General features: G+C 34.9%; 1 non-coding gene across 1 annotated transcript; it reads right to left on the minus strand.

Moving 5' to 3' along the window:
* Positions 1 to 24,192: 24,192 nt before the first annotated feature.
* Positions 24,193 to 24,296, minus strand: LOC112866280 (U6 spliceosomal RNA). The gene has a single exon (XR_003224114.1). It is a non-coding gene; the product is annotated as a U6 spliceosomal RNA (small nuclear RNA).
* Positions 24,297 to 72,089: the final 47,793 nt, after the last annotated feature.

Consider the following 72,089-nt stretch of genomic DNA (forward strand, 5'->3'; position numbering starts at 1 on the left):
CCATCTTTCCCATATAATCATAGTTTGGGTGCTATATCTTCCTGGAAGCATCATTTTTTCTCCTCTCTTTCTGGAATTAACATGACACATAAATTTGTGGCTATATCCGTTTCAATTTTGTACTCTTTCTATATTTTCTGATCTTGTATTACTCTGAAACTTATTCTAGATAGTTTTTCAATTGTATATATTTGTTTCCTAATGTTTTCTACAGTTCTGCTTAACTTTCTGTTAAACCTATGATTGAATCTTAAATTCAGTTATTTTGCATGGTATATTTTAACTCTAGAATTTCTATTATTTTTCTTACAGTTTTCATTTTTCTCTAATAGTTATGAGGATATTACAATTTTCTATTTATGTTATGAAAAAGTTATTCTAAAATTAATATCTGGTAATAGGTCATTCCTGGTTTTTGTTTGTTTGTTTGTTTGTTTGTTTACTAATTTTTGGTTTTATATTGTCTTCTTAGCTGACTTGGTATTTCTAGTGAGTTTTAGACAGTACATATAAAATGTAGATATATTTTATGCTTTTTTTTTTTTTTTTTTTTTTTTTTTTTTTTTTTTTTTTTTTGGATGAAATGACCTTTTGTGTGGTTTATTTTTTTTTTTTTTTTTACCATGTTTTGGATTTATCAAGTGGTTTATTTGTTTTTTATTTCACTAAGCCCTACCCTTGTTTCCATCTTTCAGTTTCTTGGAGTTTACTTTTTTATTTTTTTTATTTTTTATTTTTTATTTTTTTTTTTTTTTTTTTTTTTTTTTAATATATGAAATTTATTGTCAAATTGGTTTCCATACAACACCCAGTGCTCATCCCAAAAGGTGCCCTCCTCAGTACCCATCACCCACCCTCTCCTCCCTCCCACCCCCCATCAACCCTTAGTTTGTTCTCAGTTCTCAACAGTCTCTTATGCTTTGGCTCTCTCCCACTCTAACCTCTTTTTTTTTTTTTTTTTTTTGTTCCCCTCCCCCATGGGTTTCTCTTAAGTTTCTCAGGATCCACATAAGAGTGAAACCATATGGTATCTGTCTTTCTCTGTATGGCTTATTTCACTTAGCATCACACTCTCCAGTTCCATCCACGTTGCTACAAAAGGCCATATTTCATTTTTTCTCATTGCCACGTAGTACTCCATTGTGTATATAAACCACAATTTCTTTATCCATTCATCAGTTGATGGACATTTAGGCTCTTTCCATAATTTGGCTATTGTTGAGAGTGCTGCTATGAACATTGGGGTACAAGTGCCCCTATGCATCAGTACTCCTGTGTCCCTTGGATAAATTCCTAGCAGTGCTATTGCTGGGTCATAGGGTAGGTCTATTTTTAATTTTCTGAGGAACCTCCACACTGCTTTCCAGAGCGGCTGCACCAATTTGCATTCCCACCAACAGTGCAAGAGGGTTCCCGTTTCTCCACATCCTCTCCAGCATCTATAGTCTCCTGATTTGTTCATTTTGGCCACTCTGACTGGCGTGAGGTGATATCTGAGTGTGGTTTTGATTTGTATTTCCCTGATAAGGAGCGACGCTGAACATCTTTTCATGTGCCTGTTGGCCATCCGGATGTCTTCTTTAGAGAAGTGTCTATTCATGTTTTCTGCCCATTTCTTCACTGGGTTATTTGCTTTTCGGGTGTGGAGTTTGGTGAGCTCTTTATAGATTTTGGATACTAGCCCTTTGTCCGATATGTCATTTGCAAATATCTTTTCCCATTCCGTTGGTTGCCTTTTAGTTTTGTTGGTTGTTTCCTTTGCTGTGCAGAAGCTTTTTATCTTCATAAGGTCCCAGGAATTCACTTTTGCTTTTAATTCCCTTGCCTTTGGGGATGTGTCGAGTAAGAGATTGCTACGGCTGAGGTCAGAGAGGTCTTTTCCTGCTTTCTCCTCTAAGGTTTTGATGGTTTCCTGTCTCACATTCAGGTCCTTTATCCATTTTGAGTTTATTTTTGTGAATGGTGTGAGAAAGTGGTCTAGTTTCAACCTTCTGCATGTTGCTGTCCAGTTCTGCCAGCACCATTTGTTAAAGAGACTGTCTTTTTTCCATTGGATGTTCTTTCCTGCTTTGTCAAAGATGAGTTGGCCGTACGTTTGTGGGTCTAGTTCCGGGGTTTCTATTCTATTCCATTGGTCTATGTGTCTGTTTTGGTGCCAATACCATGCTGTCTTGATGATGACAGCTTTGTAGTAGAGGCTAAAGTCTGGGATTGTGATGCCTCCTGCTTTGGTCTTCTTCTTCAAAATTACTTTGGCTATTCGGGGCCTTTTGTGGTTCCATATGAATTTTAGGATTGCTTGTTCTAGTTTCGAGAAGAATGCTGGTGCAATTTTGATTGGGATTGCATTGAATGTGTAGATAGCTTTGGGTAGTATTGACATTTTGATAATATTTATTCTTCCAATCCATGAGCAGGGAATGTCTTTCCATTTCTTTAAATCTTCTTCAATGACCTTCATAAGCTTTCTATAGTTTTCAGCATACAGATCCTTTACATCTTTGGTTAGATTTATTCCTAGGTATTTTATGCTTCTTGGTGCAATTGTGAATGGGATCAGTTTCTTTATTTGTCTTTCTGTTGCTTCATTGTTAGTGTATAAGAATGCAACTGATTTCTGTACATTGATTTTGTATCCTGCAACTTTGCTGAATTCATGGATCAGTTCTAGCAGACTTTTGGTGGAGTCTATCGGATTTTCCATGTATAATATCATGTCATCTGCAAAGAGCGAAAGCTTGACTTCATCTTTGCCAATTTTGACGCCTTTTATTTCCTTTTGTTGTCTGATTGCTGATGCTAGAACTTCCAGCACTATGTTAAACAACAGCGGTGAGAGTGGGCATCCCTGTCGTGTTCCTGATCTCAGGGAAAAAGCTCTCAGTTTTTCCCCGTTGAGGATGATGTTAGCTGTGGGCTTTTCATAAATGGCTTTTATGATCTTTAAGTATGTTCCTTCTATCCCGACTTTCTCAAGAGTTTTTATTAAGAAAGGGTGCTGGATTTTGTCAAAGGCCTTTTCTGCATCGATTGACAGGATCATATGGTTTTTCTCTTTTTTTTTGTTAATGTGATGTATCACGTTGATTGATTTGCGAATGTTGAACCAGCCCTGCATCCCAGGAATGAATCCCACTTGATCATGGTGAATAATTCTTTTTATATGCCGTTGAATTCGATTTGCTAGTATCTTATTGAGAATTTTGGCATCCATATTCATCAGGGATATTGGCCTGTAGTTCTCTTTTTTTACTGGGTCTCTGTCTGGTTTAGGAATCAAAGTAATACTGGCTTCATAGAATGAGTCTGGAAGTTTTCCTTCCCTTTCTATTTCTTGGAATAGCTTGAGAAGGATAGGTATTATCTCTGCTTTAAACGTCTGGTAGAACTCCCCTGGAAAGCCATCTGGTCCTGGACTCTTATTTGTTGGGAGATTTTTGATAACCGATTCAATTTCTTCGCTGGTGATGGGTCTAATTAAAGTCAAAGTATCCAATCACCCTACATACACTTAGGAAAGAAAATTATTTGAATATATGTGTCAATCCCAGGCAGACTCAGTTCATTTGGATTTTATTCTTAATCCTAGATTATACTCCTCTAGGCTTTTGCAAGAAAACCTGTGATTTTAACAGAATCACTCAACTTTGGTGGGCCCTGAACTCTATTTAGTGTCTGTCTCATGAATCTGTAAAGCATTTTTTTTTCTTCTCATCTTCTGTGTTACTGTTTTAGGAATTACAAAACTTCTTAAAGATTAAAGCAGCCCCAGATCTGGTTATTGCTCTAAATGTATTTCCTTGTTTTTCATGAATCAATTTTTCACTCATTTGACAAATGTCTGATGCCAAAACATATATATTTAGTTTTGCTTTTGCCCATTTTCTTATTGTTCACAACAGAAGAGTTATTGCAAAAGTCATCCACTCTGCTGTTTTCACAAGTAGAATTTTTTTTGGGCTCACTTTACATATATATATACTTTTTTTTAAACTGAGCAGATATTTTTTAAAACTACTTGAATAGGTTCAAAAGTTTACAAGTTGAAAGTTTCTATCCAGATGAAATAGTGATGCCCACCATACAATAATAAAGGAAAAATGGCTTCTATAATTCCAATACAAAAGACGAGCAATGATTAAATAGTAATACAACTGAAATATAGGTAAATAACATTGTAATTAACTCAAGAAAAACAATGAACCAGTTGGCAAAATAACACCAAAACCTACCATATGCTAAGATGATTTCTATTTTTTTTAAAGATGTGAACTATACATTCATGAAATTAGTTTTAATTATAGGGGCACCTAGCTGGCTCAGTCACCTGAGCTCAGACTCCTGATTTCTGTGGGATTGGGCTTCACATTGAACCCTGTTTTGAGCCTCTGTGTCCACACTCAGTGTGGAGCCTGCTTAAGATTCTCTCTCTCCCCTGCTTGCACTTTATGTATCTCTAAATATACAACAAAAACAAAAACAAAATTTAATTATATTTTAATAAAAATATGGAATACATCATATATGTGCAGTAGATTTTTGCTCCATTTCAAATGTTTCCAAATTACTGGCTTTAATCTTTATAGTTCAAAGGGAGAAATAATGTATATATTAATGACATTAATTTAATATCAAATGAATATTATTATGAAATTAATATTATGTGTTATGAGCTATATGTTCACACTCTCATCTTGGCATCTGAACTTCACTTATTGAAAAAAGATTTTTTCTCTTTTTCTTTAATAGGAAATCCTTATACTTCAAAAATTCTGAAGTACTAAGTCATTTATATTGCATGATTTTATTCTTGTCTTATTTTATAATGGACAGAGGTTAATGTCACACAAGAAAAATTCTCTTGACTGGGAAGGAGACAATAGAGACACCCAGAGAGAAAAAACATGAATAGGGGAAGGGAAGAGAGAGAGGGAGAGAAAATCCCAAGCAGGCTCTGCACCATCAGCAAATAAGACCAAGTCCAATATAAAATCTTTGTAAATAAAAATATTATTTTGCAAACATTATTACCAACATGTTTATCAATATATATTTTGATTTTTATAAATCAGTTTACCTTAACATTAAACTAAACTCATATATATATGATATATATATACTTCTTAGGGCAGGTAAAACACACATAAGACTATTCTTTAACACACAGGAGAAAAGTACTTGTATCTACTTCTTTACAATTTTAAAATGTTCAAAAATACTTGCTCTATGTTAGTACCTATAATCCATTCATTCATCAGAGTGTGCCTTGAGGCAAGACCTTAGGGAAAAACAATCTCATTGAATGCATTAGATAAAGAACCAAAGTGCAATTAATATTCAAAACTATGTATTTCTACAGAATATACTTAAAGTTGCTCAATGATTAAATCTGAAATATCATGGTATATGCTTTAAATAATCAGCAAGAGAATGACTATATTTATATTTCTACATATGCACATTATTGACATATATGTATGTGTAAATTCATGGAGATTACTTTGAATATATCAAATTTTAAATTGACAATGCATAAATTTGAATGTATTAAAGTAGAATCACAAATATTTACTCAATGCATTTGAAATAATTATGGATCTTAAAATTTCGGTTATCATATTAGTTATGTTTTCTTAATGTACACAGCAGATATTGGATACTATGTCAAAATTAAAAAAGTAAATAATGAAAAGAAAATAAGTGGTAAGTATGAGTTCAGAAGGGGTCTCTATTTATAAATATGTATGTTGGAGATCACTTATCAGTAAAAACCTGTTATTTTTTAAAATGCTAAATATTATAGATGAACCATATTTTACTCATTTATTTCTCCCTGTTGACCCAAAGGTAGGAAAAAAAAATAATTACAAAAAATGATGATGTGAAAACGCAGGTACTTATTTATTTGTGTGATTTAGCACAATGGATTCATAAAAGTTGATTTACTTTTCCTTAGTAAAAATTATGTCCATTTTAATTTCTGAAAAAAAATACCACCACATTTCCCTTCCAAAGTCATTTATGCATGTCTTCCCTGGAATAGTGTTTACAAAAGTACTCATTTCATGGCATGTTTTATAACAAGAAGTACTATGCCCACTTTATTTTTTGCCAGACTGATAAGAATGGAATAGAATTGTGCTCTTAATTTAATTACACATCACCATGTTGCAAGAAAAAAAATAGGACCTTTTCCTACGTAAATATTTGGTTTTGGTTTATGGTCTTATAAGACTTGCTTGTTCATATTGTCTATTTTTTTTCCTTAGAACAACTCAGCTTAATTCTTTACATAAAACTGGATATGGCCAATACCTTCTTTCTTTCTTTTTTTAACGTTTATTCATTTTTGAGAGACAGACAGAGACAGAGCGTGAGCGGGGAGGGGCAGAGAGAGGGAGACACAGAATCTGAAGCAGGCTCCAGACTCCAAGCTGTCAGCACAGAGCCCGGTGCGGGCTTGAACTCACAAACTGAGATCATGACCTGAGCCGAAGTCGCTCGCTCAACCGACTGAGCCACCCAGGCACCCCAATACCTTCTTAATTTAATGTTACCATTTATTACACCTAAGTATTGTGCTAAATGCTTTATTTCATTTTTACCCTTGCATTTATGAAGTGGAAGTCTTTTTTCACATTTTAGAAGTGAAAAACATTCTTTAAAATTTTTTTAATGTTTATTTTCTTTTTGAGAGAGAGACAGAGTGTGATTGGGGGAGGGGCAGAAAGAGAGGGAGACACAGAATCTGAAGCAGGCTCCAGGCTCTGAGCTGTCAGCACAGAGCCCAATGCGGGGCTCGAACTCACAAACCGTGAGATCATGACCTGCGCCAAAGTCTGACACCCAACCGACTGAACCAGCCCCGAAGTGAAAAATATTCTTTATGCAAATTATCTAGCATGATATATAATGTATATTTCTATGTTTTTCAGCTAATTCAAAATAAAAACTATATAAAAAGTATATTTTATTGATAAAATCGAAACAACTCAGTCTCAAAAAAATATTTAACGAATTAAGTAATAAAGAAAAGTTTATTCCTACTAAGTCAAACCCAAATATAAAAGTAATTCTTCCATTATAACACACATTAAATCCTGAAATTCACTGATGTTGATGTAAGCTGGCTAATGAGGATCAATGTTAAATGTATAGAGTAGGAAAATCTCATGAAGGAAATGAAACTCTACATTTCTGGGAAGGATAATAGAGATATTACTTGACAGAAAGGCACACAGGCACTAAAAAACACTCTGGGAAAAGCGTAGGGCTAGAAATAGCTAAATTAGATGCTATTTTCACAGCCTAGCTTAAAGTTTACATAACCACACTGAACTTGATCTTATCTTCATTTGAACTTGTGAACTATATCACACACACAAACACACACACACACACACGCAAATATTTTTGTATATAGAATTTTATATGTATATATAATTTCTTTAGCACAAGTCATTTCGTTCTGTATTTTTTATTTATTTATTTTATTTTTAATTTTTTTTTCAACGTTTTTATTTATTTTTGGGACAGAGAGAGACAGAGCATGAACGGGGGAGGGGCAGAGAGAGAGGGAGACACAGAATCGGAAACAGGCTCCAGGCTCCGAGCCATCAGCCCAGAGCCTGACGCGGGGCTCGAACTCACGGACCGCGAGATCGTGACCTGGCTGAAGTCGGACGCTTAACCGACTGTGCCACCCAGGCGCCCCTCGTTCTGTATTTTTTAGTATATAAAGTATCTTTCCCTAATCATATATTGGGTTAGTTAAAAACAATATTCCAAAATAAGCTCATAGCCAAAATTGTTGATTTAATTTACTTAATGACTGGAAAATAAATATGCAGAGAACAAAGTTGAGAAATAATTCTGGTAGATGAAGAAGTCTGAAGCACTAAGGTTTTTCTCTCCAATTATTTCTTTTCTATCTGGTATTTTTCTAATGTCTCTAAATTGATAAAGTTCAAGATTAATTTGAAACAGTTAATTTTAATCTCTGTTGTTGGGTTCTTCAAGTCAGTTGGGAAAAATAAGGTTTTATGAGTGAGCTTTAATAAGATACATAAATATGTCATTTCAACAATATTATTTGCAAAAAATGTACAATTATAGAGACAATGGTCTTTATGGCTGCATTTGTTTAATGCATATTTATTAATATGCTATTAATGCTATTTATCTGTGATTAATAAAGAACCTTGAGTCACAGAACTTATGTCTTCTTTTTTTTAATATTTGGCTCAAATGTAAAGATCATAATTTCTATATACACATTAATGATATTAAATGGCATCATAAAAAGTAAATCTTTGGCAGTCAATCTCCCAATGAATTTACTTTTTTAAGTAAAATTATATATGTGATTAATAATACCAAGACTGTCACAATTTAGTCTCATTTTTGTAGCTTTTTCTTCTCATGAAAACTTCCAGATAAATCAACCCATCAAAATTACAGTGTATTGATATGTTGTAATGGCAAAATTACACTATAACTTAAATTGCATGTGATTAGACCATGGATCTTGATATATAACTACTAAAAATCAAAACCACTTATGGAATATCAAGATGTTATTAAAAGCTACAATGTACATGGCCAGAAATTATAGAGCTCTGTGACTCCAAGAAAATGATATTAAAAGATCAGCTTTGGTAATATTTGTATAATTTTATACAGTTCAGAGTTGAAAAGTAGCTGCAATGATACCATTCCAAAAACACTTTAGGGAAAGTTTAGTAAGCACTATACCAATTACTTTTACATTCCGCCATGGTCAAAATCTTGGCAACTCTTATAGGGAAATATTTGGAAAAATATCCCTTGATGTAAGTTTGTGTATACTGTCTCAAATAACAGAAGGATAGACCTTATTAATGTATTTGAAATCTTTAGAGCTTCTATTGCCTCTGAATCTCCAAAAAATATTTGTCTTTTTTCTTTTAATTCCAGTATAGTAAATATACAGTGTTATATTAGTTTCAAGCATACAATATAGTGATTCAGCAATTGCATATTTTATTCTGTGCTCATCATGATGAGTATTCTTAAGCCCTTTACCTACTTCACCCATCCCATTGCACACCTCTCCTCTGGTAACCATCAATCTGTTCTAATATTCAGTATGTTCTTTAAAAATTTTTTTTTCAACGTTTATTTATTTTTGGGACAGAGAGAGATAGAGCATGAACGGGGGAGGAGCAGAGAGAGAGGGAGAGACAGAATCGGAAACAGGCTTCAGGCTCTGAGCCATCAGCCCAGAGCCCGACGCGGGGCTCGAACTCCCGGACCGTGAGATAGTGACCTGGCTGAAGTCGGACGCTTAACCGACTGCGCCACCCAGGCGCCCCAGTATGTTCTTTATAGTTAAAAGACAGGGTTTTGGTTTCTCTCATTTTTTTTTTCTTTGCTTGTTTTTTAAGTTCCACATGAGTGAAATCAAAGTATTTGTCTTTTTCTGACTAACTTACTTCACTTAGCATTATATTTGTTAGTTCTATCCATGTTGTTGCAAATGGATAATGTCTTTATCCATTCATCTATAATGGGCATTGTGCTGCTTCCATAATTTGGCCGTGGTAAATAATGCTGCAATAAACATATTTTCAATTTAATGTTTTCAAGATATTTGTGTAAATACCCAGTAGCGGAATTACTAGATCATATGGTAGTTCTATTTGCTTTCCCCCTTCCTCTCTTCCTTTCTCCCTCCCTCTCTCTCTCTCTCTCTTTCTCTCTCTCTCTCTCTTTCTTTCTTTTTACTTAACAGTGAAGCATTGGTTTCAGGATTAGAATTCAGTGATTCATCACTTACATATAGCATCCAGTGATCATCACAAGTGCCCTCCTTAATACCCATCACTAATTTAGCCCATCTCCCACCAACCTTCCCTCCCTCAACCCTCAGTTTGTTCTCTATCATTAAGAGTCTCTTTTGGTTTTTTTCCATCTCTTCTCTTTTTCTTCTCCTTCCCATATGTTTATCTGTTTTATTTCTTAAATTACACAATTACACATATGAGTGAAATATTATGGTATTATATATATAGTTCTACTATATATATATATATATATATATATATATATATATATAGTTCTACTATATATATATATATATATATATAGTTCTACTATATATATATATATATATATATATAGTTCTACTATATATATATATATATATATATATATAGTTCTACTATATATATATATATATATATAGTTCTACTATATATATATATATATATATATATAGCTCTACTATATATATATATATATATATAGTTCTATTTTAGTTTTTAAAAAAATATTTTTATCTTTTATTTATTTTTGAGAGAGAGAAAGACAGAGTACGATCAGCAGAGGGGCAAAGAGAGAGGGAGACACAGAATCCAAAGCATGCTCCAGGCTCCAAACTGTTAGCTCAGAGCCTGATGCAGGTCTCAAACTCATGAACCATGAGATCATAACCTCACCTGAAGTCAGACACTCAACTGACTGAGACACCCAGGCACCCCGCTATTTTTAGTTTTTTTGTGGAACCTCCATACTGTTCTCCAGAGTGGGTAATGACCATCTGTGTATCTTCTTTGGAGAAATGTGTGCTCATGTCTTCTGCCCACCCCCCACCTTTTTTTTTTAATTGAAACACCCTTACATCCCAGGAATAAATGCCACATGATAATGGTGAATGATTCTTTAAATGTTTTTTTTTTTTATTCAGTTTGCTAATATTTATTGAGGATTTTTGCACCTGTGTTCATCAGAGTTATTGGCCTGGAATTCTCTTTTCCTGGAGTGTCTTTATTTGGTTTTAGCATCAAGGTCATGCTGGTCTCATAGAATGCATTTCAAAGTATTCCTTCTTGTTTGATTAATTAATTAATTAATTTATTTATTTATTTATTTTAAATAGTTTGAGAATAATAGGTATCACCTCTTCTTTAAATGATTGGTAGAATTTACCTGTGAAGCTGTCTGATCCTGTTTTGTTTGTTGAGATTTTTTGATTACTGATTCAATTTCATTACTGTTAATTTGTCTGTTCAATTTTTTTTTATTTCTTCTTGCTCAGCATTAGAAGGTTATATATTTCTAGGAATTTATTCATTTCTTCTAGGTTCTCCAAATTGTTGGCGTATAATTTTTCAGGACATTATTTTACAGTCTTTGTATTCTTGTGGTGGCTGTTATTTCTCCTACTTCATTCCTGATTTTGTTTGAGTCCTCTGTTGAATCTCTCTAAAAGTTTGCCAATTTTGTCAATTTTTTCAAAGAATCAACTCCTTGTTTTCCTGATCTGTTTACTAAGGTTTTTTTTTTTTTTCGTGCTGTTTGTTTTGTAGTTTCTGTATTCTTTACTTCTGCTCTAATCTTTATTCTTCCCTTTTTTTCCTGCTAGTTTTAGGTTCTGTTTGTTCTTTTTTAGCTCCTCTAGTTGTAAAACTTGGTTGTTTATTTGAGATTTTTCTTGCTTCTTAAAATAGGTCTGTATTGCTAGAAACATCCCTCATAGAACAGCTTTTGCTACATACCAAAGAATTTGGACAATTGTGTTGTCATTTTCGTTTGTCCTCATGCATTTTTAAAGTTTCCTCTTTGATGTCATGGTTGAGTAGCATGTTTAGTAGCATGTTATTTAACCTCCATGTTTTGGAGTCTTTCCAGATTTTTTTTCTTGTGATTGATCTCTTGTTTCCTAGTATTGTGGTCAGAAAAGATGCCTGGTATAACTTGAATTTGTTGAGAATTCTTTTGTGGCTTAATATGTGATCTATTCTGGAGAATGTTCCATGTACACTTGAGAAAAACATGTATTCTGCTGTTTTAGGATACAGTGTTCTGAATATATCTGTTAGACTCATCTGGTCCCATGTGTCATTCAAGGTCTCTGTGTCCTTGTTGATTTTCTGTTTGGATGATCTACACATTGATATAAGTAGGGCTATAAAGACCCTTACTATTATTGAATTCTTATTGATTGCTTTTTTAATGTTTGTTATTAGCTGCTTTATGTATTTGGGTGCTTTCATGTTGGGTGCATAAACATTTATAAATGTTATATTTTCTTGTTGAACTGTTCCCTTTATGATTATATATTGCCCTTTTTTGTCTTGTGTTGCTATCTTTCTTTTAAAGTCTATTCATCCATTATTAGTATTGCTACTATGATCTTTTCACTTACATTTACATGCAAATGCTTTTCTGTCCCTTCACTTTCAATCTGCATGTGTCTTTAGGTCTGAAATGAGTCACCTGTAGACAGGATAAAGATGGGTCATGTTTTTTTATTTGTTTTGTTTTCAGTCTGTCACCCCATATCTTTTTTTCACATTTATTTATTTTGAGAGTGAGAGAGAGAGAGCAGGAAAGAGACAGAGAGAGAGGGAGAGAGAAGGAATCCCAGCAGTCTCCACACTGTCAACATGAAGCCAGATATGGGGCTTAAACTCATGAACCATGAAATCGTGACCTGAGCTAAAATCAAGAGTCAGATACTTAACCCACTGAGCCAACCAGATACCCCTGTCACTCCATTTCTTTTTTTTTAAGTTTTATTTTCTCTTCTTTTTTTATTTTCTTTTTCTTTTCTTTTTTAAATTTACATCCAAATTAGTTAGCATATAGTGCAACAATGATTTCAGGAGTACATTCCTTAGTGCCCCCTACCCATTTAGCCCCCCCCCCAAAACCCCTCCCGTAACCCTCAGTTTGTTCTCCATATTTATGAGTCGTTTCTGTTTTGTCCCCCTCCTGTTTTTATATTATTTTTATTTCCCTTCCCTTATGTTCATCTGTTTTGTCTCTTAAAGTCCTCATAGGAGTGAAGGCATATGATTTTTGTCTTTCTCTGACTGACTAATTTCACTTAGCTTAATACCCTCCAGTTTCATCCATGTAGTTGAAAATGGCAAGATTCCATTCTTTTTTTTTTTTTTTTTTTACAATTTTTAATGTTTATTTTTGACAGAGAGAGAGAGACGGAATGTGAGCCGGGGAGGGGCAGAGAGAGAGGGAGACACAGAATCCAAAGCAGGCTCCAGGCTCTGAGCTGTCAGCACAGAGCCCGATGCGGGGCTCGAACTCACGGACCGTGAGATCATGACCTGAGCCGAAGTCGGACACCCAACCGACCAAGCCACCCAGGCACCCCGATTCCATTCTTTTTGATTGCCCAGTAATACTCCATTGTGTGTGTGTGTGTGTGTGTGTGTGTGTGTGTGTGTGTGTATGTATGTATATATACCACATCTTCTTTATCTATTCATCCATCGATGGACATTTGGGCTCTTTCCGTACTTTGGCTATTGTTGATAGTGCTGCTATGAACATGGGGGTGCATGTATCCCTTTGAAACAGCACACCTGTATTCCGTGGATAAATGCCTAGAAGTGCAATTGCTGGGTCGTAGGTAGTTCTATTTTTAGTTTTTTGAGGAATCTCCACACTGTTTTCCAGAGTGGCTGCACCAGTTTGCATTCCCACCAACAATGCAAAAGAGATCTCTTTCTCCGCATCCTCATCAACATTGGTTGTTGCCTGAGTTGTTAGTGTTAGCCATTTGACTGGTGTAAGGTGGTATCTCACTGTGGTTTTGATTTGTATTTCACCGATGATGAGTGATGTTGAGTATTTTTCATGTGTTGGTTGGCCACCTGGATGTCTTCTTTAGAGAAGTGTCTATTCATGTCTTTTGCCAATTTCTTCACTGGATTATTTGTTATTTGGGTATTGAGTTTGATAAGTTCTTTATAGATTTTGGATACTAACCCTATATCTCATATGTCATTTGCAAATATCTTCTGCCATTCTGTTGGTTGCCTTTTAGTTTTGCTGATTGTCTCCTTCGCCGTGCAGAAGCTTTTTATTTTGATAAGGTCCCAGTAGTTCATTTTTGCTTTTGTTTCCCTTGCTTCTGGAGACATGTTGAGTAAGAAGTTGCTGCAGCCAAGATCAAAGAGGTTTTGCCTGCTTTCTCCGCGAGGATTTTGATGGATTCATGTCTTACATTGAAGTCTTTCATCCATTTTGAATTTATTTTTGTGTATGGTGTAAAAAAGTGGTCCAGGTTCATTCTTCTGCATGTCGCTGTCCAGTTTTCCCAGCACCACTTGCTGAAAAGACTGTCTTTATTCCATTGGATATTCTTCCCTGCTTTGTCAAAGATTAGCTGGCCATACATTTGTGGGTCCATTTGTGGGTTCTCTCTTCTGTTCCATTGATCTCAGTATCTGTTCTTATGCCAATATCATACTGTCTTGATGATTACTGCTTTGTGGTATAGCTTGAAGTCTGGGATTGTGATGCCTCTTGCTTTGGTTTTCTTTTTCAAGATCGTTTTGGCTATTCGGGGTCTTTTCTTGTTCCATACAAATTTTAGGATTATTTGTTCTAGCTCTGTGAAGAATGCTGGTAGGGATTATTTTGATAGGGATTGCATTGAATATGTAGATTGCTTTGGGTAGCATTGACCTTTTAACAATATTTGTTCTTCCTATCCAGGAGCATGGAATCTTTTCCATTTTTCTGTGTCTTCTTCAATTTCTTTCATAAGATTTCTATAGTTTTCAGTGTATAAATTGTTCACCTCTTTAGTTAGATTTATTCCTAGGTATTTTACAGTTTTTTGTGCAACTGTAAATTGGATCAATTCCTTGATTTCTCTTTCTATTGCTTCATTCTTGGTGTATAGGAATGCAACCGATTTCTGTGTGTTGATTTTATATCTTGCAACTTTCTTGATTTCATGAATCAATTCTAGCAGTTTTTTGGTGGACTCTTTTGGGTTTTCCATATAGGCTATCATGTCATTTGTGAAGGGTGAAAGATTGACCTCCTCTTGGCCTATTTGGATGCCTTTTATTTCTTTGTGTTGTCTGATTGCAGAGGCTAAGACTTCCAAAACCATGTTGAATAACAGTGGTGAGAGTGGACATCCCTGTCTTGTTCCTGACCTTAGGGGGAAAGCTCTCCATTTTTCCCCATTGAGGATGATATTAGCATTGGGTCGTTCATATATGGCTTTTATGATCTCAAGGTATGCTCCTTCTATCCCTACTTTCTTGAGAGTTATTATCAATAAAGGATGCTGTATTTTGTCAAATGCTTTCTCTGCATCTATTGAGAGAAACATATTGTTCTAGGAGCCAGAAAAATAACAGCAAATAAAACCCAAGACCAGCAGAAGATAGGAAATAATAAAGATTAGAGCAGAAATTAATGCTATTGAAAACCAAAAAACCCACAAAAAAACCAGTAGAACAGATCAATGAATCCAGAAGCTGGTCCTTTGAAAGAATTAACAAAATTGATAAACCACTAGCCAGTTTGATCAAAAAGAAAAAGGAAAGGACCCAAATAAACTCAAGAATGAAAGAGGAGAGATCACAACCAACACAACATAAATAAAAACAATAAGAGAATATTATGGGCAATTATATGCCAATAAAATGGGTAATCTTGACGAAATGGACAAACTCCTAGAAACATGTACACTACCAAAACTGAAAAAGGAAGAAACATAAATTTTAAACAGACCCATAACCAGTAAGGAAATCGAATTAGTAATCAAAAATCTGCCAAACACAAGAGTCCAGGCCCGATAGCTTTCCAGGGGAATTCTACGAAACATTTTTTTTAAATATGAAATTTATTGTCAAATTGGTTTCCATACAACACCCAGTGCTCATCCAAACACGTGCCCTCCTCAATACCCATCACCCATCCTCCCCTCCCTCCCACCCCCCATCAGCCCTCAGTTTGTTCTCAGTTTTTAAGAGTTTCTTATGTTTTGGCTCCCTCCCACTCTTTTTTTTTTTCCTTCCTCTCCCCTATGGTCTTCTGTTAAGTTTCTCAGGATCCACATAAGAGTGAAAACATATGGTATCTGTCTTTCTATGTATGGCTTATTTCACTTAGCTAACACTCTCCAGTTCCATCCACATTGCTACAAAAAGCCATATTTCATTCTTTCTCGTTGCCACGTAGTATTCCATTGTGTATATAAACGACAATTTCTTTATCCATTCATCAGTTGATGGGACATTTAGGATCTTTCCATAACTTGGCTATTGTTGAAAATGCTGCTATAAACATTGGGGTACAAGTGCCCCTATGAGTCAACACTCCTGTATCCCTTGGGTAAATTCCTAACAGTGCAATTGCTGGGTCATAGGGTAGGTCTACTTGTAATTTTTTGAGGAAACTCCATACTGTTTTCCAGAGTGGCTGCACCAGTTTGCATTCCCACCAACAGTGCAAGAGGGTTCCCGTTTCTCCACATCCTCTTCAGCATCTATAGTCTCCTGATTTGTTCATTTTGGCCACTCTGACTGGCATTGGGTAATATCCGAGTGTGGTTTTGATTTGTATTTCCCTGATGAGGAGAGACGTTGAGCATCTTTTCATGTGCCTGTTGGCCATCTGGATGTCTTCTTTAGAGAAGTGTCTATTCATGTTTTCTGCCCATTTCTTCACTGGATAATTTGTTTTTCGGGTGTGGAGTTTGGTGAGCTCTTTATAGATTTTGTATTCTAGCCCTTTGTCTGATATGTCATTTGCAATTATCTTTTCCCATTCCATTGGTTGCCTTTTAGTTTTGTTGATTATTTCCTTTGCAGTGCAGAAGCTTCTTATCTTCATAAGGTGCCAATATTTCATTTTTGTTTTTAATTTCCTTGCCTTTGGAGATTTGTCAAATAGGAAATTGCTGCAGCTAAGGTCAGAGAGTTGTTTTTTTTTTTTTTTTTTTTCTTTTTTTTTTTTCAGAGAGGTTTATTCCTGCTCTCTCCTCTAGGGTTTTGATTGTTTCCTGTCTCACATTCAGGTCCTTCTCCATTTTGAGTTTATTTTTGTGAATGGTGTGAGAAAGTGGTCTAGTTTCAATCTTCTTCATGTTGCTGTCCAGTTCTCCCAGCACCATTTGCTAAAGAGACTGTTTTTTTTTTCCATTGGATATTCTTTCCCACTTTGTCAAAGATGAGTTGGCCATACTTTTGTGGGTCTAGTTCTGGGGTTTTTATTCTATTCCATTGGTCTATGTGTCTGTTTTTGTGACAATACCATGCTGTCTTGATGATTACAGCTTTGTAATAGAGGCTGAAGTCTGGGATTGTGATGCCTCCCACTTTGGTCTTCTTCAAAATTCCTTTGGGTATTCGGGGCCTTTTGTGTTTACATACAAATTTTAGGATTGCTTCTTCTAGCTTTGAGAAGAATGCTGGTGCAATTTTGATTGGGATTGCATTGAATGTGTAGATAGCTTTGGGTAGTATTGACATTTTGACAATATTTATTTTTCCAATCCATGAGCACAGAATGTTTTCCCATTTCTTTATATCTTCTTCAATTACCTTCATAAGCTTTCTATAGTTTTCAGCATACAGATCTTTTACATCTTTGGTTAAGTTTATTCCTGGGTATTTTATGCCTCTTGCTGCAATTGTGAATGGGATCAGTTTCTTTGTCTTTCTGTTGCTTCATTATTAGTGTATAAGAATGCAACTGATTTCTGTACATTGATTTTGTATCCTACGCCTTTGCTGAATTCATGTATCAGTTTTAGCAGACTTTTGGTGGAGTCTATCGGATTTTCCATGTATCATATCATGTCATCTGCAAAAAGTGAAAGCTTAACTTCATCTTTGCCAATTTTGATGCCTTTGATTTCCTTTTGTTGTCTGATTGTTGATGCTAGCACTTCCAACACTATGTTAAACAACACTGGTGTGAGTGGACATCCCTGTCGTGTTCCTGATCTCAGGGAGAAAGCTCTCAGTTTTTCCCCATTGAGGATGATATTAGCTGTGGGCTTTTCATAAATGGCTTTGATGATGTTTAAGTATGTTCCTTCTATCCCGACTTTCTCGAGGGTTTTTACTAAGAAAGGTTGTTGAATTTTGTCAAATGCTTTTTCTGCATCGATTGACAGGATCATATGGTTCTTATCTTTTCTTTTATTAATGTGATGTATCACATTGATTGATTTGCGAATGTTGAACCAGCCCTGCATCCCAGGAATGAATCCCACTTGATCATAGTGAAAAAATTCTTTTTATATGCTGTTGAATTTGATTTGCTAGTATCTTCTTGAGAATTTTTGCATCTATATTCATCAGGGATATTGGCCTGTAGTTCTCTTTTTTTTTTTTGCTGGGTCTCTGTCTGGTTTGGGAATCAAAGTAATGCTGGTTTCATAGAATGAGTCTGGAAGTTTTCCTTCCCTTTCTATTTTTTGGAACAGCTTGAGAAGGATAAGTATTACCTCTGCTTTAAATGTCTGGTAGAATTCCCCTGGGAAGCCATCTTGTCCTGGACTCTTATTTGTTGGGAGATTTTTGATAACTGATTAAATTCCTTTGCTGATTATGGGCCTGTTCTAGTTTTCTATTTCTTCCTGTTTGAGTTTTGGAAGTGTTTGGGTGCTTAGGAATCTGTCCATTTCTTCCAGGTTGTCCAGTTTGGCATATAATTTTTCATAGTAGTCCCTGATAATTGCTTGTATTTCTGAGGGATTGGTTGTAATAATTCCATTTTCATTCATGATTTTTTCTATTTGGGTCATCTCTCTCTTCTTTGTGAGAAGCCTGGCTAGAGGTTTATCAATTTTGTTTATTTTTTCAAAAAACCAACTCTTGGTTTCATTGACCTGCTCTACAGTTTTTTTTAGATTCTATATTGTTTATTTCTGCTCTAATCTTTATTATTTCTCTTCTTCTGCTGGGTTTAGGGTGTCTTTGCTGTTCTGCTTTTATTTCCTTTAGGTGTGCTGTTAGATTTTGTATTTGGGACTTTTCTTGTTCCTTGAGAGAGGCCTGGATTGCAATGTATTTTCCTCTCAGGACTGCTTTCGCTGCGTCCCAAATGTTTGGTTGTTGTATTTTCATTTTCATTTGTTTCCATATATATTTTTAAATTTCTTCTCTAATTGCCTGGTTGACTCATTCATTCTTTAGTAGGGTGTTCTTTAACCTCCATGCTTTTGGAGGTTTTTTCAGACTTTTTCCTGTGTCTACCAAACATTTTAAGGAAACGTGAACTCCTATTCTCTTGAAACTGATCCAGAAAAAAACCTCCATATCTTTTTATTAGAGATATTATTCCATTTACATTCAACATAATTATTGATAGGTATGTATTGATTATCATATCGTTACTTGTTTTATGGTTGTTCCTTTATTCTCTTGCTGTCTTTTCTCATGGTTTGCTTGCCTTCTTTAGTGCTGTATGTGAATTCATTTTTCTTTTTCTTTTTCTTTTTTTGCATATATACTACTGGTATATTATTTGAGGTTACCATTAAGTTATTACACAACACCTTATGCATATAGCAGTCTATATTAAGTTGACAGTTTCTTAAGTGTGAACCCATTTTTGCTTCTATTCCCAGCACGTATTATATATATGATGTCATGCCTAGTATACTTTTATGTTGTGAATCCATTAACCCATGAACTTATTTTTTATAGATATACTTATTTTTACTGTCACTATTTTTACTGCTTTAATTTTTCCTACTTTTCTTTCTCCTACTTATGGTCTTTCCTGTTCACTCCAAAGGTTTCTTTAACATTTCTTATGGGGCTGGTTTAGATAGCCCTTTAACTTCTAGTTGTCTCGGAAATTCTTTATGTCCTCCTATTCTGAATGATAGCCTTCCTGGATACAGTATTTTTGGCTGTGAGTTTTTTGTTTGTTTGTTTTGTTTCTGTTTTAGCACTTTGAACATATCATGACACTCCCTTCTGGACTAGGAAGTTCCTTCTGAAAAATAAGCTGATAGCTTGATGGGGTTTCCTTTGTATGTCACTGTTTTCTCTTTCTTGTTCCTTTTCTAATTATCTCTTTATCACTATTTTTTTGCCAGTTTTATTATTATGTGTCTTGGTGTGGGCTTCTTTGTGTTGATTCTGTTGGGGATCTCTGTGTCTCCTGGATCTGGATGTCTTTTTCATCCCCAGATTTGTGAAAGTTTTCTTCTATTATTTCCTCAAATATATTTTCTGCCCCCTTTTCTTTGTCTTCTCTTGGGATGACTATACTGTGAATGTTACTATGCTTGATTGTGTAGCTGAGTTCCATAAATCTATTTTTATTTTTTATTACTTTAACTCTCTCCTGTTTAGCTTGATTGCTCTCCATTACTGTCTTCCAGGTCACTATCTGTTCTATTCTTTTTAGTCTAATATTCATTTTATCTAATATTTTAAATTTTATTTATTGAATTCTTCATTTTTAATTTGTTCCTTACTGGCTTTTTATCTCTTTGTTGAGGGTCTCACTGAGGTCTTTGACTCTTTTCTCTATTGCAGTGAGTATCTTTATAACCATTAACTTAAATTTTCTATCAGGCCTATTACAAATGTCTGTTTAGTTTACCTCATTTGTTGTGACTTTTTCCTGTTCTTTCATTTGGGACATAGTCTTTTGTGTCCTAATTTTGTGTAAATTTCTGTGTCTGTTTCTATGTGTTAGGAAAGTCAGCTTAATCATCCACTTGTGAAAGCAGTGCTCTTATGAAGAAGACATCTGCAATGCCTTGCAGTGTCATGTCCCCTGTTAACCATAACCTGGTGCTTCAGGGGTGTTTACTGTATGTGTTGTGTACACACCGTTGTGGCCAACCAACTTTTGCCTTCAGTCTAGTAATTGGCAATGTCTCTCTTTGCTTGTTGTGGGCTTGTTTGTGTCTCTTTGCTTGTTGTTTGGTCCCTATGTTGTTAGGTGGCCAATCTGGGGCTGCCTTGGACTTTGGTTGAGTCAGAACAGGCATTTTCCAGAGATACAGAAATACAGACTTGCAGGAAAATGCATGGGTGGGTTGCCAATGGCAAGAGTCCTTGCCAATGGGAAGGGACCTGCAGCTGCTGGGGACCTAAGGAGGCAATGTTAAAGGTGGCAGATCCAGAGAAGTACGTAGTGGTGAGATGTGTGGTGTTAGCAAGGTTTGCACTGATGTAATGAGAGAGGGGTCCTGCAGTCACAAGGAGTTTGAGTTTGATGCGATGGATCTGCAGTATGTGCAGGAGTAGGATCCCCAATGTTTGTAAGGGTCTGCTGTGGGAGGGGACCTGGACCCAAGGCGTGGCTATAGAGGCCATGTCCATAGGAGAATGTGTGAGCAGAATGTGCTGTTAGAAAGTCAGGTAGCCAGTGCTGGCCCTGGGCTGGCTCCCACAGCTATCCCATGGCTATTCATGCTGGGGAACAGGGGGAAATTGTACCTACCAATGCCTTTGTTCCTGGGGAAGTCTCCCAAGGATCCCTGCCCCTCCAGCACATGCTGTGAGATTAGTAAATACATATCTTCCACATGTACCTCAGACAATTTTCAAATTGGTGCTTCTATGCAGTATCTCTGGGATGTTGTGTTGTCCCTTTGATGGTGGGGACTCAGTTTCCTCTGACCCTCCTGGCTCTCACAGAGCCAAGTCTGCTGATTTTTAAAGTTACAGGTTTTAAGTGTTGCTGACTCTCAGAACTAATAAAATTCAGCCCCTCTGGTTCTCAAAGCAAAATGTCATGGAGATTCATTTTCCCTAAGTGGGCTTCCTAGTGTTAGAGTCTTTTTCTTTCTGCTCTTCACAGTTGCAGTGTTCCTATCTCCAACAGACAGTCCAGTGGACCCTTTAGCTCTGGAAGCTGTCTTTGCCCTTCCTACCCTGTTTGATGTGGCCTCTTTTCTATATTTAGCTATGGAGAGTTTATTTTGCCAGTCTTTGGATCATTTTCTGGGTTATCTACAGTCATGTGGGTGTTATCAAATTGTATCCATGGGATAAGGTGAGCTTAGGATCTTCTGACTTTGCCGTCTTCCTTTAAAGTCAAAATATCTTTCTTGACAATGAGAAAAATTAGAGTTTAAAAGCGAATTCCTAATGGCGTTGAGGTGGCTCAGTCGGTTGAACATCCAACTCTTGATTTCAGTTCAGGTCATGATTTCAGGGTCCTGGGATCGAGCCCTGTATCAGATTCTACACTGGGTGTGGAGTCTCCTTGAGATTCACTTTATTACTCTCTCTCTGCCTCTCCCCAGGTCTCTCTCTCCCTCTGTCTTCTGCACAAACATTTTAAAAAGCTTAAAACTAAAAATAAAAGTGAATTTCTGGAAGATTATATGAAGGCAATGGACAATTAATATTTAGTGTTGCATTATTTTCAGCATTTTTCTTCCATTCAAATATATTTTATATGTTAAGACACATTATTAAAATGCTTTTTTTTTATTTTGCAGAATCTAAAAGATATATTAAGCAAATCTCAAGTGGCAAACAATAAAGCAGATTCCTTTTATTTTTTAAGGAATATTGAACGCAACATATACTCCTACTTAGCAGTTAAGAATAAATATTCCTTTAGACTTCAGCCAATATTGAAGAAACTAAGTGTGACTGATTATTCATACTCTTTCAGAGAGGGTTATGTAATTGATTAGTGTGGAATAATTTTTCCAATATCTGACATTTTCAGCAATGCTCCTTCTTCAGTGACTGCTTTTCTCTATTCTATAAGGATAAATCATTGAATTATATTGGTATCAAACTTGTAGTGTAGATATTATTACAAGTTACTGTCTCATTACCTATAGTTATTTGCAAATGATAAAGTTGTGAGCTTATACCTGTGAAAAGAAAGGTGAAAAATAATGAAGTGATTTAGTAAGTTTGGAGTTAACTAGAATTAGAATAGGAAAAAGGCTTTCTTCCTAGAATATTTGTTGTTAAATCAATTATATGGAAAAATGGTAATATTTGCATACTAATGTTAACACTTGAGATGTAGTATTTCTTAAAAATGTACCCGTCTTCTATTTACTTGCTTATTAAACATTCTTCAGCATTAAAGTACATTAAATTAAATGAATGTTCTAGAGCTGAAGATAAACTTATCTGTTTGTTTACTTCTTTATGTGCCTCACCTTCTATTACTTCAAAATTTCCTCTGTTTGTCTGTCTCTCATTCTCTCTTGCTCTCTCTCTCTCTCTTTCTCTCTCTTTAAACATTTCTTCTCCCTTATTTCTATTTTGTTTATGTAACCAACATTATTCTGGAATTTGCCAAAAATAATTTACCAATTTTCACTCTTCTATACACTTTTCATGGTAGAAAACTAGATCACTGTTCTGTGCATAGTTACTAAATTCTCTTGATGCATTTAGAGAAAGACATTCAGATTTGGATCTAAAAATATATTACCAAGGTTCCTGCATGTAGATGGATGAAAGCAGGAGACAGGCTGTCAGTTTTCTATTACACATTGGTAAAGATACCATAGACAGGTCAACACATCATGCTTTATATCTAGTACCACAAGTCCAATATTTCAGCAGCAAAAGGCATGATTTGATTAACATCTTCAGTTCACATTACATCCACTTAAAAGTAAAAAAAAACAAATGCTCTTGTAAGCTAAAGTTTTCAAAAGAAGTATCAAATCAGTCAACAATATTTCCCTCTCAGTGAATTTTTCTTTGTAATAGACTTTGTTATAAAACAAACAATTTAATTGAATTTTTATTAACCAGTAGTTTTCCAGTATGTATCTGGCATTGTTAGGTGTTCTGCATACATTATTACTTTAACTATTACACACATGAAAGTTATTATAGTCTCCTTTATACAGATAAGGAAACAGCACCTAAATTAAATCTATATAATTAGTATGTCAGGGTTTGAAAATAATTACATCTCTTTTCCAAAGGAGAGCTCCTTTATATTAATTAGAAAAAGAAGAAGCATACAGCCTACCTGCTGCCAGGATAAACAATAAAAATTTAAAAATCATGGCCTCTCATTTTACTGATTATAATTTTCCAGGTTTCCCTCTACCAGAAGTTAGCAGATATTTTTTCAGCTCTTTAAGAATTGTAAGTACTTAATTGGACAGTGTTTTATATCTCCACCTCCCGAGTGATTTATCCAATTTACCATTTTCTGTTATCTCTATTTTTTTTAATATGAAATTTATTGTCAAATTGGTTTCCATACAACACCCAGTGCTCATCCTAACAGGTACCCTCCTCAATGCCCATCATCCACTTTCCCCTCCCTCCCACCCCCCATCAACCCTCAGTTTATTCTCAGTATTTAAAAAGAGTCTCTTATCGTTTGCTTCTTTCACTCTCTGTAACTTTTTCCCCCCTTCTCCTCCCCCCACCCCCAGTCTTCTGTTGAGTTTCTCAGGATCCACAGAAAAATATGGAATGCTTCATGAATTTGCGTGTCATCCTTGCACAGGAGCCATGCTAATCTCTGCATCATTCCAATTTTAGTATATGTGCTTCCGAAGCAAGCACTGTTCTCTCTAAATGCTATGAATCCTAACTTAAAATAGAGTCATGTTTTATATGCTACAGATAAAAATGCTGTGACTACTGTGGATGATATGATTTTATATGTGGTGCTATCATAATTCAGCTAAATAATCAAAATAAATATGTGTCTACTCATACCCTTTTAGTGTATAAATTAAAGCTTAGAATTGCTTGGTTTGGTGTTCAGAATATATTATGGAATGCATAGTCCTCTAAGATATTTGTTCATTGACTTCATCAAGGAGTTTAAAAATGGGTTATTTCAGGGACTTAGATGTTGTCTCTGTGGGTGGATTAAGAAGAGTTTCATGTATACTGGTAAAGCAAAAATGGTAAGTAGTTGCTTTTATATAGATAAATATATATTTCTCTGATTTCCAGAGAGAAAAATAAATATAGTTAAGAGAAAAAAGGAATTTGGGAACTGAGTAATTTGAATACTTTTCTTCATTGATTATATTCTGTACTTAATTACTGATCTCTGTCACTTTTCTTTTTAGAATTAATCAAGGAGAGTATGTAATCCCTACCTTTGGATGAAGTGGCTTAGTCATCATTGAGGTTTCTGTTAAAATGTTTTGTTCATATTCAACAAGACATGGAATATTCTATGCATTTTACTTTGGCAGTCTGTAGATCCATAAACATCAGCATAGATCTCTAAATATCAACAGGACTTGTCCAAGGTAAAATTTTAAAGTCTTAATACATTTATTACATTTTCTATTCATTTTCAATTAAGTTAGTCATTTTCCCTCATAGTTTTATGCATTCTTTTATTTTTAACATTATTTGAAGTAAAAAAGTAAGCATCTGAGATCTTAGAGATCTTTGATACATTTAGAAGAAAACATTTGAGTTTTAAGCTTTCAAAAATAGAAGCTTTTAAGGCTGTGTGCCTATAATTGAAATTTTAAGAATAGGAGAATATTCAAGAGTCCCGGAGGCATTTCTGTTGTCCAAAATCCTTATTACACCTGACACAGGCATTGCAGTAACCTGTTACTGCTTTATAGGAGGGAAAAGGAATTGGATGGAAGCAGGGACTCACCTATCTCTTATGATTTTATCCCTTCTCTTTTGACTCAAGTGATAACTTGAGTAATGAAGGTTTGTTTTCTAAGGACTACTGGGCAAAGAAAAAGAGATCATAGAATTGTTGACATTCTACATTAAAGATTTCAAATTTGGATCCTTCCCGTGTTCTCATTCCATTTCCCGACTGTTAACTTTTCTCTCCCCATCGCCTTTCATCCAAAGTTAAGTTTAGTGATCTAGCATCTGTTTTTATTCTGATGTCAACCTTATCATGCCAGGCTGTACAAGAGAGAATTTTGTTCAATAGCTCTTTGTTAAAATACAGGTAGTCTAAAGAGTAAACTAGTACAAGAAATAAGGCAGTCAAGATTTAGGAAGGAGAATGGATATTGTATGGAAGATTTTCTGTGTGTGTGTGTGTGTGTGTGTGTGTGTGCATGTGTGTGTAAGAATAGCAAAGAGAGAAAGAAGGGAAGGATAAAGAGAGAGAGATAATGTTAAAAATTGTATAATGATTAATAGTAGGACATAAATAAGGTTTATTAAGCACTGGCTATGCGCTCAAGGCCATTGAAAGTGGTCATTTATTTATTTATCTATGGTATCAACTATGTTACCTAATCATTATAACTATTTCCATTTTACACAAAAATCAAGACATATTCAGTAGGTAAATTTATCTGAATGTATATAATTACTAAAACAAAATATATTGAAATTCAGGTCTGACTCTTGAGAGGTTACCAAATTCACCAGGATGGGTTGTAAGCACTTTTTGAGTTATCCAAAATGACTCTTGGTTACCTTTTTTAAATTTTATTTTAGAAAAAAAGAGAGAAAACACCAGCGGTGGCAAGGGGCAGAGAGAGATAAGGAATATTTGGTTTAATGTTTATTTATTTATTTTGAAAGAGAGACAGCTCAATCAGGAGATGGGCAGAGACAGAGGGAGAGAGAATCCAATCAGGCTCCACATGGTCAGTGCAGAGACAAAAGCGGGGCTCAAACTCTCGAACCATAAGATCATGGCTTGAGCTGACACCAAGAGTTGAACACTTAACCAACTGAGCCACCCAGGTTACCCAGGAGATAGAAAGAGAATCTTAGGCTCCACACTCAGTGTGGAGTCCAATATGGCAATCAATCCCATGATCTTGAGATCATAACCTGATACAATATCAAGAGTCAGACGTTCAACTGACTGAGCCACACAGGTGTCCCATTGGTTTCCCTTTTGAGAGAACTACATAGTAATTGTCTTTTAATTTTTCTCTCTCACTTCATGGAATTGGACATGATTAGTAAAGAAATCTTATATCTGCATCTTAAAACATAAGAATGCTTGTTAGTAATAAACACTAAATACTTTTATTTGCAATCACTGAATGGATAAAAAGACACTCTCCAGAGGTGAATACTCTTGATTTAAGATAACGTGTCCATATTCTGATATTTAAGCATAAATAATTTTATTTTTAGAAATGCATCTTACCAACCAGAACAACATGAAACTAAAAATCAGTAATAAGGGGCGCCTGGGTAGCTCAGTCAGTTAAGCATCTGACTTCAGCTGAACTCATAATTTCATAGTTTGTGAGTTCAGGCCCTGCATATGGCTCTGTGCTGACAACTCAGAGCCTGGATCCTGCTTCAGATTTGTGTCTCCCTCTCTCTCTGCCCCTCCCCTGGCCCAACATTAAAAAAAAAAATTAAAAACAATAATAAGAAAAAAAACTCAAACCCAAAACCAGAAGAAAACAGGAAATAATAAAGATCAGAGCAGAAATCAATGCTATCAAAACAAACAAACAAACAAACAAACAAAAAAAAAAAACGACAACAACAACAAACAGTAGAACAGATCAATGAAACCAGAAGCTGGTTCCTTGAAAGAATTAACAAAACTGAAAAGCCAATAGCCAGTTTAATCACAAGGAAAAAGAAAAAAACCCAAACAAATAAAATCAAGAATGAAATCACAAACAACAAAGCATAAATAAAAATAATAATAAGAGAATATTATGAGCAATAATATGCCAATAAAATGGGCAATATGGAAGAAATGGACAATTTCCTAGAAACATATAAACTACCACAACTGAAACAGGAAGAAATAGAAAATTTGAACAGACCCATCGCAAGTAAAGAAATTGAATTAGTAATCAAAAATCTCCTAAAAAACAAGAGTCTAGGGCCAGATGGCTTTCCAGGGGAATTCTACTAAACACTTAAGGAAGAGTTAACACCTATTCTCTTGAAGCTGTTCCAAAAAATAGAAATGGAAGGAAAACTTCCAAACTCTTTCTATGAAGCCAGCATTACCTTGATTCCAAAACAAGACAAAATCCCCACTAAAAAAGAGAACTATAGACCAATTTCCCTGATGAACATGGATGCAAAAATCCTCCACAAGGTAATAGTCAACTGGATCTAATAATATATTTAAAAAATTATTCACCACGACCAAGTGGGATTTAGACCTGGGATGCATGGCTAGTTCAATATTGACAAAACAATTGATGTTATACATCACATCAATAAAAGAAAGGACAACAACCACAATATCCTCTCAATAGATGCAGAGAAACCATGTGACAAAATACAGCATCCTTTTTTGATAAAAAAAAAACTCTCAAGAAAGTAGGGATAGAAGGGCCATACCTCAAGATCATAAAAGCCATATATGAAAGGCCCAATGTTAATATCATCCTCAATGAGGAAAACTAAGAGCTTCCCCCCTAAGGTCAGGAACAAAACAAGGATGACCACTTTCACCACTGTTATTCAACATAGTATTGGAAGTCTTAGCCTCAGCAATCAGACAACACAAAGAAATAAAAGGCATCCAAATCAGCCAGAAGGAGGTGAAATTTTCACTCCTCACAGATGACATGATTCTCTATATGCAAAACTCAAAATGTTCCACCAAAAAATTTCTAGAACTGATCCATCAATTCAACAAAGTTGCAGGATATAAAATCAATGCACAGAAATCAGTTGCATTCCTATACACCAAGAATGAAGTGACAGAAAAAGAAATCAAGAAATCGATCCCATTTACAATTGCACAAAAAACCATAAATACCTGTGAACAAGTCTAGTCAAAGAGGTGAAAAATCTACACTGAAAACTATAGAAAGCTATGAAAGAAACTGAAGAAGATACAAAAAAAAAATCTTCCATGCTCCTGGATTGGAAGAACAAACATTCTTAAAATGTCAATACTACCCAAAGCAATCTACATATTCAGTGCAATCCCTATCAAAACAACACCAGCATTCTTCTCAGAGCTAGAAAAAACAATCCTAAAATTTGTATGGAACCAGAAAAGACCCTGAGTAGCCAAACAATCTTGAAAACGAAAACCAAGTCAGGACACATCACAATCCCGGACTTTAAGCTGTAATACAAAGCTGTAATCATTAAGACAGTATGGTACTGGCATAAGAACAGATGCTCATATCAATGGAACAGAATAGAGAACCCAGCTATGGACCCACAAACGTATGGCCAACTAATCTTTGACAAAGCAGGAAATAATATCCAATGGAATAAAGACAGTCTCTTCAACAAGTGGTGCTGGGAAAACTGGATAGGAGCATGCAGAAAATGAACGTGGACCACTTTCTTACACCACACACAAAAACAAAATGAAAAGGGATGAAAGACCTCAATGTAAAACAGGAAGCCATCAAAATCCTCGAGGAGAAAGCAGGCAAAAACCTCTTTGATCTTGGCCGCAGCAACTTCTTACTCAACACGTCTCCAGAGGCAAGGGAAACAAAAGCAAAAATGAACTACTGGGACCTTATCAAAATAAAAAGCTTCTGCACAGCAAAGGAAACAATCAGCAAAACTAAAAGTCAACCGACAGAATGGGAGAAGATATTTGCAAATGACATATGAGATATAGGGTTAGTATCCAAAATCTATAAAGAACTTATCAAACTCAGCACCCAAAAAACAAATAATCCAGTGAAGAAATTGGCAAAAGACATGAGTAGACACTTCTCCAAAGAAGACATACACGTGGCCAACCTACACATGAAAAAATGTTTAACATCATTCATCATCCGGGAAATACAAATCAACACCACAATGAGATACCACCTCAAACCTGTTAGAATGGCTAACATTAACAACTCAGGCAACAACCAATGTTGGTGAGGGTGTGGAGAAAGAGGATCTCTTTTGCACTGCTGACGGTAATGCAAATTGGTGCAGCCACTCTGGAAAACAGTATGGAGATTCCTCAAAAAAATTAAAAATAGAACTACCATATGCCCCAGCAATTGCACTACTAGGTATTTATCCAAGGCACACAAGGATGCTGTTTCAAAGGGGCATTTGCACCCCAATGTTTATAGCAGCACTATCAGCAATAGCTAAAGTATGGAAAGAGCCCAAATGTCCATCGATGGATGAATAGATAAAGAAGATGTGGTAAATATATACAATGGAGTATTACTCAGCAATCAAAAAGAATGAAATCTTGCCATTTGCAACTATGTGGATGGAACTAGAGTATATTATGCTAAGCAAAATTAGTCAGTCAAAGAAAGACAAATACCAAATAACTTCACTCATATGAGGACTTTAAGACACAAAACAGATAAACATAAGGGAAGGGAAGCAAAAAGTGTATAAAAACAGGGAGAGGGACAAAAATATAAGAGACTTAAATGTGAAGAATAAGCTGATGGTTACTGGAGGGGTTGTGGAGGGGTGGTGGGTAAATGGGTAAGGACCATTAGAAATCTACTCTGGAAATCATTGTCACACTATATGCTAACTAACTTGGATGTAAATTTAAAAAATAAATTAAACAAAAAGAAAAAAAAGAAAACAATTACTGAGAACCTTCTGCACAGAAGTTAAACTGAGATTTGAGCACAGATCTGTATTATAACCCAATATGTGGTTGGCCATAAACAAGCTAATTGTATTATAGCTTTTACTCTGAACATAAGTTAAACTTACAGCTCATGATTAATCATAAATAAATAAATAAATAAATAAATAAATAAATAAATAAACAAACTAAAAAACAAAACACATGGAGGCTAAACAACATGTTACTACACAATCCATCTGTCAAGAAAGAAATAAAAAAGGTAATAAAAAATACATGGAAACAAATGAAAATGAAAATAACAGTCTAAAGTCTTTGGGATGCAGTGAAAGCAGTTTTTAGAGGAAAATATGTAGCAATATAAGCTTACCTCAATAAACAAGAAAAAGCTCAAATGACAATCTTACACCTAAAGGACCTAGAAAAAGAAAAGTAAATAAAGGGCAAGGTGAGTAGAATTTAGGGAATAATAAAGATCATAGAAGAAGTAAATGGCATAGAGAAAAAAAGAAAAGAAGAAAAAGAGAAAGAAAGAAAGAAAGAAAGAAAGAAAGAAAGAAAGAAAGAAAGGAGAAAAGGAAAACAATCAATGAAAAATTCAGGAACTTGTTCTTTGAAAATATAAACACAATTTATAAACTCTTAGCTACACTCATTAAAAACAGAGAGAGAGAGAGAAAGGACTCAAATAAAGTCAGAGATAAAAGAGAAATGGTAAAATAATGGGCAATACAGAAATATAAAGGATAAGAAAATATTGTGAAAAATAATATGTCAGAAAATTAGACAACCTAGAAGAAATAGATAAATTCTTATAAAATACAGTCTTCCAAAACTGAATCAGGAAGAAATAAAAAGCTGAATATACAAATTGCTAGTAATAAAATTGAATCAGTAATCAAATAACTACCAAAACATAAAATTCCAAGACTAGACAGATTCACAGGTGAATTTTAACAATTAAAATATCTATTTAATATCTACTCTTCTCAGGGGCGCCTGGGTGGCGCAGTCGGTTAAGCGTCCGACTTCAGCCAGGTCACGATCTCGCAGTCCGTGAGTTCGAGCCCCGCGTCAGGCTCTGGGCGGATGGCTCGGAGCCTGGAGCCTGTTTCCGATTCTGTGTCTCCCTCTCTCTCTGCCCCTCCCCCGTTCATGCTCTGTCTCTCTCTGTCCCAAAAATAAAAAAAAAAAAAAAAAAAAAAAATCTACTCTTCTCAAACTATTTCAAAAAATAAAAGAGGAAAGTTTCCAAATATTTTCAACAAAGCCAGCATTACCCTGATACCAAAACCAGACACCAGAAAAAAAGAGAACAATAGCTCAATATCCCTAGATGTAAAACTCGTCAATAAAATATTAGCAAACTGTATTCAACAATACAAGAAAATGATTATTCACCATATCAATTGGGATTTCTTCCAGAATAAGAGGATGGTTCAATATTTGCAAATCAATTGATATGATACAGTGAATCAACAAAATGAAAAATAGAGAATTATATTTTTAAGGTAAATATATATATTGATATACATATTTCTTTCTGCTTAAGGTAATCTATGTATAACTTCTTATGCATTCTCTCTACACATATTTCATGTACTTAAATAATAGAAATTATGTAGTACACGTGTTCACATTTTACTTACAAGACCAAACTAAAATATGAGGATTAAATTCAGTTTTTATAGTAAACTCTTATCATCACACTGTCTCTAGTGCAAGTATCATTTCCATCTGATTATAGATAACAATTACATAAGTCTAATATGCTAATGGTAGCCATAAAGACAATTGTTGAAGTAGTTGTATTCTCTAAAGCAATTCTTAACTTTTGGACTTGCTAAGAGAGTAGTAAAAGTAGTACTCATTTTTATCAATCAGTAGTTTCTATATGCAACCTGTTAGAAAACTTTATGATAGTTACCTTAAAGTTGAATTAGTAACAGACAGTACAACACTAATTTCCACAATTTAATATCTCTCCTTAATTAAATGCCACCAAATAAATGGACATTTTGAAATACACAAAATTCAGATTAAGTTGCCAAATTTTCAGAAACTGCTCTATGAATTCAGTGTTAGACCCAGCTTTCTGTGTAACTTTCTTTACAAAAATAAGACACCAGGGAATTATAAAAATATAAAGACATTTGTCAAATGCCCTTTAATAGGCAGATATATTTAAATATATGCACCACAATATTGATAATTGATGATTGATGTTATATGAACAGAAACTCTCTAGAGAACAAAATAGGAATAGTAAACTTTGAATGTTTTTTAATTGACTCTAAAAATATTCTACTCATGTCAATTATGAACAGGATAAAACTGACTAATACCCATATGCTTATTTACAAAGTTAATACCATAATACCAATTAGGTATCATCAAATTCATTTGCACAAATGTTCATGCAATTCTTAGGGAATAAAAATGTTTTTTAGACTAATGCCTCATTATGTCACCTAAGGCATAAGGGACAATTATTCTGCAATGTACATTTTTTTAAAATTACCTATCAGTTAGCATATTCCTCCTGGCTAAAACTGTCTTTTGTGCCACAAAATAGCAGTAGATTAATTATAGCTTTAAGAATTGATCACCACAATAGTTGTGGGTGTTGTCATTCACCATGTGCTCTCTCCTCTGATCCATCACACTCAGACTATAACCAATGCTAAGAAAACAAGTGTCAAATTTTTAAAATGTTTTTATTTTCAGAACATACTACTTGTTTTATTTTGTGAAACTCTTCACTGATTATTTTTTAAGATTAAATTTTCAGTTTTACCTTAACTTTCAAGGACAGCTATGTCCTCCTATACAGATAACCATTTTTTAAAATAAATAAATAAATTTATTTATTTATTTATTTATTTATTTATTTATTTATTTAGAGAGAAGGCAGAGAGAGAGGAGAGAGAGAGAGAATCACAAACAGGCTCCACACTGTCAGTGCATAGCCCAATGTGGGGCACAAACTCAGGAACCATGAGATCATGACTTGAGCCAAAATCAAGAGTCAGATGCTTAACCAACTGAGTCACTCACAAGCCCCTGGATAACCATCTCCTACAACCTTTCCCTCAATTCTAACATAGCATACTTTTACATTAATTCTCATTCCTCTTTTCCATACCCACAAACAGGCAGTCTACCATAACTGAGAACTCTCCAGAAGCTCCAAACATCTCTTAAGAGATTAAAAGCTTCCCAGGCTGTCTTTCATTAATGTTTTTGTGAAACTAAAACATGGAAAAAATTTTAAAAAAATTATGAATGAATATATTGCACAAGTTAACAATACAAACTCTGGAATCAGACCTAGATTCCAATATATTGTGTCTATCTTATAAATTTAGGCAAGTTACTTATTAATTATCCTTTAGTCTCCCTTGTAAAATGAAGCCATAATATTTACTTAATATAATTGCTATGAGGAATTAATTGAGTGATATGTATAAAGCACTTAGCATGGTTTTTGACACATAATCAGTGCTTAATAAATATTACTTAATTTAGAGAAGACAACTTAATGTGCAGTGTAAAGATGCTTATGATTCTAATAAAAATATTTGAAGAACTTTATCATCATACTTGTTTAGCATTTGAGAGGCTGACAGAAAGTAACAAGATTGTGATATCTTAAAAGTAAACTACTTAAGGGGCACCTGGGTGGCTCAGTCAGTTCAATGTCTGACTTTGGCCTAGGTCATGATCTCATGGTTCACAACTTTGAGCGCCATGTTGGGCCCTGTGCTGTTCAGACACTGGAGCCTGCTTCAAGTTCTATGCCTCCCTCTCTCTATACCCCTCCCCTGCTCATGCTCTGTCTCTCAAAAATAAATAAAAACATTTAGAATAATTTTAAATAAATAGATAAATAAACTATTTTAAACATTTTTACATTGAATAAAACTTCTTAATGGAATTTTTATCTTGTTTGTTATCATTGATAATTATGAGAAAATTTTTATGTTTTTCAAAGTAGAACATTTGAGTAGTTTCAGTAATATGCAAACAAGTTGAGGAAACTAAATGCATATAATGTAGAATGTTAACTTTGAAATAAAAATTCAAACGCACATATGTATATAGAGTGGTTAAGGGCTAAGTGGGTAACTAAGGGCAATGGGTAACTAATCAGGAAAAGATGTTTAAATATAGCGATGCAGGGTAAAGATGTAGATACATACATAAATAAAAGTTATGACTATAATGTACCAGTAATAAATATAATTTAGAAAGTTTGAAGGAATAAAAGATGTCACAAGTTCATCAAAAATAATTTATCATACAAAATTCAAGAAAAAAGGACAATAAATACCTTGGATTTCTCCACCCAGACCGCCATTAAACTTAGTGCATTACTCATTGTCTGACATCTTACTATTCATATGCTGGGTAAAAAGATACATATTGCTTATGAAAATAAAAAGTGCACTAGGGATGATGTTTTATTAAAAACTACTATGTATAATTAATTTTTTCTGTATTGTAAAGAAAACAAACACAACTGAATTAAAATTGAATTTCTATACTTCAGATAAATAATTTTCACCATGAAAGACAATTTCTGAAGAGATGACAGTAAGATTAAGACAAAAAGTTTATGAAAAACACACCTAACAATGCAATTCATTTATTTAAACTTTTTTTTTTTTTGAAGTGTCAACATTTATTGTTACTGATCATAATGGATTTGGATTTCTTTCGTCTTTACTATTGCTGGGTATTGTTTTAATAGTTGAATTATTTCTCTATCTAAGCCTTATACTTTACTTTCTGTTTTATATAACATAATTAATAACATGGACCCTGAAGTCAGACCTCCCAGATCGAATTACAAGTTAGTCACTTATAACTTTGTTAATGTAATCAACTCATTTAACTTTTCTTCAGTGTTTCTATGCATTGAATGGGAATAATAGTACTATATCTGCCTCACAAAGTAAGTCCTATGAAATAGTTAACTACTGTTTTAATTATTACATAGGTTATTCTGTAACCATATAAGTAGTGAAATTGCTTGGCATTCATCGACTTAAATACTGTCTATGCTAATCACTAGTTCTTGTACGGTGACTTTGCTATCCTTAAATTATTTTGATTCACATCTTAAAATTTTCAACAGTATCTCATGCATCGTATATCTAAATTTTTTCATGTTTGAAAATTTTTGCCTGTTGCAGTTATGCTTAAATAACCGGATAGAATATCCTTTGGATATCTTGGTATATTTTCAACTTGGAACTCTATAAATATTATTTTCTGATATTGAATACTGCTATGAAAATTTTAGGAACAGCTCATTTTTACCTTTTGTATTTAATTTCTTTAGTTTGTTTTGATTGCATAAAAAAAGTATTCTCTTGCCTTAATATTCAACAACTTAATTCAGGTTTGTCTTAGATTTGAACATTATAAAAATGAGAAAATTTCTGAAACTGTGTTCGTTGTATCTGCACATTTTGTTTTCATTGGATAAAACATCTGAACAGACCATTTTGGGGAAAAACAATAAAATGTTAAACAAGCACAAAATTTTACTCAATCTTACCAATAATCAGGGATGCAAATTAAAATGAAGTGAGCTTAACTAAATATTGAAATTGTTATAATGCTTGTTGGAGTTTTAAGATATTGATTTATTTTTTTCTTCCTTACCTGAAGTCTAAGCAGGAAATCAAATAATAGATTTCAAGTATTCAGCTACATGACTGCTAAAGGCTTAAATGAAAGCCATGGCTTGAGCATGCAGGCAAATGGACTTAGCAACACACTAAATTTGATAATCGTGCCCATCTAGTCAGAGGCAGCACTGATCAAAGACAGGCCACATGCAAAGGGTCAGAGCCTGTTCTACAACATTTTTTATATAATATTGAAAGATCAGAATTTACCTTCTCTGCAAACACACAGATCTGACAAGAGGAGAAATCACTGGGCATGGTCTGTGGTTTCTCCAGCATTCAGATTCTCCAGTGAAAATGATAGTTAATGTAACTGAAATACCTTCACATGGAAAAATAAGAGGTCTGAGAAAAGTGTGACTTCACTAAAACTGTCAAATACCAGTGAAGGTATGGTGAACAAGGGGCTCTCAAAAACCATATATGAGAGATCTCTGTATATAACCAATATGGAAATATTTAGTGAAGTTAAATATTTTCATACCTGAAAATCAGAAGCTCTGTGTCTATCTCTTTATTGTGGGAAGAGAGGTCATCAAGACAACATGACTGCTGGTTGGATCATGGGGACTCTTGGTGGAAAAAATTGTTACTTGTTTTGGGAATCATCTTAATCCTCGCATGTGCTTTTCCTCGCATGTGCTTGTATTGTTGCTGTGGCATCTGCCTCCAGTGCAGTCAGCTAGCCACCAAATGAATAACATCCATGCTAATAACACGCCTTGATGACTTCTCTGGGCATTTTACAGATAGGGGACATGTAAGATTGTAACAGCAGTCAAGAGGGGTAGAGTGTCAGGGAGATCATTGAGAGTATGTGATTGCCAATTGACCCAGAAGCTGGACAGAATTGTACCTAAGCAGAGATACCTTAAATGCTGCCCTGTCCTAGGAATGCACGTTCTATCCACAGTTCCCATAGCCAGAGTCACTGCAAGTAGGCAACCTTGAGAGAGTAATATACTGTTGAAACCAACTGAACTCTATGTGATTGAACCTCTGTAAGTCCTCTATGTAAAATTTTGAGATTCTGGTGGGTGGGTGCAGAGATCTACTCATCTTGTATCCTCCAAAGACAAATCTTGTGTGTACATTAATCTACTTATTAAACCTGTCATCTACATTTTACAAAGTACAACATCCATTCATAATAAAAAAAAAACAACAAAGTAAGGATACAGGGAAAACATGTTAACATCATATATACGAAAATCTTATAGCTAATATCCTTAGTGGAGAAAAATTGAGAGCTTTTTCTGGAACAAGACAGGGCTGTCCACTCTCACCATTGTTATTTAACATAGTACTAGAAGTCCAAGCTACAGGAATCAGAAAACAAAAAGAAATAAAAGGTCTCCAAATTAGCAATGAAGGAGTAAAACTTCTGCTACTTGTATATGACATGATACTCTATATAGAAAACCCAAAAAACTCCACCAAAAATTTTCTAGAACTGATACATGAATTTGGTAAAATAAAAAGATAAAAAATCAATGTATAGAAATCTGTTGCATTTCTATACACTAATAATAATGTAGAAGAAAGATAAATTAAGGAATCAATCCCATTTACAATTGCACCAAAATCCATAAGATACCTAGGAATAAACCTAACCAAAGAGGTGAAAGACTTGTATTGTGGACACTAAAACACTGATGAAAGAGACTGAAGAAGACACAAAGAAATGGAAAGACATTCCAATCTCATGGATTGGAAGAACCAGTATTGTTAAAATGTCTATACTATAATACAATCCCTATCAAAATGCCAACAGCATTTTTTTAGAGCTAGAACAAACAACCATAATTTTTTTATGAAACCACAAAAGACCCCAGAGAACAAAAGCAACCTTGAAAAAGAAGAGCAAACCTGGAGGAATCACAATTCCAAACTTCTAGTTATATTACAAAGCTGTACTAATCAAAATAGCATAGTACTGGCACACACACACACACACACACACACACACACGACACATAGACTAATAACATAATAGAAAACTCAGAAATAAACCCAAGATTATATTGTCAATTAATCTTTGACAAAGGAGGAAAGAATATCCAATGAGAAAAAGACCAACAAATGGTGTTGGCAAAACTGGACAGCTACATACAAAAGAATGAAACTGAACCACTTTCTTACACCATATAAAAAATAAACTCAAAATTGATTAAATACTCAAATATGAGCCTACAACCATAAAAATCCTACAAGAGAGCAGTATTTTCTATGACATCAGTTGTAGCAACATTTTTCTAGACATGTTTCCTAAGGCAAGGGAAACAAAAGCAAAACTAAACTGTTAGAATACATCAAGATAAAAAGCTTCTATACAGCAAATGAAACTATCAACAAAACTAAAAGACAACTTACTAACTAGAAGAAGATATTTGTTAATAACATATTTGATAAAGGGTTAGTATCCAAAATATATAAAGAATTTCTACAATTCAACATCAAAAACAAAACAAAACAAAACCTGAAAATCCAATTACAAAGTGGGCAGAAGACATGACTCCAAAGACATATAGATGGCCAACAGACATGTAAATGGGCTCAACATCACTTAGCATCAGGAAAATGTAAATCAAAACTATAATGAGGTATCACCTGTCAGAATTGCTAAAATCAAAAACACAAGAAACAACATGTGCTGGTGAGGATGTGAAGAAAAACTAACCCTCATGCACCATGGATGGGAATGCATACTGGTGCAGCCTCTTTGAAAAACACTATGGAGTTTCCTCAAAAAGTTAAAAATCGAACTACTATATGACCCAGTAGTTCCATTACTGGCCCCTGTTTGGGCTGTTTGCACACTGCCAGGCTTGTGGCTGTGGTTGGAATGGACTCTGTCTGAGACTGTATTGGAGGCGGCAGATCCTCAACATGCACAGGAGGGGGATGTTTTAGCAAGGTTAGTGCACTGGTCCTCTGCAAGAGGGGATCTGCCACTCTTGCAAGTAAGACCAAGTCCAGATGGTTTGGAAGGTGTATATATGAAAAATATGTGGGTCAGGAGACATGGTGTTAGCAATATTTGCACTTATCTTCTTGGCAGGGGAACCCACAGCACTGGGACCGAGGCAGGTCTGACTTGAGGGGGCAGATCGGCCATAGTACATGGAACAGAGGGGAAGTATAAGCAAGTCAGATAGCAAACATGAGTGCTGCACTGGTTTCCACAGGTTCCCATGTGTTTATGCTGGAGCAGGGGAGGGAAATGACACTTTCCAACTCCCTTGTTTCTGGAGGAGTCTCCCAAGGATCTCTGTCTTTCCAGCTCATGCTCTGAGATTAGTATAACTCTCCCTCATGTGTATGCCTTAGACATTTTTCAAACTGTGGCTTCTATTGTTGTATCTCTGAGGGCTATTTGTTGTTGTGTCTTTTTAAGAGCAGGGACTCAGTTTCCTATGTCCCCACCAGCTATCCCAGAGCAGATCCTGATGATTTGTAAAGTTTCAGATTTTAAGTCCTGCTGGTTGTCAAAACTCATGAAATCAACTTCCCCTGGTTTTCAAAGCCAAATGTTATGGTAATTTGTGTTCCCACATGTAGGCTCACTGGTATGAAAGTCTGTTTCTCTCCCTTTCCTGCATTCGTGGATACCTCCCTCCCACAGACAGACTATGGTTTGGTTTAGCTCCCCACCATGTTTCTATCCTTTCCTTCCTTCTTTAATGTGGCCTCTTCTCTACATTTAGTCGTAGGGTTTGTTCTGCCAGGCTTTGGGTCATTTTCTGGGTTACCTACACTGGGTTACCTATCTAGTTGTATGCATAGAAGGAGGTGAGCTTAGGGTCATCCTACTCTTCCATTTTCCCAGTAATTTCTTCACAAGACTTAACTCTATTAAGTAACAAACATATGGAAACATGATTCACACAGGTAGATTGGAAGATAATGCATCTGATTTTATTTTAATCCAAATATTAACTGAGTCTATAGGGACTATTTTTTGAATCACAATTTTTAAAAATCACTTATTTATCTGTTATGAAAAATAAAAGTAGGGGCACCTGGGTGGCTCAGTCTGTTGAGCTTCCGACTTTGGCTCAGGTCATGATCTCACAGTGCAACGGTTTGAGCCCCATATTGGGCTTTGCACTGGCAGTGTGGAGCCTGCTTTGGACTCTGTCTCCCTCTCTCTGCCCCTCATCTGCTTGTGCTCTCTCTTTTTCTCAAAAATAAACATTAAAAAATAAATAAAAATAATAATTACTATTAATTAATTATAATATTCCTTATCATTTATTTATAAACCATAACCATGCAAAGACCTTTTTTTTTGGTCAAGATATGTCAAAAGAATTTATTTTTGGATAATCAATTTATTGCAATGCTCTATATACTTTAATATAATACTAAACTTTTGATAATTTGCTGAGGACTAGGATATCATATTAAATAAAACATATTCTAAATAAAATAATTTTTCAAACACTATGGGATTTTTAAAGGATATATTTGTTTCAGAATGTGTCATCAAATAGAAAAAGTTTCCTTGTATAATTTGATTATAATTAGGGCAATATAATTGGTACATACTATTATCAGAATATAACATTATAATATATAGAAGGGTAAAATTAAAATGAACTGTAATAATAAAGGCTTTATGGCAGAGTTGATGTGTGCTGAGTCTTGAAATAGATGTGGATTTGAAATGGTAGAGATGAGAGGAGGAAGCAATGTGAGACTGAGCTTTTGAGCACAGCATGCTGGCAAGTGAAAAAGATGGCCTCTCTATGAGTCTAGAGAATAAATGTTAATAATGAATATTGTAAAAGTGATTTTTTATACCCATAATAATTATGACCTCATAAAAGTGACATAAAATTGATTATTAATGACAAATTATAGAAGCAATATTAGTAGTAGCTGTTTTACTTGTAAGGCAATTATCAACGGTGATTAAGGTTTAAGTAATTAAACCAAAGCTAAATTTCATTGATTTAACTAATACCAATGAACAACTGCTAATTTATTCTCAAACATACTTTATTGAATGTCTATCATGGACCAGTGGAGTGGACCTAAATTAGCCTACTTGAAGTACAAAAATGAGTAAGGCATATTATTCAGGTTTAAATATAACTTTTATTCTGTGACTCTATTAAGAAAGGCACTTATACCTTCCCCATTGAGGTGAGGTCCTCATTTCATTTGGTAACAAACACCAGTCAGCACTCCTCTGTCTGTCTGCCTAGTGGCTTTTGTCTGTGAGCTTGCCTGCATCTACCTGGCACTCATCCTGCATGACAAGGAGGTGCTGGTCTCAGAGAATAAGATCAATGCCCTTGTTAAAACAGCGGGTATACTTCCATCTACAACAATATGGAACTGGAGGGTATTAGGTTAAGTGAAATAAGCCAGTGGGAGAAAGACAGATATCATATGTTTTCAATCATATGTGGAACTTGAAAAGCTAACAGAAGACATGGGGGAAGGAAAGGGGAAAAAATAGTTTCAAACAGAGAGGGAGGAAAACCATAAAAGACTCTTAAATACAGAGAATTAACTGAGGGTTGATGGCGGGGCTGGGGGAGAGGTCAAAATGGATGATGGACATTGAGGAGGGCACTTGTTGGGATGAGCCCTGGGTTTTGTATGTAAGTGATGAATCACAGGAATATACCCCCAAAACCAAGAGCACACTGTATACACTGTATGTTAGCTAACTTGACAATAAATTATATTAAACAAAACAAAAGAAAACAGCATATGTAAATGTTGAAACTTTCTGACTGGGTTTGTTTGTAAAGGCCTAGGCCAATGCCAATGTAGGGAGCCTTATCTGCAATGTAGGGGCTAGTGGACCCACCCCAGCAGTGGGTGCTGCACCAGCAGGAGTTTCTGCACCCTCCATCACTGCTGTTGCAACTGAGAATAAAGTAAAAGCAAAGAAAAAAGAATTCAAGGAGTCTGATGATGACATGGGCTTTGGTCTTTTTGAGTAAACCTCTTCTGTAACCTGTTCAATAAAAAACTTAACACTTTTTTAAAAAAAGAAAGAAAAGAAAGGCACTTATATAAATATGTATATTATTAAAAAATATAATCAGAGACTGATAAAGGGGCTGAGTCAGGGGGAAAAGGATATTTGCATGGTTCCAAGTGTCTCCCAACAGATTGCTAATTAGTTGCAAGAGTAAATAAAATAATAGAAATATAGTAGAGAAACTAGAATCTTTTTTATGTGAGTGATCAAAGTTAATATAGGCATATCATGAGCCCCCAGCCATGGCACCTGTAAAAGGACACAATAACATCACTATGTAGTGTTACTCTCTGGAGTATTATACCCATGTTAGAGCAGAAATATAGACAGGTTGAATAAATGGCCCAAGAATACATAGGTAGAAAGTAGAACTAAAGTTAACACTCAAGTGAGTATCTCCAAATCTCTGTTCTTAACTACCATTGGCATGCAAAATAATAAAACTTGTTTTTATTTATTTATTTTTTTTTTATTTTTTTTTCAACGTTTTTTATTTATTTTTGGGACAGAGAGAGACAGAGCATGAACGGGGGAGGGGCAGAGAGAGAGGGAGACACAGAATCGGAAACAGGCTCCAGGCTCTGAGCCATCAGCCCAGAGCCCGACGCGGGACTCGAACTCACGGACCGCGAAACCGTGACCTGGCTGAAGTCGGACGCTTAACCGACTGCGCCACCCAGGCGCCCCAAACTTGTTTTTATTTAAAATGTATAGCATTGTTTTGCCTCATTGTGTGTGTGTGTGTGTGTGTGTGTGTGTGTGTGTGTGTGTGTGTGTTACTATACAATGCTATACTGGTTTCAGGTGTACAACATAGTGATTTAACAACTTTATATGTTACACAATGCTTACCATGAAAAGTTTAATTACCCTCTGTCATGGAACCGTATTACATTATTATGGACTATATTCACTATGCTGCACTTTTCATCCTTGTGACTTATTTGTAGCAGAAAGTTTTGTACTTCTTAATCCCCTTCACCAATTTTTCCCATCCCTCCACCCTTCTCCCCTTTGGCAACATCAGTTTGTTCTCTGCATTTATGAGTTGTTTCTGTTTTGGTTTTTTTTCATTTGTTTGTTTATAGAGTTCACATATAAGTTACATTATATGGGATTTGTCTTGCTCTGTCTGATTTATTTCATTTAGCATAATGTCCAGAATAATTAAAAACTTATATAACTCAACACTCCCCCCCCATAAAACCCTAAATAATCTTATTAAAAATGGGTAGAGGACCTGAATAGACATTTTTCTAAAGAAAACATATAGATGGTTAATAGATACATGAAAGGATATTTAACATCACCAACTATCAGGGAAAGCAAATTACAATATTGGCATATCACCTCACACCTACCAGAATGGCTACAATAAAAAGCACAAGTGGTGAAGATGTGGAGAAAAAGGAACCCTCATGAACTGTTGTTGGGAATGTAAATTGGTACAACTACTATGAAAATCATTATGAAGTTTCCTCTAAAATTAAAAATAGAACTATCATACAATCCAGTAATTCCACTGCAGGATACTCATCCAAAGAAAAAGAAAACACGAATTCAAAAAGATGCATACACCCCTATGTTTACTGTAGCATTATTTACAACAGTCAAGATACGGAAGCAACTTTAGGGCCCAGTATTCCTGACCTGTCATACGTGGGTTTATGTACAAGAAGTAAATCTGTATCCTTTGGCTGCACGTGTCTGGAATTTAACCTCTACAACATGGCCACCAGCATTTCTCATCGCTCCCTCCCTAACAAATTCCATGCTGCACAGATTAAATTCCAAGCTGGTATATGATAACTTTTATCATATGCTCTTCTAGGGACCTTACTTTTCATCCTCATTAATTGTAGTGCTGGAAGAAGGCAATATTAAAATTTAATTTTGTCTTAATTATATACTAATTGTGTTTTCCCTACATAAGCCCTTCTTAGTTAAATACTAAGGACCTGATTTTAGCACTATCTTTATAATTATAAACTAATAGTTTAGCCAAACCAGAAACCTGACTAATGTTTCTAAGAAATCTATGAACTCAGTTAATTATTTTTTCATATTCCCCATTTCCAATTTCTAATACCAGCCTGTTATCATCTGATCCACTATTCTTTATTTGAATGAATATCTATCGTATTCATTCATCCATTTATCTAACATGGACTATAGGTTTTATGATCCTTTACTCTTCCCACTAAATCATCCCTGAAATTTTACCAAGTATCAACTTATGTGAGCTCTACCTATAGACTACATAAACTTTTCTTTATCCTAAGGACCATTGCCCAATTTAAATCACTGTCTTCTGTATCCATATTTTATATTATGGCTAGAATGAAGTGTATAATTGGAAGAAAAGAGTTTATAGTTATTTCTGAATGTCAGTTTTCCTCTAGCTTCAGCAGCCCTTGAATATAGGACCCTTGGTCAATCTTCTTCACAACAAAAATTCAAGGAATTTATAGGAGTATATATTTAATGGCTTCAAGACAAATGAGCATCTGTTCCCCGTGCACCATAATTTACTATTGGTTTTTCATTAATCACATAGTCAGCAGCCAGAATTGAGGACATGCAGTTACTCTAGACAATTGGAGCTAATTAATTATAAAATTACAAGATTTAAAAGTTTAGGCAATTTTAAAGATGATGGTTTCCCTAACTCAGATGGTCTTTATTTACTTATGGTCATTTTTGATCATTATATTGCAAGTACAGAGTAACTGGGACATCAGCTGCCCCTGGGCTGTTGCCATGAAATCTGTATTGTTGTCTATCTTGCATTCTTTGTTAAAGATAAGTAATCTTGGTAATAAGGAGAGTCTCTTCTGCTTATGAATTTAATTAACAAATTGACAAAAGACCACTGTTGGTAGTCAACCAGAGAGGGTGATACACTAACATTTAAATTTGATTTAATTGTATTTTCTCCCTAATATATTCCTAATGTTATCAGGATAAACTCTAAACATTCCACAATATTGCCTGTAAGAATATTCATGATTTGGTCTATGCCCATTACTCCAAATTCACCTCTTGTATCAATAGCATATTGGTTTAAATTCATAAATTCTTCCCTTACAGAAAATATTTTTATAGGAATCCATGTCTCCTCTGAAGTGTAATATCACTTCATAACACTAGGATGATGTAACTTTCTGTGTATGTGTGCGTATGTGTGTGTATTATCATAATTGTTTTATCCTTTAATGCGTTATAAGATCCTTAGCAAAATAAAGGATCATTCTTTATACATTATGGCATACCTACCTTGCACAGAATAGAAGTAAATTAAGAAGTATAAAGTAAGGAAAATATCATATAAGTGAAAAAATATACAGTATTTTAAGTTCACTGTAAATTATTTATATTAATTACTACACTATTCAATAGGTAGAATGCTAAGGATGGGGGAATCAAATAAGTAAGTTGTAAAAAAATTAATACAGAAATTCCACATAAGAAAAAATTGAAAGAGAAGCAAGTCCAGACTCAGTGGAGTTTTTCTAAGTACAAGTTTAGTTGTCAAAATGAGATATAGACTTAATGCATTTAGTTTCCTATACTGTTACTTCACCAAATCCCATAATTCCAAGAGTAAAACCAAAAGAAATTGAGAAAATGAAAGATTTTTTTTCTGTCTGAACTGTGTAGAAGAGATTTAAGGTGCACTATTCAGCTTTTACTTCTGCTTCAGTGCAATCACTCAGGCCAGACTTATGTTTACAGTTGCCCATTATCAATAAGGTTCTCCGCAGGTGAGCCAGTAAATTTATTTTTCAATTAACACAGAGAATCTAGAGCTTACTTTAGATTTACCACTTTTCAGTCACTACTAAAACACTGAATTGGAGGCGATTTTTTCCTTTTTCTTCAAAAGGTTACTATTTGTAAATGTCTGTCATTTTTAGACACTGATGACAAATACCTGGCCACTAGTGTTCAGATTTCTCACTGAGTTCTGTTATAAGAAAACTGAGGTCTTGCACCCTTTATACATAGAATAGAAATTATAAAAACATGTTATCTATATTAGTACTTTTATTTTTTTTATTTATATATGAAATTTATTGTCAAATTGGTTTCCATACAACACCCAGTGCTCATCCCAAAAGGTGCCCTCCTCAATACCCATCACCCACCCTCTCCTCCCTCCCACCCCCCATCAACCCTTAGTTTGTTCTCAGTTCTCAACGGTCTCTTATGCTTTGGCTGTCTCCCACTCTAACCTCTTTTTTTTTTTTTTCCTTCCCCTCCCCCATGGGTTCCTGTTAAGTTTCTCAGGATCCACATAAGAGTGAAACCATATGGTATATTAGTACTTTTAAAAACGATAAAGGGTGTCTGAGTGGTTCAGTTAGTTAAGGGTCTGACTCTTCATTTCAACCCAGGTCATGATCTCATGGTTTTGTGAGTTCGATCCCCACATCAGGCTCTGTGCAAGCAGTGTGAAGCCTGCTTGGGATTCTCTGTCTCTCCCTCTCTCTTTGTCCCTTCCCCACTGACTCTGTCTCTGTCTCTCTCAAAATAAATAAACTTAAAAAAGAAAGAAATTTAAAAAAAAAAGAACAATAGATAGTGGAACATTGACATTGTCAGTTAAAATCTAATTTTGTCTTTAGTTGTTCATGGAAGAAATTCAGCTCTTTCTGTGTGGAAATAAGTATTAAAACAGAAACATCTGAGTAAATATATTTAACATCTCTACAATCATAACATAGTGGGATTTTGTTATATTCATCTGTAATCTTTTTATTAAGATATTCAAAATTTCTTATTTTCTAACTTGTGATGAAAATAAGAGGGAAACATTTTGACCTACTGATTAAAATTTGTAGATTTCCATTATTTAAATAATTCTAATAATTAGTCAAATATATATTTGATATCATCCATTTTATGTTTACTTATTTTGTTGTTAAATAGATGCACATTATTAAAATAAAATGGTTTTTCATGAAAATGGTTACAAACATGGAAAATTAAGTACATAATACATGAAAAATTAATACATTTTGAATAAATACTAATCCAAAATATAACTTTCTACAGTGTACTCAGAAAGTGTATTGTTCCCTCAATACTATGATTTACATGTCAATATCCTTTGCTAAAAGAAACTAAAATTACAGTTTTATCACAACATTGATAGTGTGAGAATAGTTGCAAGCAAAGTCAATGGCAGTACAAATGGTGATCTCATTATCACATATTAGTAAAATGTGATTTGTTCTTCACTTCGCAAAATAGCAAGAATTCTCAGACTTAGTGCATCAATAACATTTGCTCCCAGAAAGACCTAAAATATTTTCTGTATCTCAAAATGTCTTCTGAATCACTAGAATAAAAAATAAGCTAGAGTTAGTATAGTTTGGATGTCAGCATCTCATAAATTGACTTTTGTAATACTGTCATGAGGTCAGTGTTGGTCATATACTATCTGTCATATTATCTAAGAAATAAGGGAAATATACACTTCTGCTAAACACTCTTCTGCTAATCAGGAAGAATTTGATATGAAATGCTAAATATCCTAAAAATTATTCATATCAGTAGAGTCTGGAAAATACATCTTAGTAAGATTTGAAACCTATTGCAACCACTAGTACTATTTCCAAATTGCAATAATGATATAAATGTGGCATATATAAATGATTATATCTCGAGTCCAAGTTTGTTCTCATATTGGTATGTTTAGTGCAGCAAACTTTTAGCAGTTCAGGTGACCAGCAAAATAATAATTTCAATTGCATAATCTCAAATTATGGTGTCGCCCAAATATATATTGTACTTCAACCATTCAATTTCATTAATGAAATGAATCTCTAGATATATAGTGTAGTTTATTGCTGTGGATTAATATTTTTCCCATATCACTCCTCTGAAAAGGTTTCTGTCAATGTCACCAACATTCCACCTGTTGCCAAATTGGCAATTGTCAAATCTTAATTGTGAATTTATTTGATCTATCAGAAGCTTTTCACAAAGTGATTATGTCGATTTTGTTTTCCTCCTCTCCTAATCCTTTACTGCTCTCTATTTTTCTCTTTGATTTCTTAATTTGAGTGTTTGCATGGCTCAGTTTTCTCTTGACTATCTCCTCCAGTCCAATAACTTTTAATACTATCTACACATCAATCACTTTTGTGTATATGAGTGCTTTTATCTCCAGAGAATTCTTTGTTAATATCTTGGTTAACAACCTGATATCAAACCTTCAGTGAATTAACACAACTAAAGTTTATTCCTTGTTCATGCAAAGTCTATTACTGGTTTGAATAAATTAACAGGTCAACTGTCCTCCATAAGTAGGCTTAAAATCCCAGATTGTTTTGATCCTAAAGCATCTCCAGAATATCATATAACCCTTCAGTTTCCATGAGGAGGCTAGGGTGTTGAATTCAGACAATTAAGTAATACTATCTTTAAGTAAAATAAATAATTTCCCCTCATATTTAATTGGCCAGGGTAAGTCACATGAGCATGTCTAACTTCTGGTTGATGGAATCATGAAACCTTCTGTGTGCCTGCAACTATAGAGCTAGATATTAGTGAACAGATGAAATGCCTGTCAAAGATCTCTCCGTTAAAATGATTTTTTTTTAGTTAAGATTTAACATGTTTTTTATGTAAAATGCTTAGAACAGTGCCAAACCCAAATTAATACAAATGTTTGTTAGTAATTATTATGATTTGGGACAATCATATCTCTTAGCTGAAAATTTGAGGAAATAGTCAGGATAAAATTCCAGGCAGTGAGTCAGTAATATAGAATAAAAAGCTGTCAATCAAGAAAACAAGCCAGTAGGTTAGCATCTGTAAGGGAAAAATACTTAGAAAAACTAACTTCTTTGAGACAGAACATGTCTGAAGTAGTGGATGTAGAGGAAAGAAAATTCTAAAAGAAAAAAAAAGTTATTAGCTCCAAAACATAATGGAATAAAGACTGTTCCTGTCAATCTTGGAACTATAATTAAATCCATTAAGATTAGACATTATAATTATATTTGTATTCTGCACATATAGGATATCATGAAGTAACAGAGAATAGCAAATTTCTATTGAATATTATAAAATTTCCATTATTGACATATAATTATGCAATAATTCAAAAAGAGATCAGAGACACTGAAACTACTGACTTTATGTAATGACAGAGAAAATTTTACTTGACACCTTGGTCTTCTATTCTACAGAGAAGTGAGATTTATATATTCACTCAAAATTATCTTTAATAAATATTTTCTGATGAATGTATGGAAATAAATCACAAGGGTTGTGAATAATAGAAAATATATAAAAAATAAAATATAAAAAATATATAAAAATTAATAGTAAAACAATCAATAATGGCATAAGATTATTGGCTGATTACATGAATGAAGAAAGATTTTTGTTTACTGTCTTTAATTCTATTAGTGTGGATATTATGAGATGTTGACAAACCTTCAGCCAGACTCATCAAACAAACAAGGGAGAGAGAGAGAATGAAAATGAACAAAATCATGAATGATAGAAAGAAAACAACAGATGCCACTGTAATACAAAGAATTGTAAGATAATATTATGAAAAATTATTTGCCAACAGATTGGACAACCTAGAAGAAATACATAAATTCCCACAAACACATAATCTCCTGAAACTGAATCAGGAAGAAATAGCAAATTTGAACAGACTGATTACCAGCAATGAAACGGTATCAGTAATAATAAAAATGAACAAACAAAACCTCTCAACCAAACAAAAGCCCAGGACAAAACACCTTCACCGGTAAGTTCTACCAATCATTTAAAGAAGATTTAATACATATTTTTCTCAAACTATTCCAAAAATATAGAAGCAGAAGGAAAACTTCCAAACTCATTCTATGAGGCTAGCACTACCGTGCTCCCAAAACCAGATGAAAACACTCCAAATAAAGAAAACTACAGGCCAATATCTCTGACAAACATAGATGCAAAAATCCTTAACAAAATATAGGCAAACCAAGTCCAAAAATACATCAAAATATCATTCACCATGATTAAGTGTGAAGTGTTCCAGGGATGCAAGAGTGGTTCAATATTCACAAATCAATCAACATGATACATCACATCAACAAGAGAAGGGATAAAAAACATATTATTTCAATATATGCAGAAAAATCATTTGACAAAGCACAACATTCATTCATGATAAAAATCCTTGAAAAGTAGGTCCAGAAGGAACATACACTATTATAATCAAGGCTATAAGTAAAAAACCCAAAGTGAGCATCATATTCAATGGTGAAAAATTGATAGTTTTTCTCTTAAGGTAAGGAACAAGACAGTGATATCCACTCTCACAACTGTAATTTATTTATTTCTGAGACAGAGAGAGACAGAGCATGAACGGGGGAGGGGCAGAGAGAGGGAGACACAGAATCAGAAGTAGGCTCCAGGCTCTGAGCCATCAGCCCAGAGCCCGACTCTGGGCTTGAACTCACGGATTGCGAGATCGTGACCTGAGCTGAAGTTGGACGCTTAACCTACTGAGCCACCCAGGCGCCCCATCACAACTGTAATTTAACATAGTACTGGTAATTCTAGCAACAGCAATCAAGCACATAAAAGAAACAAAGTGCATCCAAATTAATAAGAAAGAAGTAAAACATTATTTGCAGATGACATGATAACATTTATAGAAAATCCTACAGACTTCACACACACACATACACACAAAACTACTACAGCTGATAAGTGAATTCAGTAAGGTCACAGGATAGAATATTTATTTTGCATTTCTATACAGTAATAAGGAGCAGAAAGAGAAAGTAAGAAAATTATCGTACTTACAACAGCAGCAAAAATAATAAAATACCTACAAATAAACTTAACTGAAGAGGTGAAAGACCTGCACACTCTGAAAATTATAAAAGTCATGCAAGCAGTTGACACAAACAAATGGAAAATAATTCCATACTCGTGGATTGGAAGAACAGTTGCTGTTTAAACCTTCTTACTACCCAAAGTGATCTACAGATTTTCTGTAATAAATAATCCCAGATATCAAGATATACTAAAAGTTGTAGAAATTAAAACACTGTAGTACTGGCACAGAATAGACAGACAAATCAATAGAACTTAATACAGAGCTCAGAAAAAGACCCACAGTTATATAGTCAATTAATCTTTGACAAAGGAGGAAAGAATATCCAATGGGAAAAAGACAGTTTGATCAAAAATGGTGTTGACAAAACTGGAAAGCTACATGCAAAAGAATGAAACTGGACCACTTTCTTACACCACACACAAAAATAAACTCAAAATGGATTAAATACTCAAATATGAGCCTACAACCATAAAAATCCTACAAGAGAGCAGTATTTTCTTTTTTTTTTTTTTTTTTTAATTTTTTTTTTCAACATTTATTTATTTTTGGGACAGAGAGAGACAGAGCATGAACGGGGGAGGGGCAGAGAGAGAGGGAGACACAGAATTGGAAACAGGCTCCAGGCTCTGAGCCATCAGCCCAGAGCCTGACGCGGGGCTCGAACTCACGGACCGCGAGATAGTGACCTGGCTGAAGTCGGACGCTTAACCGACTGCGCCACCCAGGCGCCCCAGAGAGCAGTATTTTCTATGACATCAGCTGTGGCAACATTTTTCTAGACCTGCTTCCTGAGGCAATGGAAGCAAAAGCAAAAATAAACTGCTGGAATACATCAAGATAAAAAGCTTCTCCACAGGAAATGAAACTATCAACACAACTAAAAGACAGCTTACTAAATGGAAGAGGATGTTTGCTAATGACATATCTGATAAAGGGCTAGTATCCAAAATATATAAAGAACTTAAAAAATTTATACGACACAGCATCAAAAATTTCCCCAAACATTCCAATTAAAAAAAGCAGAAGACATAAATAGACATTTTTCCAAAGAAGTTATACAGATGACTAACAGACATGTAAATATGTTCAACATCACTCAGCCTCAGAGAAATGCAAATCAAAACAATAATGAGATACCACCTCACACCTGTCGGAATGGCTAAAATAAAAAAAAAAAAAAAACAAACATATGTTGGTGAGGATGTAGAGAAAAAGGAACACTCATTTACTGTTGGTAGGAATGCTAACTTATCACCCACTGTGGTAAACAGTATCATGGTTCTTCAACAAGTAAAAATAGAATTATCATAACATCCAGTAATTCACTACTGGGTATTTATCCAAAGAATACAAAAATGCTAATTCAAATAGAATTTTGTTCCCCTCTGTTTATTTAGTATTATTTATAATAACCAAATTATGAAAACAACCCAAGTGTTTATTGATAGATGAATAGATGAAGAAGATGCACAATGGAATATTGTTCAGCCCTAAAAAATAATGAAGTCTTGTCATTTGTAACACCATGGATGGAGCTGGAGAGTATAATGCTAAGTGAAATAAGTCAGTCAGAGAAAGACGTATACCAAATAATTTCACTCGTGGAATTTTAGAAGGCAAACAGATGAACAAACTAAAAAGAAATTGACCAAGAAACAGACTCTTAACTATAGAGAACAAACTGTTGGTTACCAGTAGGGAAGTGTAGGGGGGATAGATGAAATAGGTGGAGGGGATTAAGAGCATAGTTATCATGATGAACACTGTATAATGTATAGAATTGTTGAATCTTTATATTGTACAACTGAACCTAATATAACACTCTATGTTAACTATACTGGAATTAAAATTAAAAATAAAAATGTCCTTGGACGTGGTGGCACTTCTAGTTTTAAGGATATTCAGAAAAAGGAAATAAATGGCAAAACATTTTTTAGATAAATAAATGTAATAAAATGTAAGAAAAAATTATAGTATAGTAGGTAGTTTCTATCTTGTGTGCTCATAATTTCCTTATTAAAAATCACATGCTGTTAATGCTGCCATACAACAATTATTCTATATATTGGTAAGACAAACCAAACCAGAATTAAAACAATCCATTTGAATTTTAATAATCCTCAGGTAATGTGGTATAAAGAAATTTTTGAAATTGAGTAGGAATAGAAAAGCTACAGCAAATTGACTATTATCACTTCCTTAGTACAAAGATGTTCAAACTGTTTTTTAAGCAAAATTATAAAATATGTTTCAACTTTTAGGCTTCTAAAAAAAAACTATTTTAGAATAAAGTAAGAATCTTTACTTTGACCACCACAGATATTTGGAGTTATGGATTAGCCCACAAATCTGAAAAGGAATACACAAAATGGCTCTAAATATCAAAGATCTTTTTCACAAAAAAGATTAAACTTTATTTTTATTTATCTACTCTAAAATCCAACAGGAAGGGAAGTTATAATAGAGAGAAAGTGTCTTTCCTCAAGAAGTCACTAAAACTTATTTCATCTAGTAAATTTACTTCACCTTGAATAAATCAGGCCTTTGCCTTGCTGGAATGGTCAAGGATCTACCTAAACTCCAAATTTTAGTTATGTGGTACACATTGTTTTTTCTGCTAGTATTTCTCTTCTTCCTCTCCTTCCTCCTCCTCTTTTGATCTCTCATCATTCTTTCTTTTCCTTGTCCCTATCCTCTCTCCCTTTTTTGTTTTTTGAGGTAATTATGGTAATTCCCAATTTTCCTGCTTGAAATATGTTACAATTCACCCTTAAGTAACATTTTAAGTGTTTTACTTTCAATATTTCCCCACTTCTTATTATAGAATGTTCAAAGAAATCAAATGCACTCATTTACACAGTTAGAATCAGAATATCAGAAACCTCACACATTTTACTGCGCTGCTATGGTCTTACATCACTCTAATATGTTAGGAATTTCATCCCTCCCTTTTTTTTCTGTGTCCTGGCAAAAATGGGTCTTTGGTCTCAGAATTTCCTACAAACTGTAATTGACTCTCTAACAGAATTGTTTAACTTTTCCTCGACTGACCCCTTATTTCCTCGATAGATAGTTAGATATAGCTATTTGATTAGATTTAAATTATTTTATTTGGCAAAACTATTCCACAAGTTGTGTGGCTTATACTCTGTTTATAACAACAGAAATCGTACTATTTACCATCAGTAGTGTCAGATATTATCAGTCTGATCTATTTATACTAAATTCTCACAACCATTTACCCAATAGTATTGTTTGCATTGATAATTATGGCATATGTCAATTGTCTTATTATAGACTGGAAATTAATAATTTAAAAAATCAAATTTTTAGGTCCAGTTCCCCTATATACAAAATATTTTCACGATTTAATTACTTAACTGAAACATAATTACCAGGTAGAGTAGTTTAAATATTTGAATTTTTCCTTTCACTTATTAATATTCAGGATAATTGATGCCTCAATTATGAATCTTTTTATCTATAGAGCTTTCAAATCCTTGTAGAAACTGCAGGTCTTACTTTTTTTTGGTGTTCAAATTTTCTTGCTTCTGCTAAATGGAAGTTCATTCAAGTCCATTCAAGTTCCTGCTTTTTTTCTCTTTCTCCTCTTTAATTTTTCTTTGTAATAGATACCCACCAGCAATGTATTTAAAAAATTAATTTTTACATCATTGTATAATTTCATGTAGTTGTAAGACATAAGAGATTTAGAGTTCCCTTTATACTCCTCACCCAATTTCCCCAGTGGTAATGCCTTATGTATTTATAGTACAATATCACAATGAAGAAATTGACATTGACATAATCCATCCATCTGATTTCTTGTATCCTTTTTATCAAAGTTCAGTCATTTAAAAAAATTAATGTTTATTTTTTTTGGAGAGAGAAAAGAGAGCAAGTGGAGAGGGGCAAAAAGGGAGAGGGAGACAGAATCTGAAGCAGGTTTCAGGCTCTGAGCTGTCAGCACAGAGCTGGAAGCTAGGCTCTAACCCACCAACTGGGAGAGCATGACCTGAGGTACAGTCAGATGCTTAACTGACTGAGCCACCCAGGCGCCCCAAAACGTCAGTCATCTTTGATTTCTTTTTGTTCTGGCCCAACAATATGATCATGTTGCATCTGAAGCACTTTGGGCATCACACCTGAAATTAATCAAATTTCGAAGATTTCCAAATTATTTGTATGTATGTATGTATGTATGTATGTATTTTTATGTAATTTATTGTTAAATTGGTTTCCATACAACACCCAGTGCTCATCCCAACAGGCGCCCTCCTTAATGCCCATCTTCGACTTTCCCCTCTCCCCCACCCTCCATCAACCCTCAGTTTGTTATCAGCATTCAAGAGTCTCTTATGATTTGCCTCCTTCCCACTCTGTAACTTTTTTCCCCCTTCCCCTTCTGACTTGTCTTTGGTTGAGTTTCTCAGGATCCACATATGAGTGAAAATATATGGTATCTGTCTTTCTCTGCCTGACTTAGTTCACTTAGCATAACACTCTCCAGTTACATTAACGTTGTTACAAAAGGCCAGATTTCATTCTTTCTCATTGCCAAGTAGTATTCCATTGTATATATAAATCATATCTTCTTTATCCATTCATCAGTTGATGGACATTTAGGCTCTTTCCATAATTTGGGTATTGTTGAAAGTGCTGCTATAAACATTGGGGTACAAGTGCCCCTATGCATCAGCACTCCTGTATCCCTTGGGTAAATTCCTAGCAGTACTATTGCTGGGTCATAGGGTAGATCTATTTTTAATTTTTTGAGGAATCTCCACACTGTTTTCCAGAGTGGCTGCACCAGTTTGCATTCCCACCAACAGTGCAAGAGGATTCCTATTTCTCCACATCCCTGCCAGCATCTATAGTCTCCTGATTTGTTCATTTTAGCCACTCTGACCGGCTTCCCTGGGGAATGCGACCAGTCATTTAAAGCAGAGATAATACCTATCCTTCTCAAGCTGTTCCACAAAATAGAAAGGGAAGGAAAACTTCCAGACTCATTCTATGAAGCCAGCATTACTTTGATTCCCAAAACAGACAAAGATCCAGCAAAAAAAGAGAACTACAGGCCAATCTGTGATGAATATGGATGCAAAACTTCTCAACAAGATACTAGCAAATCGAATTCAACAGCATATAAAACGAATCATTCACCACGATCAAGTGGGATTCATTCATGGGCTGCAGGGCTGGTTCAACATTCGCAAATCAATCAATGTGGTACATCACATTAATAAAAGAAAAGATAAGAACCATATGATCCTGTCAATCGATGCAGAAAAAGCATTTGACAAAATTCAGCATCCTTTCTTATAAAAACCCTCGAGAAAGTCGGGATAGAAGGAACATACTTAAACATCATCAAAGCCATTTATGAAAAGCCCACAGCTAATATCATCCTCAATGGGGAAAAACTGAGAGCTTTCTCCCTGAGATCAGGAACACGACAGGATTGCCCACTCTCACCGCTGTTGTTTAACATAGTGTTGGAAGTGCTAGCATCAGCAATCAGACAACAAAAGGAAATCAAAGGCATCAAAATTGGCAAAGATGAAGTCAAGCTTTCACTTTTTGCAGATGACATGATATTATACATGGAAAACCCGATAGACTCCACCAAAAGTCTGCTAGAACTGATACATGAATTCAGCAAAGGTGTAGGACACAAAATCAATGTACAGAAATCAGTTGCATTCTTATACACTAATAATGAAGCCACAGAAAGACAAATAAAGAAACTGACCCCATTCACAATTGCACCAAGAAGCATAAAATACCCAGGAATAAACCTAACCAAAGATGTAAAAGGTCTGTAAGCTGAAAACTATGGAAAGTTTATGAAGAAAATTGAAGAAGCTACAAAGAAATGGAAAAGCATTCCGTTCCCATGGATTGGAAGACTAAATATTGTTAAAATGTCAATAGTACCCAAAGCAATTGACACATTCAATGCAATCTCAATCAAACTTGCACCAACATTCTTCTCGAAGCTAGAACAAGCAATCCTAAAATTTGTATGGAAGCACAAAAGACCCCAAATAGCCAAAGTAATATTGAAGAAGAACACCAAAGTAGGAGGCATCACAATTCCAGACTTTAACCTCTACTACAAAGCTGTAATCATCAAGACAGCATGGTTTTGGCACAAAAACAGATGCATAGACCAATGGAATAGAATAGAGACTCCAGAATTAGACCGACAGAAGTATGGCCAACTAATCTGTGACAAAGTAGGAAAGAATATCCAATGGAAAAGTCTCTTTAACAAATGGTGCTGGGAGAACTGGACAACAACATGCAGAAGAATGAAACTAGACCACTTTCTTACACCATTCACAAAAATAAACTCAAAATGGGTAAAGGACCTGAATGTGAGACAGGAAAGCATCAACACCTCTTGGGACCTGATGAAGACAAGAAGCTTCTGCCCTACAAAGGAAACAATCACCAAAACTAAAAGGCAAAAGATGGAATGGGAAAAGGTATTTGCAAATGACATACCAGACAAAGGGCTAGTATCCAAAATACATAAAGAACTCACCAATTTCCACACCTGAAAAACAAATAATTCAGTGAAGAAATTGGCAGAAGACATGAATAGACACTTCTCTAAATAAGACATCCAGATGGCCAACAGGCACATGAAAAGATGCTCAACGTGACTCCTCACCAGAGAAATACAAATCAAAATCATACTGAGATACCACTTCATGCCAGTCAGAGTGGCTAAAATGACTAAATTATTTCTAAGACATGGTATTAAACGTGATAAGTTAGGCATTAGGGTCTTCACTGATGCTAAATTGCTATAGCTTCTAAGACTTTTCAGTGTTCAGAGCTAGCAAACATTATTTTATTAAGAAAAATAATTGTTTATAGTGATAGTTTCTCAAAAAAAGGTTACAGGTTTTTGTTTTTGTGGTTGTATCTTAATATTCTTGAATTTGTATTTATATTTCTTTCCTCTTTTACTGCTAATCTTGGGTTATATTGCTCTCTGGCTTTTATTTGGATACAACAAAAGCATGGATTTGGGAAGAAACTGGAGATTTGGAAGCACATAAAAATATTCACTGGTTTTGGGGCGCCTGGGTGGCGCAGTCGGTTAAGCGTCCGACTTCAGCCAGGTCACGATCTCACGGTCTGTGAGTTCGAGCCCCGCGTCAGGCTCTGGGCTGATGGCTCGGAGCCTGGAGCCTGTTTCCGATTCTGTGTCTCCCTCTCTCTCTGCCCCTCCCCTGTTCATGCTCTGTCTCTCTCTGTCCCAAAAATAAATAAACGTTGAAAAAAAAAATTTAAAAAAAAAAAAAAAAAAAAAAATATTCACTGGTTTTTAGTTCACAACTCCTATAAATCAAATCTCAGCACAGAGCTTTTTTTTTTCTTTTTGGGGGAAGGGATTTGTGGCAGGACAATCTGTCAGGTATTGGGTAAATGGCTTTCTGCTGTTGCAGTCCCAAGGCACTATACTAACCTTTGTTGGGTTCCTTATATCTACCTACAGCTTTGTAAACTGCCCCATGAACACTTTTGAAATTACTCAGGTTAAATTTGATACCCTTTTTTTTTCTACCTGAACGTGATTAACACAACAGATCATCCTGGAAATCACAAGAAATACATATTTATTTAGATCCTGCTGTATTTTGTCATTTGTTCCAGATAATTTGAATTAAAAAAAATAAATAAAATATGTGCTTTCCCCTCTAGAAATCAATAGGCTAGTTGGTGAAACAAATAAATAATTCCTCTGAATACAATAAATTTATCACAGAACTATGAATGAGCTTTTTGAAGTACAAAATTAAGCTGCTTATTCCATTCTAGAAGTTAAATAGGCCTTTTAGTGAGGTATATTTATTAAACTTTCCTTCATATATTGAAAGAATGTTTTGAAGAAAGTATGAACTTATTTTCAAAATACACACAAAATATAGAAGGTGTATTGTACATGGTAGTTTCAATAAATACATATTAAATGATTAGTTGGGTATATAAGCAAAGATAATCAAGCACTCAAAATATCTGTATATATTTTCAGCCTAACTGAAAAACCACGCAAGTTTTCTCACATGATTTTTAGTAAATTTTACTGTCTTTCACTCAATTTACCATGAGAACACGTAATGTAATAATCTCTTTGTGTCCTTATAAATTTTATCTTAGTTAGATTTGATGGCTTTGAATGAGTGTTTGGGAGATTGGCAAAGTCTACTCAAATTTCAGTTAAATTTTACATTGTGAGTCATGGAAGTAATGATCAAGAAAGTAAAGATTTAATGGGTTAACCTTAAAAATAACTAAGATCAACAAAATGGCTAACATTTGGACTGTCCGTGAAGCATCTTTCCTGCAATGGTCACAGGCCTATGGTTGAATACCCTCAGTTATTGAAATCTTATTTTCTTTGGAGTCCACCCAATCCATTTTATTTCAAGTCTGACATTTCAGAAAATTGTAGAGTTTGTAAATATATCCAAGTCTAGTCAGATATAAGGAATAGATTGTTTACATTATAAGAATTTGATGTTCAGTCACTCAATTGTATTTTAGATTAACTATTAATATGGAATTTCAAAGATTTTTTTTTCAATATAGTACTTTCATAACCAATTAAGTTTTTGTTTTCCAAATAAAAATTGTCAGAAACATCACTGTAAGCACTGCGTTTTAATTGAAGCTGAGGACTAATTTAAATCACATTTCATGTTATAGTATCAATCCGTTGCACATCTTGCTTAAAATATCAGTAGTTATTCTAGAATAAGATATTGGCTTTCCAACGCAAGCTATTAAAAATTTCAAGCACAATTGGAGCATAGTTATTGATAAAAAAGTAATGTTACCAGGACTCAATTACCAAGACAGAGAATTTCACTAATAACATGAAGTAACATCTTTAGGTTTCTTACTTGCCTCCATTCCATTTTTTTTTACAGGCATTAAATTACTATCTAAATTATGGTAGTTTGCTGACAATTATAATTTATTAAAAGTCCATTTTTGCCATAAAACCCCAAGATATATCTGAACACATCAGAAGCAAAAGGCTACATTTTTAGAGAACTTGCAAGCTACTTACATAGCAGCCACATAGTGTGAAGTGTGTGTGTGTGTGTGTGTGTGTGTGTGTGTGTGTGTGTGTACTCTTAATTCTAAATCTTACCAAACCTTCAAAAAGTACACACATAAATAAGGGGAACAGATGAAATGAGCCATGAATAAGAGAAGACCTAAACACTTCCACTTATGTATACTGGTGAAATAAATATCTCATGACAGTGTTATACAAAGTGTCCTGACAGGATTGTTTCCTTCTGTGAGGGGGTGGAGGCAAGCAATGAAGACATGGCAAGGAATAAATATTCTGATCCTGATACCAATCTGCTCTGATTCTTCAGTTTCCTACCTCTCCCTCCAAATGACTGAGCTTAACCAGAAGCTGGGGGACAAAGAAGCGTGTTGACATAGTCCATGCTTGCAGTCCATGAGCCTGTGTAAACTGGCCTCAGTCCCCTCAATCAAAGAATCTCACACACAATCCTTCATTTCCTTTTCCTCTTCTAGCTGACAGAAATGCAATCAAATCCTCAGGATTACTTTGGGAGCCATGAGCAGAAGATAGCAAACATCCACAAAATGGAACGTGCCTGGATCCTATGTTATCTCTTGCAGGTGAGCTGTGGGATCAGGTACACCTGCTTTGGAATGTGTGATGTGAGTACAACCAAACAGTGTGTGAAGTTCCTGATATCTTGAGTTTTATCCACTAGAGCAGATAGCATGTCATAATGATCATGACACAGCAAATACTAATAACCATACCAAAAATTTCACTATCCTATTTATCAATTAATATACTTACTAAACATTTATTAAGTGAGAAGCACTGTACTAGATACAGGGGATAAAACAACATTTGCCTTAGAGACTTTAGAAAGTTTAAAGACTTTATATAAACTTAAAAAACTTAGTATAAGCTATAAAAATATTAGTAAAGTGCAGTACTTTAGAAACATACTGAAGAATTTAATGGCAGTATACTTAAAATTCTGTGTCTACTTACAGTTAGGTATACCTGGAATTCTATCCTCCATTTTCTGCCTGGCAAATTTGTGCTTATTATTTAAGTCCTATTCAATCATTATCTCTGTGCTTTCCACATGTATTCTCCCTTATACTTTTCTACTATATTGAGAAAATCTCTCCTATAGCTCTCTTGTAACTCCATATTCATAGTTTATCACTGAATGTTGTATATATTTAGAACTAGACCCTGATATATTTATCTTCCTTTTATCCTCCGTGCCCATAAAAATGGTTGTGTACATATTTAAGAATAATCCTTATTGCCTCCTCTTTGTATGATGTGTTTAGTCCAGATATTCGGTTATATAGCCACCGTTGACCCTATCATTATTCCCAGGGAGCCAAGTTTCCTTTAGAAATGGGGTTCCATGTGGCTGGCTATGGTATATCAGATTTTCTGAAACATGTTACCCTTCTAGTCCATCCTATCAGCACTGATCTAAGTGTGTAGGTGAAAAAATAATCCATATAGTTGTTGAATATAGTCATGTGGAAGCCATACGTTTTCCTCTGGGTTGTACTTAAGAATATAGATTGTTTCTCATTTGATTCCTTCCAAGACCTAGCATAGTGCCTTTTGCATTTAAAATACCAAATAGGATTTCAAACAGCCTTTCCCCATCTATTTGTGTAATGCTATGCTAACATAATCAATGGGATAAAGTTTCACAAGAACCCATGAGAATTGTCCATTGATGCTAGTCACATTTTGCAGAGCCGGGCAGAATTTGCTTTTCTCCTTCTCTGTATCGTATCTTCCCCAAGTTTCTGATAGTACACAGTTTTGATTGCTGCTCTCTAGTCTGTTCCATCTGCTACTCTCTTATTTCCCAGCAGACAAGCCACTGTACTGTGTCACTTTAATTTCTGCTTTAGTGCCCTTAAACTGCTTCTCCAACTTACCAGCCAGGCTTTAGCTCACCATAAAGCACCTGCTAGGGAATTCGACTGCCACACATGTGGCCAGACTGGTGACTGTAGGATGCTTTCAGAAATAAGGTGAAAGTGCTTGTGGAATTGAGGTCAAAAACCTCCCTCATTTTTCTTAGTGGTTAATTGACTGTGTTTTTTAGATGGACTGTGAGTTATGGAATGTTATTGTTCATAGGGTCAGGGACAGAAATCAACAACTTCTGTCACTAAAATCTCTAGCTTCTTTAAAAGGCCAAATGAAGGCCACAACACACCTGCACATGTTTTTGGTGCCATACTACTGTTAATGGCAGGTGTTTATTCTGCCAAATTAGGATATAGCTACAATGTAAACTTATCACCTAATTCAGGTACTAAGTACACAGTCATCCTATAGAGCTTCTGCACAGATCCCAGTCTTAGCCAAATTTGTCTTAATTGACAATTAATCAGCACTTGATTGAGCTTCACATATCATGCCACATATAGATAGCTGAAAATTCAATGAAAAAATAAATGTTTTTCTTTCAATGACATAGGGTAGACTCCTAACTAATAGAGTCAAATACAGATATTCTGGAAGAGTGGAATTGTATTTTTATCTTATACATATTTTTAATTAAAAAAATTAATCTTTATCTATTTTTGAGAGAGGGAGAGAGAGCATGAGTGGGGGAGGGGCAGAAAGAGAGGGAGACAGAGGATCCAAAGCGGGCTCTGGGCTGATAGCAGAGAACCTGATGCAGGGCTCGAACCCACAAACCACAAGATGATGACCTGAGTCAAAGTTAGATGCTCAACTGACTGAGCCACCCAGGTGCCCCTCTTATATACATACTTTTGTCCTAAAGACAAACAGCTTTTCATGATTCATGATTCTCAAGATTAGCTATTGTTCCTTTGATATTTAATGGCAATATTTATTTTTAATCACTTCCTTAAGTATACACTTCCAATAAGTATTCTCTTATTGAAATATAAGCAGAATCAAGTCTGTTAATTCATCTCTATGCATATACTTTCTGGAAGGGAAAAAAAGTGAAATATTTCATCTTTAGCAACTGTAGTCCTAAACATAAATCTAAGAGATTCTTAGATTTTTAAATTTCAGATCTGGTCTTTAACTTTAATTTCGTAAAAATCCTACTAACACAGGAACACTCCGATTCTATAATTCTCATAAAAAATGGTCATATCACACCTGAATATTTTCCCTTTAATTTGAATTTATTTTTTTGTAATTAAAATTACCTGTAATTGTTTCTGTACCTTGTTTAATTCATTAGTTATACAAAGAAAATTGTATCTCAAGAGGTTAGTAATACTCTGCAGGCCAAAAGGAAACTCATAGTTTTCTTTTTTTTTTTAATTTTTTTTTCAACGTTTATTTATTTTTGGGACAGGGAGAGACAGAGCATGAACGGGGGAGGGTCAGAGAGAGAGGGAGACAAAGAATCGGAAACAGGCCCAGAGCCTGACACGGGGCTCGAACTCACAGAGGGCAAGATCGTGACCTGGCTGAAGTCGGACGCTTAACCGACTGCGCCACCCAGGCGCCCCTGTATTTTTCAAGCCTCTGATCACTTTATACCAGGATATGGTAAGATACAGGAGCTTGCTAACAGCAAGGAAGCTAATCTTTTAAATAGCTCATTTTTATTTTTTTTTTTTAATTTTGTAAACGTTTTTATTTATTTTTGAGACAGAGAGAGACAGAGCATGAACGGGGGAGGGGCAAAGAGAGGGGCACAGAAACAAGCAGGCTCCAGGCTCTGAGCTGTCAGCCCAGAGCCTGACGCGGGGCTCGAACTAATGGGCCGCTAGATCGTGACCTGAGCTGAAGTCCGCCACCCAGGCGCCCCTAAAATAGCTCATTTTTAAACATATTTTTTCATCTGGTTATTCTTTCTTCAAGTAGTTGTATGTAAAAACATAAAAGTGAATAAAAACATAAAAGATAAGTTGCTCTGCTTAAAGGCAATGAAGATACAGAAACCTACAAGGTGAGTCCTCTGATAATATTTCTATTCAAACATATGAGTCTGCCTTAGTGTGTCATGTGTACAGAAACGCAAAAATGTATGCATGTCTTCTGTGTATCATCTATCTATAATGTATAGGAAAATGATTGGAGTCACAGAATTATGAAGTACCATTAACAAAAAATTGCTATTTAACCATCACTATAAAAAGTAGACACTTCATGATAGAAAGAAAAAAAATTAAAAGCAAATAACAGAACCATTAAGAATATAGACGAGGAAAAAATATATATATAAATAAAGAACAATAGGGGCGCCTGGGTGGCCCAGTCGGTTAAGCATCCGGCTTCAGCCAGGTCACGATCTCGCGGTCCGTGAGTTCGAGCCCCGCGTCAGGCTCTGGGCTGATGGCTCAGAGCCTGGAGCCTGTTTCCGATTCTATGTCTCCCTCTCTCTGCCCCTCCCCTGTTCATGCTCTGTCTCTCTCTGTCCCAAAAATAAAATAAACGTTGAAAAAAAAAATTAAAAAAAAAAAAAATAAAGAACAATAATAAACTTAGGTAGGCATAATACTGACACAATTGATTTTAAAGATCATTATTTATAGGAGTGGAAATGCAAATACCTAAGTAATTAGATGTTATACAGCTGTACACTTCATTATGTTGACTATTTTCAGAACTTCCCACATTCTAAATTTGTTTAATGCTTATTTTTGAGAGAGAGGGGCAGAGTGTGAGTGGGGAAGGAGCAAAGAGAGAGGGAGACACAGAATCCAAAGCAGGCTCCAGGCTCCAAGCTGTAAGCACAGAGTGCAATGCTGGGGCTCAAACCCACAAACCATGAAATCATGATTTGAGCCAAAGTTGGACACCCAACCAATTGAGCCACCCAGGCACCCCTGGAACTTCCCACATTCTAATTGGGGATTATAATTCCTTTTTATTCAGTTTCATCATAACTCTCTTTTACATACTTTATTTCATTTCTTATTTGTAATTTATGATATATAACTGTATATGTTTCAATTATATACCTCTAAATTTTCTACAGAAAAAAATTCCATTATCGATTTTTTTTTCAAGTTTTTATTTAAATTCCAGTTAGTTAATATACAGTGTATTATTAGTTTCAGGTGTATAATATAGTGATTCAACAATTCTATACAATACTCAGTGCTCATCATGAGAAATCTGCTCTTATACCCTTTCAACCATTTCAAGCATCCTCCTACCCACCTCCCACCTAGTAACCATCAGTTTGTTGTCTATAGTTGAGTTTTTTTTAATCTGTTTTTCTTTGTTTTGTTTCTTAAATATCACATATGATTGAAAGCATATAAAATTTATATTTCTTTGATTAACTTATTTCATTTACATAATATTCTCTACATCCATTCAAATGGCAAGATTTCGTTCTTTTTTATGGCTGAGTAATATTCCATTATCTATCTGTATCTGTATCTCTGTCTCTATCTCTATCTCTGTCTCTGTCTCTATCATCTCTACTTTATCTATCTGTATCTTCTTTATCTCTAATCATCTCTTCCTTATCCATTCATCTATCAATGGAACTTGGGCTGCTACCATAAATTAATTATTTAAAGACAGCTACAATAGCGACACCTGGGTGGCTCAGTCCCTTGAGCATCTGACTTCGGCTCAGGTTATATCATGGTTTGTGAGTTTAAGCCCCACATTGGGCTCTGTGCTGATAGCTCAGAGCCTGGAGCCTGCTTCGGATTCTGTGTCCCCCTCTCTCTGCCCCTCCCCCAATTGTGCTCTGTCTCTCTCAAATAAATAAAAAGAACATTTTAAAAATGCTACAATAAACAGAGGGATGCATATATATTTTCAAATTATGTTTTTTGTTTTGTTTTGTTTTGTTTGTTTTTATTCCTTGGGTAAACACTCAGTAGTGGAACTACTGGATCATATGGCAGTTCTATTTTTAACTTTTTGAGGAACCTCTATAGTGTTTTCTACAGAGTCTGCACCAGTTTGCATTCCCAACAATGGTGCCTGAGGGTTTGTTTTTCTCCACATCTTCACCAACATGTTGTTTCTTGTGTTTTTAATTTTAGCCATTCTGACAGGTATGAGGTGATATCTCATGACAGTTTGATTTACATTTTCGTGATGCTGAGTGATGTTGAGCATATTTACATATATCTGTTGGCCATCTGTATGTCTTCTTTGGAGTCATGTCTTCTGCCCACCTTGTAATTGGATTATTGGGGCATTTTTGGTGTTTAGTTGTGTAAGTTCTTTATATATTCTGGATACTAATCCTTTACCAGATATGTCATTAGCAAATATCTTCTTCCATTTAGTTGGTTGTCTTTTTTGTTGATAGTTTCCTTTGCTGTGCAGAAGCTTTTTATTTTGATGTATTCTGACAGTTTATTTTTGCTTTATTTCCCTTGCCTTAGGAAATGTCTAGAAAAATGTTCCTAGGGCCGATTTCATAGAAAATACTGCTCTCTTGTAAGATTTTTATGTTTGTAAGCTCATATTTGATTATTTAATACATTTTGAGTTTATTTTTGTGTGTAGTGTAAGAAAGTGGTCTTTCATTCTTTTGCATGTAGCTGTCTAGTTTTCCCAACACCATTTGTGGAAGAGACTCTTTTTCCCATCGCATATTCTTACCTACTTTGTCAAAGATTAATTGACTATATAATTGTGGGTTTTTTTCTGGGCTCTGTATTCAGTTCTATTGATCTATGTGTCTATTTTTACACCAATACCATTCTGTTTTAGTTTCTATAACTTTGTTATATATCTTGATATCTGGGATTGTGGTGCATCCAGTTTTATTCTCCTTTCTCAAGATTGTTTTGACCATTTGAGGTCTTTTGTGGTTGCATACAAATTTTGGGGTTATTTGTTTTAGGTATGTAAAAAATGCTGTTGGTATTTTGGTAAGGATTGCATTAAATCTGTAGATTGCTTTGAGTAGTGTAGATATTTTTAAAATCTTTTTTCAAAAATTTATTTTTCTTCCAATCTATGAGTTTGGAATATCTTTCCATTTGTTTGTGTCATCTTCAATTTCTTTCACTAGTGTTTTATAGTTTTCAGAGTACAGTTTTTTCACCTACTTGGTTAAGGTTACTCCTAGGTATCTTATTATTTTTGGTGCTGTTGTGAATGGGATGATTCTCTTAATTTCCTTTCTGCTACTTAATTACTACATACAGTATCATCTCATCTGCAAATTGTGAGAGTTTTACTTCTTTTTTACCAATTTGGGTGCCATTTATTTCCTTCTCTTGTCTGATTGCTGTAGTTAAAACTTCAAGTATTATGTTGAATTAAAGTGTTGAGAATGGACATTCCTGTCTTGTTCCTGAGCTTAAAGGAAAGTCTGCCAATTTTTCATCAAACATGTTATCTGTGGCTTTTACAAATGTGGCTTTTGTTATGTTATATTCCCTCCAAACCTACACTATTGAGGGTTTTCATCATGAATGAATGCTGTACTTTGTCAAATGATTTTTTTTCTGCATCTATTGAAATAATCATATGGTTTCTATCTTTTGTTGATGTGCTGTATCAGGTTGTTTGGTTTGTGAATATTGAGCCACAGTTGCATCCCAGGAATAAATCCCTCTTGGTTATGGTGATTGATTCTTTTAATGTATTGTTGGGTTCGGTTTGCTAATATTTTGTTGAAGACTTTTGTATTGATGTTCATCAGATATATTGGTCTGTGTTTATCTGGTATGGAGTGACTTTATTTGGTTTAGGATCAGGGTAAGGCTGTCTTCATAGACTGAATTTGGACGTTTTCCTTCCTCTACTGTTTTTTGGAATAGTTTGAGAATACACATTTATTCTTCTTTGTGATTGGTAGAATTCACCTGTCTGTTCCTGCCCTTTTGTTTGTTGGGAATTTTTTGCTTACTGATTCAACTGATTGCTGGCAATCATTCTATTCAAATTTCTAATTCTTTCTGACTCAGTTTTTGGAGGTTACATATTTCTAGGAAATTATCCATTTATTCTAGGATGCCCAATTTGTTGGCATATAATTTTTTATAATATTCTGTTATAATTGTTTTATTGGTATTGGTTGTTATTTCTCCATTTCATTTCTGATTTTGTTTATTCAAATATTTCCAATATGTCATTTAAAGTCACTGCTTCCTTGTAAAGGGGTATTAAAGTCTCCTACTATTATTGTATTCCTCATGATCACTTCCTTAATGTTTGTTAATATCTGCATTATGTATGCGCTTTCATATCAGGTGCATAAATATTTCCAAGTGTTATATCTTCTTATTGAATTGCTTTCTTCATGGTTATATAATGTATTTGTCTCTTATTACAGTATTTGTTTTAAAGTTTGTATTGTCTGATACATGTACTGCTATCTTGGCTTGCTACACTTCCATTTGCATGACTAGTGCATTTTCATTTCTTCACTTCAAATCTCCCTGTTTCTTTAGGTCTGGTATGAGTCTCCTGTAGGCAGCACAAAAATGGGCCTTGATTTTTTATCCATTCCATCACCCTATATCTTTTTATATGAGTGTTTAGTCCATTTACACTCAATGTAATTTTTGTTAAGTATGTACTTAATACCATTTTGTTATTTATGATTGTTTTTGTAGTTTTTGTCTGTTTGCTTCTTTTCTTGCTCTCTTTTATCATGGTTTGTTGGTTTTAGTAATATACTTGGATTCCTTTCTCTTTATTTTTTCCATACCTATTACTGGTTCTTGATTTGTGGTTACCCTGGGGTGTGTATTTAGCAACTTATACATGTAGCGTCTGTATTAAGTTCACTGTCACTTACTTTTGAAATCACTTTTTACTCCTCACTTCCCACGTTTTAGGAGTATGGTGTCCTAATATATATCTCTTGACTGATTTTTATAAATATATTTATTTTTATTGCTTTTTTGCTTTCCTTATACCTTTTAAAAATGTTTAATGTTTATTTATTTTATGAGAGACAGAGCACAAGAAGTGGAGGGGCAGAGAGAGAGGGAGACACAGAATCTGAAGCAGGCACCAGGCTCTGAGCCATCAGCACAGAGACTGATGTGGGGCTTGAACCCACAAACCCTGAGATCATGACCTGTCCTGAAGTTGGACACCTAACCAACTGAGCCACCCAGGCGCCCCTCTTTCTTCCTTTTTTACTGCTACTAATGTTCTTTCATTCCCACTCACAGAGTCCCCCTTAACATTTCTTCTAGGGTTATTTTAGTGGTCATGCTTTCCTTTCTCTGTTGTTTGTGTCTAAAACTCTTTATTCCTCCTTCTTTTCTGACTGACAGCTTTGCTGGATGGAGTATTCTTGGCTGTGTGTTTTTTTTTTTTTTTTCTTTCAGAATTTTGAATATATTATGCCACATCCTTTTGGCCTGCAAAGTGTCTGCTGAAAACTCAAGTAATAGCCCTATAAAGTTTTCTTTGTATGTAATTGTTTTCTCTTGCCACTTTTAAAGTTCTCTATCACTATTTTTTTTTGTCATTTTAATTACTTTATGTTTTGGTGTGGACACACTTGGGTTGATTTTGTTGGAGGATCTCTGTTCCTCCCAGATTTGGATGTCTGTTTCCTTCCCCAGATTCAAGATGTTTTCAAATATTTCTTCACATAAATTTCTGCCACCTTTTCTTTCTCTTTTCCTTCTGTGATCCCTATAGTGTCAATGTTTTTATGCTTAATGGAGTCACTGAGTTCTCTAAGTCTATTTTTTTTTTTTATTATTTTCTATTTCTCTTGTTCAGCTTGATTGCTTTCTATTACTCTGTCCTCCAGGTCACTGATCTGTTCTTCTGATTCTTCTGTCTCCTATATATGACCTGTAGTGTATTTTTAATTTCAGTTGAGTTCATAATCTCTGGTTATTTTTTGTTTTTATTTTTTACCTCTTTGTTGAGAGTTTTTCTGAAGTCCTCCACTCTTTCTCAAGTCCAGTGAATATCTTCATTACCATTACTTTAAATTTTTCATCAGGCATATTACTTTATCTCTGTTTCCTCTTTTCTCTTGCTGTGATTTTGTCCTATTCTTTCATTTGACACATATTCTTCTGTCTCATTTTGTGTAACTCTCTATGTCTGTTTATATGCGTTAGTAAAGTTACCTATGCCTTCTGCTCATGAAACTAGTAGTCTTATGAATAAGAGTTCTTGCAGGGCAATGTCCCCTGTTCACCAGAAACTGGTGCTTCAATGGTGTCTCCTATGTGTCTTATGTGTACATTACTATTGTGGCTGAGTCACTTTTGCCTTCAGTCCAGTTGTGTGCAATGGCTCTTTTTGCCATGGTGGGCAAGGTTTGGTCCCTGTGTGATTAGTTAGCCAATCTGGGCCTACCTTGGGTTTGAGTCATCAAACCAGGAGTTTGCCAGAGATGTCTGTCTCTAGCCCACTGCTAGGGCTGCAGTGGGACTGGCATGTGTGGTTGTATTTCCCTATCTTCATGCAGGAGTCACTTTGGAGTGGTGCTGGCCCTTCTCAGTACTGCATGCACATTGCCAGTCTTGCGGCACTGCTTGGATGGATCCTGCCATGGATGTTTTAGAGGAAGCAGGTCCGCAGGAGAACACAGTGGCAGAGCATGCAGTGTTAACCTGGTTTGTGCTGGTTTGCTGTGGAAAAGGATCTGTAGCTCCTTTAGAAAACTCTTGCCATGGGGTTGGATGGTGAAGGCCCACAGACTGTCAGGGTGGAGTGCATGGCGTCAGCAAGGTATGAGCTGGTCTGCTGTGGGAGGAGACCTGCATCCATTGGAAGACCAAGGCTGGCTAGGTTGGAAGGTGCTGACCAGCAGAAGCACATAGAGCAAGGCATGCTTTAGAAAGCTAGGTGGTGGGGCGCCTGGGTGGCGCAGTCGGTTAAGCGTCCGACTTCAGCCAGGTCACGATCTCGCGGTCCGTGAGTTCGAGCCCCGCGTCGGGCTCTGGGCTGATGGCTCAGAGCCTGGAGCCTGTTTCCGATTCTGTGTCTCCCTCTCTCTCTGCCCCTCCCCCATTCATGCTCTGTCTCTCTCTGTCCCAAAAATAAATAAAAAACGTTTGGAAAAAAAAAAATTAAAAAAAAAAAAAAAAAAGAAAGCTAGGTGGAGAGTGTTGCATTGCACTGGTTCCTACAGATGTCCATGTGTTTAGGCTTAGAGGCAGTAGAGGTAGATGGCACATACCAGCTCTTTGGTTTCTGGAGAAGTCTCTTAGATATCTCTGCCCCTTAAATACACACTCTGAGACCAGAAAATAGATATTCCTCCAGTGTACCCCAAGTGTTTTTAAATTCCTGCTTCTATGTTGTATCTCCATAGGACTCTTTACTGTGCTATCTCTTTAATATAGGGACTCAGTCTCCTATCACCCTCCTGGCTATCCCAGAGCAGAGCTACGGATTTTTTTTTTTAGAATTCCAGTGGTAAATCCCCACTGATTGTAAGAACTCATGAGATTAGGCCCTTCTGTTTTTCAAAGGCAAATGTTATGGACATTTTTCTTCCTTTTGTGGGTTCCTTGTTCCTGGGGTGCTTTATGTGAAGGTCTGTTTCTTTTTTCTTATGTAAGTGTTGTCTGGTTGCATCCATGGAACAAAGGGAGCTTAGGATCCTCTTACTCTACCATCTTCCCCAGAAGTCCTATGTGTAAATAGTTTAGAACAAAATTAAAGATAATTTAATAATCTTAAAGGGCTTAAGTGATTTATCAATAGTCACATAGCTAATCTATATTTTAGGTAAGTTTAGTTCTTAAATTTAACTACTAAGTCTTATAATTATGTATCAATTTGTGGCATTTCCTAATTTCTGTTTAATGTCAATAAGATTATATTACAAGTTCCATATGCATTTTTAAATTGCAAAATTTTTTCATTTAATATCCAAAGGCTATGGTTAATAGAGAAGAATTAACACAGTGCGTTCATGAGGGCTGATTTTTATATGATTCACTGTTTATTTGCCTGGGAGTGTACGGATAAGGAGAAAAGGGCACAGTGGAAGAAATTTATAGTCTAGCCTTCAGCTCATTCTGTGTTAAGATCAATTTTTGTGTCCTATTACTTTTATCTGGAATGCTCCATGATTGGCCTAAGTAGTAGATACCTAGAATTCAGATTTTGTCCTAAGGATTGTTTGCTGGAGCCTGGATCTGCATTATACCTCCATTCTGAATCGTGCTCATACTGTCATCTCATAACTGACCTGCCTCACCCTTTCCCCTTTTTAATAACCTTCATGTGTGCTGCATTTTAAGACTCTAATGCAATGCTTCTCAAAGTGAGGTCCCTAGACCAACACTATCATCAGTAGCATCTGAGAACTGTTTATATTATAAAATATATTTA

This window comes from Puma concolor, chromosome D1 (genome assembly GCF_028749965.1).
Source record: "Puma concolor isolate L17-30 chromosome D1, mPumCon1.1.hap2, whole genome shotgun sequence".
Classification (NCBI taxonomy): Eukaryota; Metazoa; Chordata; class Mammalia; order Carnivora; family Felidae; genus Puma; species Puma concolor.